Source organism: Pinus tabuliformis, chromosome J (assembly GCF_031772625.1).
Source record: "Pinus tabuliformis cultivar Carrire ecotype Pingquan chromosome J, CPIR1, whole genome shotgun sequence".
Taxonomy (NCBI): domain Eukaryota; kingdom Viridiplantae; phylum Streptophyta; class Pinopsida; order Pinales; family Pinaceae; genus Pinus; species Pinus tabuliformis.
Genome location: NC_142295.1, coordinates 1,290,636,489 through 1,290,708,577, shown reverse-complemented (window position 1 = coordinate 1,290,708,577; position 72,089 = coordinate 1,290,636,489).

Sequence of the window (72,089 nt, the reverse complement as noted above, 5' to 3'; positions counted from 1 at the left end):
CTCCCATCAATTGAAAAGGAGGTGGAGAAATTGTTACAGGCTAAGATAATTATGCCTTTAAGGTACTCCAACTAGGTAGAAAATTTGGTTCTGGTGCAAAAGAAGAATGGAGAGATAATATTGTGCATAGATTTCAAGAATTTGACTAAGGCCTCGTTGAAAGAAAATTATCCCATGCCTAAGATGGATTATACTCTAAAGAAAGTGGTAGGATCTACCTAGATATCCATGATGGATGGTTTATCTGGATACAACCAAGTCATTGTGCACCCTGAGGATCAGAAGAAAACATCTTATACTACACCACGAGGAACGTTTATGTATGCCAGAATGCCTTTCAGCCTCATAAATGTTGGAGTTACTTTCCAGAGAGAGATGGATATAGCATTTCTTGGAGAGAAGGATAAATTCACAGTAATCTTCCTAGATGACATAACTAATTTCTCTTAGTCAAATGAAAAGCACCTTAAGCACTTCCAGCTCACTGTTGAAAAGTGCAAAAGATATGGTTTGTCCTTAAACCCAAAGAACTCTTAGTTTCTTTAAATGAATGGAAGTTATTGAATCAGATCGTAGCAAAGGAAGGAGTAAATATTGATCCCAAAAGGGTGGAGGCTATTAATAATATCCTTTACCTAGGAATAGGAGGTAGATTTAGGTTTTCTTTGGAAGAATAAATCTTTTGAGGAGGTTCATACCAATCCGTGTTGAAATTATCAAAGAAATCATAGAAATGTTAAAGAAAGAGAAGTAAGTCAATTGGACCATAGAATTCTGCGATTCATTCTCTAGAATGAAAAAGGATTTTGTAGAAGCCCCATCCTTAGCCAGCCTAGATTATCATAGGTCGTTCTTTGTTTTCCCTTTTTCCTCTCCCAACATGGTGGTAGTTGTACTATTGCAAAAAAATAATGAAGTACATGAAAAGTTGATTGCATTTTTCAACCAGGTGTTGTGAGATGCAGAGATGAAGTATAATATATTGGAGAAATAAACTTATGCCTTAGTCAAATCTCTGAAGGACTTCTGAATTTATGTCCTGCAATCCAATATAATAGCATATGTTCCAACTGTTCATGTGAAAGAGATTCTCATGCAGGGAGACAGTGAAGGTAAGAGGGGCAAGTGGATTGCCAAAATTCAAGAATACGTCTTGGAGATCAAACTCACTAAGTTGATCAAGGGGCAGGGATTAGTTAAAATACTGACTGAGGCCAACTTCCAAGCCTTGGGCATAAACCTATTGGTAAACATGGAAGAAGGAAGTAAAGGAGAAGAGGAGCATAGAAACATTTCAACTTCAACATGGAAAATTCAAATGGAGTACCTTGTTTCAAATTCGTATAAACATATTGTTCATTATTTACTTTTTCTGAATTTCCCATTGAATTTTGACAAAGTCAAATACAGGGCCTTGAAGTTGCAAGCCCAGATTTTTTTTAATCTCAAATGGCTAGTCGTACTGGAAGGACCCCGTAGGGATTCTACTATTATGTTTGGTGGAAGAGGAGATTCCCAAAGTGATTGATGAATTCCACAACTACGTTTGCGGGGTACATTACAGCTGGAGAGCCACGACCCATAAAATCCTCAAATTTGGGTTCTATTGGCCCAAAAATTTTGGCGAGGTTCATACATATGTTTGAGCCTATGAGAAATGTCAAATTTTCACTGAAAAGCAAAAGTTATCGCCCCTCCCCTTGATCTCTTTTTTTGTGAACAAGCCCTTCAAGAAATGGGGGCTAGACTTCATAATAGAAATACATCCACCATCTAGTGATGAACACAAATGGATACTTACAACCATTGACTATTTCACGAAATGGGTGGAGGCCATCCTAGCTAGAATTGCCACCAATCCAGTGGTAATTGAGTATATGGAGGAGAATATCCTTGCCCGGTTTGGCTGTCCAAAGAATATTATCACTTATAATTCTCAGGTGTTCAAATCAACCAAGTTTCTTATCTTCTGCCAAAAATACAGCTTCATCATGGGGAACTCCACCAACTACTACCCACGGGGGAATGAACTAGTTGAATCTTCAAATAAAAATCTAATGAGGATTCTAAGAAAGACTATATCAGAAAAATAGAGAAACTGGGACTCCCAATTAAAATTTTCTTTATGGGCCAACAAAGTTACTACCAAGAGGTCAACTAGGAAGTCTCCTTTTGAATTGGTGTATGGTAAGGCTGCAATTTTCCCTGTCCAACTAGCCATGCCAGTGGCTAAGATTCTATAGGATGTTGAGGAAGAGCCAAATTCTCTAACCAGGAGAATTAACTAGCTGGTAGAACTTCAAGAAATCAGGGGGGAGATAACTCAGAATTTGATTAAATATCAAGAAAATATGAAATCCCTTTTTCACAAAAAGGCAAGGGACAGTTCCTTACAGCCAGGAGACTTGGTGCTCAGATAGGTTGTTAGGACAGAGGAAAAAGGAAAACATGGGAAGTTTGATCCCTTGTGGTTTGGACCTTTCAAGATATCTGAAGTAAAGGGAAACAAAAAATTCCTACTGGAAAATTTGGATGGGGAGGTGATTGAACTACCTATGAATGGGAAGTTTCTCAAGCTTTATTTCCAGCATTAAAGAGGTCCATTTTCAACCATTGTACACATTAGTAATGTTTTAAATTCTTACTACTTATGTTTTTTCTTTTTATGTAATTGAATGAAATGACTCCATGCCCAATGGTGAAGGCTACTATTCTACAGGTTCTTAGCAACTTGCTAGCAAGGCACTATCCCTGATCGAATCCAATGTTGTCATGTGTCATACCATCTTCTATTTGTGTCAAACGGTCCTATTTTTCATCCTTGGTGCAGAGAAGGACATGTGATTTCTTGGTTGACTAAAGGGAAATCCAAAAGGGAGAGCCTAAGTCCAAAATCTAAAAATGAGGGTCAAACATCAGGATCCCGATTTCAGAGAAGGCTCAATGCAATGACGGCCAAAATAAAAGGGAGAACTGAAATTTCAGGACCCAAAATTCAGAAGGGATCCAAAAAGGGAAGAGCCAAAATTTAGAGTTGATTATCGGAACCCGATATCAAGACTTAAGGATATCAGGGACAAAACATAAGGGACCTTTTCAGAATATTTAAAAGCATACTCGAAATGGAATATCAAAGCAGGCAGTTGGAAGGAAAGGTAGAGAACAAACTAGAGCTCAAATTTCGGGGGGTCGATCATTCCGAAACTTCAGAGATCAAAGTTTCGTAACCCCTTAAATATTGTAATTACTTTGTAAGCATCAAAATTGCGGAGAAGGGGAAATACAAAGGAAATAATTGCAAAACCAAAGGACCTAGAGACCCATTCTCTCTCCTTCAAGAAGACACATGGTAGTAAATGATTGGCTCCAAGGAGTAGACATGGAAGACAATGTCAGCACGGCATGGTTGTACGGTGGATGTGTGGTAGTCATTTTTGGCATTCTTGGGGCCTAGTGGGGAAAGTATGGGTGACACATGTCACCACTTAGGTGGTGCCACGTGGAAATGATGACGTTAGCATGAAGTCATTTTAGAGTTCATTCTTTGAGTGGTTGGAGTTTTCGTAACTCCTATTAAATTATTTGATAAAAAAATTTGATCTGATAAAGGGGCTATGATGTTAAGCATATTTTGGTCATGAGGACCCAAATGACCAGGGGCGTGAAGCAAGGATAACACCTAAGTGGTACGGAAGTACATCAGAGGCAGAGGATTCTATAACTCCATTGTAAATCGATTTTGAAGAAATTCTAAGGAAATGAGCTCTGATATGTTGATGCCTCATGGTTGTGGGAGACGTAAAGGAACCAGGGGAGGAAGATTAATTACAAAGGTAAATGGGCCCCTGACAGGAGCCCAAATGCCTTACCACCCAAGTGCTAAGCCGCTGGTGATGACACCTGGTTCTATGGTAGATTCACGATAAGGGGTTTAATAGAAAAGGGGTTAAGAGCATCAGTATGATATGATTTTGTAACTTTTATTTTAATAGAGTTACGATGGACAAAGGCTCTGATACTACAACACCTAAGCACTATATCAGTGGTCACAAGCAAAGATCGCATGGAGGAAAAAAATGAAGGGGGTTAGGGGAATCAAAGAGTTGAAAGCCAATCAGGATGTTGTGATTTTGTAACATTATTTTGATAAGGGTCAGGATATATTAAGGTTTGATACTACAAAAAAGGAGTATGGAAGACGAATAGGTCAACAACTTAGTAAATGCATGCAGAAGGTTGGTGTCGCAAGAGTAATTGCAACTACAAAGATCACTAGGTCAAGGCGAGAAGCACCATGATCTACAGAGATAAGTTTAGTCATGTCTTATGTTGAAAATTAAGTCATCCCTGATATAGCATGCACGTCATAGGGGATTAAATAAATAATAGTTCCATCAATTCATAAAATCCATGTCCTTGTACCCTTTGATCTTTGCGTAGTGTGACTGAGAGTTAATTCTTAGTATGGAGATCACTTGAACACCCACTCTCAGTGGTTAATGATGAATAAATGTGATCAGTTCGTCAATGCTCTGCTACTCCAGATCATCATCCGACCACAAACCCAGATAATGGAGCCTGAGTCCAACTTAGGAAACCATAGGAATCAACAATGTAGATAATTTGTTGTGTCAATCATGACACCTCATGTTTTATGTTTTGTAAATATTTCATTCCAAAGAGGAACTAAAAATATATTAGGACAAATGCCAGTAACATGATAATAAATATGTAACCTTCAAGATATTTTGTAATTTTTTGAATGCTCACCCCCTATAAATGGAAGAGGAACTTAATAGGAAGGGTTTGATTTTTCTAGTTCCAACATGCTATTATTGTCTTGCAAATCCCACAAGTCTGGGTTGTGACATGTATTTCATTAAGGAAGATTAATGGGGAAGTTCTAGTGATTCCAAGCATTTTGGATGTGTAGTATGTGTTTTTCCCCTCTATTTTATTTCATGTATGTTTTCTTCTTCAGAAATTGTGCAACTACAACTATTGGATTCACTCTTAAATTCACATATTTGCTTAGGTTATGTGATAGAAAATTGAACCTATGAAATTGTAGATTTATCTATGTTATGTATTAGCAAATGATACCTATGAAATTGCAAAACTACCCATATTACAAAATAGTTGATAGTACCTGTGAGAGATAGAGTTGAAAGCCTTAAAATGCACTCCATAATTTTTGAACCTCACTCCTTTTGTCTTTTCATGGTTTTGTTAGGATTTGTTTCCTAGGATTCTATGTTTACCCAACCCTCTGCACTAGGTTCCTCCCTTATATTTCTCCTTTCCATATTTTCGGAAACGACAAATTAATTTGCATTCTCTACGTGCGGTCACCAGACCTGAGTGTTTATTCTTGGCAATGATACAATATTCATGTGTATATTGATATTTCCTCTGAGAAAGCTAATTCAACCAAAATCTAAATTGTTTAGATCCATCTCTTGATTTGCACTGATTTATCTTCAAGAGAGACTAAGATGTCCTAGGCATTGACCTCTCCTCAACCCAGAGGTCATCTCTAGGAGCTAAAATAGAACCCATAAGCACTACCTCTCCTATCAAGTGTATCCATCCATTTTCCACCTCTGATTGTATCATCACTGTCCAACCTATATCCTGATTGAGATCTACTACCAAATGCCTGATTAGTCCTTTCCTCCTATCCATAACTAAACCATGGTTGTCCCTATCTCTGCAAATCTGATAAAATCTGAAGGGTCACTACATTGACCTTTGCTTGCTTTTTTTGAGCCCTGGCGAGCCTTTCCTGCAACTCAATTATCTTGTCATTATCTTCCTTGCAACATTTAATTTCTTCCTTCAGACTTCTCAAGGTATTTGCTATGCCACGAGAGTACCATTCTCCTTGTTTCTCATTTTATTGGTAAGCTTAGTCCCGTGAATTGTAATATATCGTTCCGCTCATCATATCTGACCTTATTCTTCCTGAAAATGTGCCTTGTTAGATAACCAAATATAAACATATTTAAAATCATACCTTAGTGAAGTTTCGGGGAGGCTATCTCGTCTGCACAAATCAGTCCATATTAGCATGATATACATGTATATACACATAATGACACCAAAATATCAACCTATCGACATCATGCATGATAACTCAAATTGTAATACCGACTATATACGCAATGACTAGAGCCACTGCAATGCATGCATATGACTAACATGTATGCATAACAACCACATCCCACCCATCTAGTTCAAGTGTTTGAAACTAGAAGCTTTGATACCAATTTATAACTATCCCTCCCACATTTACCCTCTTTTACAAGCTCCCCAAGGTAAATGTGAGGTGAGTGCTACTATGACATGACCTGACCTCCAAGTTATAGTTATGGAAGTGGGGCTGACCAATCAACACATTTACAGACATCCCTCAGAGACCACAAACCACTCACAAGGTTGTGAAACACCCCATGTGGTAAATCCTTGAGATGGAAACCTTTTCACTAACCTAAAACCCCAACCTCATGCACAACAAGGAAAGAGTACAGTTATATGCCTCCATCTACATGCATAAGCATGCTTCCATGCAATTATGACCTAACTTCCTCTTTTTTGTGCCAATGATCCTAATATCTGAGCCACATTTCTAGGCTAGCCTCCAGACTACTACTTAGACCTTCCTGTAAATTTCTAGAATCATATTTAACATAACGGTAATGCTAAAAATTCAAACTTGAAACCATAATTTGACCTAGACTACCTAGAACACACTATACATTTCATAAAACATATGGTAAGCATGTGAGTTACATGTCATGAATTTATATATGATCTTAAATCTCTAAACATCATTTGACAATGACCAAGAAGGTCTAATTCCCTTTCAAGTAACTGCAACAACAATTTTTATCCCATGCATTCATCAACCATTCAATTATTTATTAAATCATGAACAAGAGCCATAACTAGATCACATCATAGAACAATTCTTATTACCATCATATAACTAGAACATTAACCATGAAAAAACAACCATCAAATAAACATAATAATAAGCACAAGCCTTCATAAATCACGATAGGAAAATATCTCTTATTAACATATCCAAAATCCAACCAAGCCAGGCACTTCAATGTACCACACGACCATAGATTGAGATGAATCAGATATTTCTTTTAGCTAATCACACATTTTCCATATTCCAAGGAGGAATGTGGGATATCAGGGGATAAACCAAGACACAATAAACCATGGAATTCAAAGTTTAAACCACCTCCACCCTCAAACCAACATGATGTCACCTAAACCGGTCTCGATATCACAAAACAGAACAAGCTTGGATGCTTCAGAACTTCTTCACCATACCTTAAGGAATTTTCTTTTCTCCACCCACCTTTCTAGGGCTTCCTGGAGAAAATGATCTCCACCCCAAACCCTTGGGAATTTTCCTGAGACCACCTCACCTGGTTAAAAAATCTTCTGGAAATCCAAAGCTCAACTGAGAATAAATCCCATCACACCATGGCTATCAAGGAAATGGAAAGGAAAGGTTGAAACCACTATCACACCAGGCAAAAACCATGCTAATCACAACAAATGAACCAAACAAACACATGCATGAACCATGCATTCACACCTAAGATAGGAGATAAAAAATGCAACCTATTACTTGCAAATACTTCCTGTTGAAGGAGTTGATCCAATTTTCTCCTTGCTTTCCCTTCCTTTTCATTTATATTTCTTTGTTTTCCTTTTCTTGTCTTTCTTTGATTTCTCCTCTTGGAACTATCTCTCCCTCTCTAACACTATTCTCAATCCAAAATTGACAAAATTTGTGAACTGGTTCTTTGATGCCTTTTTATTATTGATGTCTCCTTTTTCTTTGTTTTCCTTCACTTTTCCCTTAATTTCCTTAGCATGCACATTTGTGTCACTTCACCTCCCTTTTCTCCTATTTTCCTTTATTTTCATAATTAAATTGCAATTATTGCCTCTTTTCCTTTTCCAATTTCCATAGCCATAAAAAAACCAAAATTGATGCCCACTATAGTGCTTTCCCAACATTCATCTTGGAATACGTGTCTCGTGACCTTGGTCTTATTTTTGCTTTATTATCCTTTATTACATGAAAATTTAACCCGGAGTTGTTACACACTCATCGGGGACCTATATTGATGTTTATGAATGACTTTTTCTAGAATAGAGAGTCATACCAAGTCATATTTCACACCTACACTTACAATTGACATTGCTTCAATCAGTAGATCATTGGACATATTTTGAATCTCCGATCGGTAATTTATGCTAAAAAACTAAAATTGAGAAGCAATGATTCTTGCTTCTCTATGAAGAGGTTTTAGATTGTCTTTTCAAACTTGATAAATTCCTTTCATCTGATTACATATCAATTCTGAGTTGGTGAAAACCATAATGTCATTAGCACCATATTTTTTTGTTTCTTTTAGCCCTTCAACAAGGGCAATATAATATGCTTCATTATTACTAGTTCTTCTAGGAACTTCTTTTATGCTTTGAAGCACTTGATTTTGTGCCCTATTATGAAGAAAACATGTGATAATTTCTTGACCTAGATTTGGATAGAAAGACACTTCAATGCTTAGTGTCCACTTCTAAATGAAATTCATCTTTATTCTTGAAGGATTTGGAGAATAAGAAAAAAACAAATTTTATCAAAAAATAGACATTTAGAAGATCCAACCTCCTATTTGAGTATCAATGTGATCATGTTCAACTAAAAAGAAAAGGAAAACAATGGAATTAAAAGAAGGGTGAGAGTGGGGAGAGACATTTACTAGATAAAAGTGGGATTTTGTGCTACTTGTATAACTATGTAAAGCAAATCTGATCTTAAGGCCTTTTGTGACTATAGTATCTAGAGGTTGAAAATATGAGGTAAATTGTAATGACCTTGGAACCTACATATAGGATGAATTGTCACTTAGTAGACTTTCTGAAGTAGAGCATCACATGATAATATATAAGTAGAATTAAAGTATAATATGCATTCCCAATAGAGAATTATTTTCCCTTAGGATATAATTATAGAATTTATTTGAGAAGAATTATGGACCCCTTCTCTATTGAGGAAGCATCATCAAGATTATCCCCTCAAACATCCTCAACAATTAGGCATTTACAGAAGCAGTATTTAGGGACATCTATTTGTATGTAACATTGGTTGAATTGGGTAATACATAATCTACCATATTAAACATCAAGAAAGAAAAACATTGATTGAATTTGGTAATTTCAAGTACAAATATTCTGATGTTTGATCAATTCTAGATTTTTCTCCTCACACATTTGTGATCCCTATATTTATTAAGTACCAAAAAGGTTCCACATTATTGATCCATGTTTAATAGATCCTAAGTTTTTCTTTTCACCCTATAATAATAGCTCATCCATATGAACGAGTCTAGATATTTTATTTTTTGTACTTTTTATCAATTTATTTCTAGCATCAAATTATATAACTATTTCCATTGTTCTAGCAATCATCATTGGAATCCAACTATAAAATTATTGGTGAAAACCCAATTTTTTGTTACCTAAATTGCATTTTTGAATATATAAAAATGGATTTATAACCCTAAAAAAAACCTATGACACTCATATTACGTAGGCTCAAGAATTGAAATCTATAATTCCAACAATTTCTGGCCAAATTTATGGCTTCACAATTGGTGGTGAGATCACAAATTTTGTGTTATTTAAATTGAATTTGAATATACAAATGAATTATTGGCTCTTAAAAAACCTTAAAACACAATGATTATACCATGTCAATAGCTTAAATTTACAATTCCAACCATTTTTGACCAATTTTTATATCAAAATGATTTAATAGAAAAACCAAAAAAAATAAACTTAAAGTTATTAAACTACTACACTCATAAAAACATTTTCATAGTGGGATTGAAGTAGTCATTGCTACCAAGTTGGAACAGTATTCTACATGGGTACCCATCTTCACAAGAAACTAATTACCTCGAAATAATAATCAACAAAACCACAAACCAAAAACACTTGAAATCAATTTATTCCCAAAATACAACAACGATTAATGAGTACCATGAGTCGGTGCAAATTTAATCAATAATTAGATAATATAGGTAGATATATCATAATTTGAATCCAAATTTGTAGGAAACCTCGTTTTTGTAGAATGTGGTGTGGATCTTGATGATGCTCCATCTACAACTATTGACTGAGACATTTTGTCAACAATAACACATCACCTAGTTGTCACAGTAGTGTCCCACCGAGTTTCTGCTTAGTGTCATGATGATAAATTGCTTATGGGAGATGAGAAAGATGTCCTATACATCCTCCTGAAGTTGGGTTGGAAGATTCCATGTGGAAGGAGGCTTAAAGAGGAGTAACACAGGTTGTCAGTGGCACACAGAGTGTTACTAATGCTAGCCATGGCTAGGAGAAGATAATTTTAATGTTTTCCAGGGCTTAGAGAAAGTGTTACTCTGTTTCAAACAGTTTTTCCTTCATATTCCTCATGCACATTAGATATATTTCGACATGGAAATTACCATAAGATTCTAAATAAATTGGATAAGATCATGAATGTTTTGAAAAATTCCTCCAATGAATTCGAACACCTTATGTGCACAAGCAGTGGTGATAATGGATTAATTACATAACCTTTGTGCACTCTTTATCCTAGTACAAAAGTGAATTTCGCCTTGTATGTTTTATATTATTCATTTTGGAGTTGGGTGAGAATTGGTTTATGATGAGAATGAATTAGAGAAGGTTGTATAGAAGTAGAAGAATTATTCAGACCTAGTAAAGAGCAAAGATTATTGGAGCAGTGCATCAGTGTTTAGAGTAGATTTGGGGTTGTTGTAGTAGAGTTTTGTTTGGAGGATTTAAGAATAGATTATGTTGTTGGATGGTCATAGCAATTACAATTTTGATGCATAGATTTGAGCCACTATTTTTCTAGTGTTGAGAGCACACTATTGGTAGTGTTTTCTACTATGATTTACTGAGATATTTGCTGCTAGAGTTCATATTACGAAATTGAATTAGTTGTGCAAAGAGTCTTGGATCTAGTGTGAAAATATATGAAACGAGGTCTGCATATATTATAGGAGAAATGGCTTCATGAGAGTGGAGTAGTGACTGTGTATAATTGCCAGTGAAAGGAACAATTTTTCCATCCAATGGTAGTTGGATAGTCCAATTGGAGTTGGGCAAGGATTGTTGATCATGGTTTCTTTCAGCATATGGTTGTCTGTAGATCCATGTGAGAACATAGTCTTCTGAGTTGATCAATAAAATCAAGTCTCCTGGATGATGGGAGTTAGCTGATTGTATATGAAGTCAAGTCTCCTAGATGATGGCACTTAGGAAATCTACATAAAATACCATTTCCTGACATAATAGAGATTTAGAGCAGCGCAACAACAAAAAGGGTAGTTTTTATCTTGGAAGGGTTTCCACCAAATATCATGTGTTCTCATTGGTGATTGGTGTGTTGTGCATGTTTATTGTTTATGTTGTTTCTTATGGTTCTTGGTTCATTCTCATATGGTGCACATGTTTATGAGATCAATTTTTTATGCTACTAGTTAATATATGCATAATTCGGTAGAGAAATATTAATTGGTAAAAATTGTATATATATCACACCACTGATTCACACCCCCCTTCGAGTAGTGCTCAAGGTTTCCAGCACGAACGAGTTCCCACAATAGAGAACTAGTGAGTTCCCACAATAGTGAACCATTCACTGGCTTTTGCTAGGTCTATGTCTTTCAGAGGATCCTACTATTTGGGTGTCAAAGCAGACCATAGCTAGAATGGAGACATGGTCAATGGTTTAACATCATTTTAATATTACCAGTGAAATGACTATAAGATATTGTTTATGGTTCTTATGTCCTCCAATTGCTATTTTATTTTTCCTAATGATTAAGAGATTTAATGTAATGTTGATAGTTATGCAGAGTTAACACATATTGTGTGGTGCTTCAGTATACTGGAATGAATTCTATGAGATGAGGGTCATAGATCAAACTTGGTATGGTGATCTGAATCAAGGTTTTTTTGAAGTTAATAATACATAGCTTGGACATTACAACTCAGAATGTTAGATAACAATAGATGAGAAGGATTCAGTACATTGAATTCTGACAATAGTGGAACTTAAGCCATGTTTACGACATCTTTGGAAATTTTTAAGCCTTGTCATTATTTCATCCAGTTTAGCTAAAACAAGTTATCTATGATTGCAACTTTAAGTTGTTCTCTACAATAATTTCGATGGTTTCGGAATTTTTTTTTATGCCTTTAATATTAAGAAAAAAAATTCAATAAGTGCAAGTTGATTTGTAATTAAAATACAATTCTACATTGAAGTCTTGTCCTGCAAAGTATAAATCATTTGTAATTATAGAAAATGATGTTCAAATTTAAGGCACGTTGAATTTATAATAAATTAAAGTTTATTTTTCATGTTTTTGTCAATATTTTCTTATTTCTTTTGTCAATACTTGTTATTCTTCACAACACTATGAAGATTCTTCCATGGTATATATGAAGGGAGAAATTTTGAAGAAAAAAAAAGAGCGAGTAATGTAGAACTATTTGTAGAATAATTACCTATGTGAATAATGCAGATACCATTGTTTTCTCCCACACCTGATCTAATTAATAAAGTATGAAATAGGCTATGGTAATGAACCATCATTACAGAGTGAATTTAGTGTAAAGGCCAAGTAGACCAAGCGAACCCTAAATAGAGACTAAGGAGGATATATTCCTTTTGGAAATTTATATTTTTTGAAAAAACAAAAATCGCAAACAGTGTCGCAATCACAATCACAAACGGACTCCATCGCAACCAAAAATTACAATTGTACGTTTGTTCAGACTTAAAGGTGTGTCAATGCTTGTAGGCCTGGTTTTAGGTGCTCCAAAAACTTACGATGGTAGGGCTGTCGCTTACGTCTGGTTGGACATTTTGAAATAGGGGAGGAGGAGAAAGTGGTGTGGAGCATGGGAAAGGGTTCAAATTTTCTAATTTCATTTGGCTGGGAACTCTAGTGTTTACAACAAGTCATATTAATGAGACATCAAAGGTGGTGGCATGGAATAGTACTCCACTCAATGTGACATGAGATCCAAACAGAGTAGGGTATAGTGACAGAGTTGGGGAGTGAATATAGAGCATAAATTGTGATATGATAGAGTAGAAATCAAAATAATATGGAGACAGAGCCAAAAAATGATCACCAGTGAGGGTGACAAAAATGAGGTTGAAAATGTATACTTGTTAGACTACTCCACGTTGATATGGGAACATTGGAGACAATTGTTTATCAACCATTTCAAATTTTTTTAGGTCCCTATAATACTAGTTAATTCCCCTTATTTTTATTGTTATTGTAGCCCCCTATTTTTATTTTTGTGCCCCATATAAGACCATTATTGTTATTGTTTTGCCCTTACATTATTATTGTTATGTAGGCTCTGATTATATTATGACCCCTTAGACTATTATATATACCAAGGAGGTTTTATCATTTGTATCATCCAAGAATTGTTCATTTATGTAATATAAAAAAGGTTTCCCCCTCGAAGAGGCTAATTTTTAAGTCGTTGATCTTTATTTTCTTCTATTTCGTGAGCTAGTTGCATAACATTTGGTATCAGAGCTTTGGATTCTAGGGTTTCTCTTCTTCAAATATGTCATTTTGGAATTTTCTCTACAATATTTATTCCATGAGGCTTCAGTAGCTGAAATGACAACCATGTAGAGATAAAATATTGGTGAACTTCATGTATGAATTTTAGATCTTCATTCACTATATTTTCAGAGATATGATATGAGGAAGTTACCGTTTTTGTAGACTCCAAAATTCAATATCAAATATGTGACCTAGGGAAAATCATCATAAATTTCTCTCTGAAAATCAAATTTGAATTTCATAAAATGTGGATGAAATTGTACAGACTATAGTTTTTCATGTATTATTTTTAGGGACGAAGGTCAAAACCGTGACACTTGGCACTTCATACATGTTCGCTCTACTGAACTAGTCAATAATCAAGTCATCATGGGATATTTGGAATAACTCTTCTTTGAAGAATCCAATCTCGGTATGAATTTTGGGGTTGTAAAGAAGACTCGTAGGGATACTACAAGACAAAATTTCAAATCTTGGAGATCTGAAATTATAGAGATACAATAGTTGCAATTTCAAGCTCCTAAAAATCAAGAAAAAGGTTTGTATCTTTTAATTTTACATAACATTTGTTTCAAAATTTAGTTTGAAGTGATTCAAAAGGAATCTTGAAACATAGATATCAGTATTTGATTCTAAAGTGCCTCCAAAAAAAAAAACTACACCCATTAAACCCTCATAAATCAAAATTACAAGACCAAGTGCATCAAATTTCACTCTCACAAAGAGAAACCAAATATGACATGGATGACTTAAAAGGGGACATGGATGGTATAAAAGGAAACATGGAGGTTTTTAAATTAGACATGGATGCGATGAATTTCAAGTTGGAAGGGTTGAAAAATTTGTTGCAAGAAAGGCTTCCTGGTGGTGACAAGGTAATTGATGACAATCATGATGAGGAAAAGAGGAATGTGAATTATGATTAAAGAGACTCCAATGTGTCATTTAAGAACCAACACTCTCCAAAGATATATATGAGGAATTTTTATGGAAAATATCTGGTAACATGGATACAACAAATGGAGTAATATTTTGATATACATGATGTGCAACCCTAAAAAAGGCATGTATTGCATCTTTATACTTAGAACCCAATCAGTTTGTATGGTATATATGGGTTTGTTCTCGTAAACCACTTGTCACCTAGTCAATTTTTACAAAGGAAATGCTAGCACATTATGAATATACAAAGAGCAACACCTTTTTTAGACAATTGATAAATCTCAAACAAAATGGTTCAATGGTGGAGCACATTGAATACATCCAAAAATTGAATATTAGGGTAACCAATATTCAAGAGGAGCATAGGATTGATGTCTTCATAGGGACTTTAAAGGATAACATCCAACATGAGGTTCTCCTTTGGGAACCCGACTCATTGGAGAAGGCATTTATGGTGGCAATAAAAGTTGAAAGAAAAATTATGGCAACAAGGAATTCTACCACTCACAACTATAAATATGGAAGTGTTGTTGCTCCTAGTATTCCAAAACCAACAAGGTTGAAACCACAAAAATTTGAGGAAAAAAGAGCAAAGGGATTTGTTACAGTTGTGATAGAAAATATACTAAACGTCATAAGTGTGTTGAGAGTAAATTATTCTACATAGATTGTGAAGAGGAGGAAGAAAAGGAAGAAGAAACATCAAAAGAGGAGGATAAAAACCAGGAACCAACCCTAGAGAAAGAAGAAAAGAATCTGACCATATATTGTAATGCATTGGTAGGAATTACCACTCCTCAAAATCTCAAGATAGATAGATATATCAAGAATAAAAAGGTAATAGCTTTGATTGATTCAGGTAGTACCCATAATTTTATTCATTATAATATAGCCAAGGAATTCAATTTCTTCCTGTATCTAGCACCAAACTATCAACTGATGGTTGCAAATGGAGGAACTATAAATTTCTCTAGAAATTACCATAATATCAAGTTAACCATGGGGGAATATGTATTGAATAGTCAAATGATTCAAATTCCAATGGGTGGTGTTGATGTTGTACTAGGAGTCCAATGGTTACAATATTTGGGGACGATAACTTTTAATTTTTAAGAACTTTCCTTTAAAAAAAAATGGGAAGGAAATTAAGTTGAATTAAGGGGTATCACAGGGAAATCAAGAAAGATAATCATCTCTAATGGAATGAAAAATCCTCTAAAGAAATAACAATAGGGCGTAATTGCACAATTATACTCACTAGAGGTTCAAACATCAAAATAATCTATTTCTCCATATCTCTAAAAAAGCTTAGACAATAATTCCAATGTATTTGAGACTCCCAAAGGCCTCCCGCCTATTCATGATTAGGATCATGCTATTCATTTGATTCTAGGAAGTGTTCCTCTAATCATCAGACCTTACAAATATCCTTATTCCCAAAACATTGAAATTGACCTTATGGTGGCAAAAATGTAAAGGATGGTATAATTCAGGCTAGTCAAAGTTATTTCTCTACTCCAGTAGCATTGGTGCACAATAGTGATGGATCATGGCATATGTTTCCAGATTATAGGAAGCTCAACATGCTCACTATTAAAGATAAATTTCCTGTTCATGCTATTGATGAATTGTTGGATGAATTACATGGAGCAATTTACTTCACCAAGTTGATATCATCAAATTAGAATGAAGACTAAACATATTCCAAAAACAACATTTAGAACTCATGAAGGTCATCATGAATTTTTCGTCATCCCTTTTTGCCTTACTAATGCACCTTACACATTTCAAGGTTTGATGAAATCCATTTTCAAGCCCTTCCTTAGAAAATTTGTGTTAGTATTTTTTGATGATATACTTATCTACAAGTCTTGGAAGGATCATGTTCAACATGTTGACAAGGTGCTCAAACTATTAGAGGAGAAACAATTATATGAAAAAACCTCCAAATGTTTCTTTGGAGTGTAGGAGGTGGAATATTTGTGTCATATTTGATTTCATGAGGGTGTTAAGGTAGACCCTAACAAAATTAAATCCATTCAGGAATGGAAAATCCCCAAAACCATAAAGAATCCTCAAGGATTTCTTAGGTTGATAGGATATTATCGCAAGTTTGTTAAGAATTATGGCAGAATCACAACACCTCTAACAACATTACTGAAGAAAGATGCATTTTTGTGGACTCCAAAAGCAGCTAAGGCCTTTGAACATTGTAAAGAGGTAGCCTGCCAAGCACCAGTCTTAGCTTCGCTAGACTTCAAAAAAACCTTTATTGTGGAATGTGATGCCTTGGGAAATGGAATTGGTGTTATATTAATGCAAGAAGGAAGACTCGTTGCTTTTGAAGGTCATCCAATCAAAGGAAATTATTTACACAAAACTATTTATGAGAAAGAAATGTTGGCAATAATACATGCACTAAAGAAATGGAGACCTTACCTAATGGGAAGACACTTCAAGGTAAAAATATATCATGATAGTCTTAAATACTTTTTGGGACAAATATTATCTTTAGAAGACAAGAAAAAATGGGTCATAAAGATTTTGGGTTATGACTTTCAAATCATCTACAAAAAAGGGAAGAAAAATCTTGTTGCGGGTGCACTCTCAAGCAAGGATGAGGATGTGGAAGCATTGCCTTGTGCCATTTCTATTATCCAACCTGAATGGATAACAAAAGAAATGGATGAATGGAAGAATCATGAAGAGGTGTGGACACTCATTCAAAAGTTACAACAAGATCCTAGTACATATGATACATTTAGTGAGAAAAATGATTCATTATGGTACAAAGATCGCTTATATCTTTGTAAGAATTCCCAAATCAAGAAAAACATTCTTTTTGAATTTCACACCTCCCCTTTAGGAGGGCACTTAGGATTTTTAAAAACTTACCACAGGATCAAGAAGGATTTTTTTTGGGATGGCCTTAAATCTGATATTCAGAAGTTTGTGGTAGAATGTTTGGTTTGCCAACAAAATAAAGTGGAGACAAGTAAGACCTCGGGTATGTTACAACCTTTAGCCACTCCAACTCAACATTGGGAGGAGGTCTCAATGGATTTTATCATAGGTTTGCCCAAGTCTAAATGAAAAAGTGTCAACATGGTGGTAGTCTATAGAATTACCAAGTATGCACACTTTTGCATGTTATCTCATCCTTTTAAATCCAGCATAGTTGCTACTGCATTTATGGAAACAATTAAAAAGCTACATGGAAACCTAAAGATTATTGTAAGTGACAGGAATCCCATTTTCACTGGAAACTTTTGGACGAAATTATTTTCTTGTCGTGGTACTCAATTAGCTCATAGCTCATCTTAGCATCCTCAATCTAACGAGAAAACTGAGATAGTGAAAAAATGTTTGGAAGGATATCTTCGTTGCTTTGTATCTGAAAAAAAAGCACAATGGTTCAAGTGGCTACCTATATCTGAATGGTGGTATAAAACTTCCTTCCATACTGCATCAAAAATGACTCATTTATGGCACTTTATGGATATAATCCACCATCCATCACATCATATTTAAGAGAAAAATCTAATGTTCAAGAATTGGAAGATCACATCGGGAATCAAAAACAAGTTCTTCAACTCTTAAAGGATAACCTCACTCTAGAACAAAATCAAATGAAACAACAGGAAGATCAACATCACAGTGAAATAAGTTTTGTTGTAAGCAACTGGGTATTTTTATGACCACAACCATACAAACAAATGTCCTCAAGAAAGCTAAGAAGGATAATAAATTATCACCCAAGTACTATGGTGCTTATAAGGTGTTGCAAAAGATTGGTACTATGGCATACAAATTGTAGTTTCCTACACCTTCCCGAGTACACCTATTTTTCCATGTTTTATGCTTAAAGAAGGTTATTGGTGACAAGATCCCAGTTCAATTAGTGTTCCCATAACTTGACGAAGAAGGAAAAATCATATTTGATCTTGTAGCAGTCACAGAAACAAGAACCTGGCAACTACGAAATCGGTTAATTTCATAGCACCTCATTAAGTGGAAGAACTTACCTGTTGAAGATTACACATGGGAGGATGATAATTTTATACAAAAGCATACACAACTACTCAAGCAGTGAGGAAAACACTTTTTTGAAGGAGAGGGGCATGTTAGGTCCCTATAATACTAGTGTATTCCCCTTATTGTTATTGTTAATGTACCCCTATCGTTATTGTTGTACCCTTACATTATTATTGTTATGTAGGCTCCGATTATATTTTGACCCCTTAGACTCATACTCCTATCTATACCAAGGAGGTATTATCATTTGTATCATTCAAGAATTGTTCATTTATGTAATGTAAAGGAGGTTTCCCACTCGAAGAGGCTAATTTTTAAGTTGTTGATCTATCTTTTCTTCTATTTTGTGAGTTGGTTGCATAACAAATTTTGGTTTCCCTCCAATGGTCGCTCACTTCTCCCTCTATTCTATGATCACTCTTCCTCTGAGTGGACTCCTCCGCCTATTCCTTGATCGATTCTCCCTTGAGAAGAATGAAACACTCTAATTAGCACACTTTGTTAGCACATCACATTGGAAATATCTACGGAAATATTGATAGGTTGTTGGAATAAACATTTTAGATTGACATATTTTGAACTAAAACACAACTATGGTTGAACTACCTCACTTTATTCAATGTATGTGTGTATGAGAGGGGCCGATATGCAGGGCTATCAAGGAGTAATAGTGGGTAGCATGTGTTTTAACAAAAAATCCATGGCACTGGAGTTAGAGACTATATACATGTCATGAGGCTTGTCAAATGGTGATATTGTTGCTCCAATATATCTTGAAGTGTCTATCTAGTGGGAAATTCTTTTTTCTATAATGAATGTTAATCCTCCATGAAATTAAATGCATTTGGTACTTGAATCTAAGGGCTTACAAATAGATAAGGAATTAGAAGTGGGAAACATTATTACATTTTGCAAGGGATTGGGTCAACCTCATTAGCTCTACATTAGCTAGAGATACAAGGCATCAAGCTATCTTTCACTTGGTCTGAAAGGGGATCGATGAATCTAGTAATGGTTTACCATTCTTGAATCCTTCAAAATTGGGAGCTCAAGCTTCCTTCATTAATAATGATCAATGTATGCCCATTTTTAGGTGAAATTCAAGTAATAACAAGGGTTTTCTATTGTGACTTGGAATTTTTATATGATTAAGCCCTTACTTAAAAGTAAATAATATTATGACCATTCGCCAGCGAATTGTGGTATATCTATTTTAAATGGAGTTTATTAGTGGCCGTACATGCTTTTTTATGTATTTTCAATTTTTTTTCCATGTGGGTCTACTCAAAAGTATGTCAAGTGGGTACTCGTTGGATTTGTAATTTAATTTTGCATCCAGCGAGTATCTACACTTGACATTTGAGTAAACCTATGAGGAGATAAGTAAAAAATACAACTAAAAATGTAGTTTTCTTCTTTTCTCTCCAAACTATTTACCCCTGGGGATGACATAATCATCTTGAATCAAGTTGGTTATTTTGAATTTAATTTTGTTAGTACATTTTTTTTGTAGGCCCATCTTTTATCTCAAAAATCCTCTAATAAAATTTTTATTATAGAGAAAATGCTATTGTAAAGTTTCTATTTAATCTCTAATGATAAACTACTTTCTCTAACCCTACGATGTGGGTTTAGATTAACGCAATAAATATAAAATGTTCATAGCTTACATTTTTTTTATCCCTCTCTTTCAAGAAGAAAACACCATTGAAATCACACATGTCAGTTGGTGTTTCAACCAAATTTCTACTGTTTTGTTATAGAAAAACATAGTCAAAGTTGGTGGTTCAACTAAATTTGTTCTATTGTTTGCAATACAAATAACTAAAAGGAAAAACTAGTATATTATGGTTATGTTGCATATATCAAATGCATTGCACCTTTATTTAACCATTGAAACAACTCCTTCCATCTTCGTTGCTTGATGGATATTTTTTGGTGCAATTATATCGTAGTTTGAGTGGCAACGCATGCTCAAAATTCTATACATTAGGACTTGTTTCCCTCTAGAGATTATTTCAGTGTAGCTATATTTTTTAGTCTGAGTGTTAATCCCCACATAAGAAATCCATGCTAATTAAAAAATGTGATGTATTCCCATCATTGGTGAATTTTCAAATTTTAGTAAATTTGTGTTAGAAAAATGTTTCAACCTCTAGAATTCATTTTTTTACTTTAACGTTTATCGTTGGTTGTTTACCTAAATTTATGTTGGTGTCAATTGATGAATGTGGTATTTGATAATTTTATCGTAATTTTTGTAAACGATCTGGTGTATCATACTTGATTTTTCATCCTCTACATCGTATAAAATAATTTCCTCGACCCAAACATATCCTCGTATTAAACTAGGCTTGAACCATAGTTCCAAAAAATCCTTCGTTTGTGGCCATAGTTTGGATGAGATTTATATTGCAAAGTATATGTTTCTAAGTCTCAGAAATGTTTTGAAGTGGAAAATTTTCATTTCATTTTTGGGTCTCTTAGATATTTTTGGATGTCCACAAAGAATTGGTTTTAGCAGTCAACCAAACATGGTCACAGTAAGCCTATAGTCAATCCTGAAGAGTGGTGTCTGTGGGAATTTAATTAAGTATCCAAAGGAGCACAAACATCATCTATAAAGGCCCATCCCCCCCAATTGTATATTAATTTAACATTGATGTATTATCTAACACCAAAATGGATGAAGCTTTTCGAACCAATTATGTGAATATAATGTTAGATTGGAGGGAGCCATTATTCGAAGATGTGTGTTTAACACTGAAATGGAGTGAGACAACACTCTAAGATTTGAATTTAATGCAAAAATAAAGGGATCAATTACTCGATGATGTGTTTTTAATGCCATAATGGAGGGAGCTCATCCCCTCCAAGATGTGAATCTAGCACCGAAATGGAGGGAGCCATCAATCTAAGATGTGAATCTAATGCCAAATTGGAGGTAGCTATTGCTGGAAGATGTGTGTTTAACCTAAAAATGAAGGAAGACATCACTCCAAGATGTGTATGTAATGTCCAAATGGAGGGACCTGTCGCTTGAAGATGTGTGTCTAACCCCAAAAACAAAATAAGTGTTCATTCCAAAATGTGTATGTAACACTAAAATGGAGAGATATCATCCCTTTATCCCTTGTAATTTGATAAACAAGTGACAAATATGACACTTTGGTTTTAGTTTCTTAGAATAAGCTTGGGGCTGTCATTATTTTCAGTTTTTTAATTAGTAAAAAATGAAAGCTTGTATTTAAAATTAATTATATATTACATTTATGCTAAGACACCTTGCTACTATGAACATGAAAATTCTCGGTTGCCATACTTGTGTTTAAATTTGTGCCATTTTCTTGCATGATTGTAGTTTGGGTGCCTCAAGTGCATATATTGCTATCAAATTAGTTTTGGAAAACTACAAATATTCCTATGATCTTCCTTGCTACTTTTCAAGCTCTGAACAAATTTAAAACCAACTTGCAAGGAGACAATTTTGATGAATCATGTGTGTAATGACTCCTTTAAACATATGTATTAGCTTGCAAGGCATTTTTTATTGATTTATGTTAAATTAAAATTCTCAATTTGTTTATAAATCGAATCATTGATTGAAGTAATTAGAGCTACAATTTCAAAGTGCATGTTTCCAAGTAGTTTTTGATGTCATAGTTCTTGAGGTCATAGTTCTCGAAGATGAGGTGATAGTTCCCAAGTTCATAGTTTCTAAGGTCACTGTTCTTGATGCCATAGTTCCCAGGGTCATAGTTAATGAAGTAATGAGAATGAATTTTCTCAGGTCACAATTCCTAAGTCCATAGTTCCAAAGGTTGAAGTTCTCAAGGTCTCAATTCCCTAGGTCATAGTTCTATATGCCACAATCATGGTTCATAAGGTCACAATTCCCAAGGCCTCAAGGTCATGGTTGTAGGATGTACTTGATGTGGGCGTGCGTTAAGGGTTGGTGTTATTATGGTATGCAGAGCTTGGCGGAACACATTGAATGGGCTACCTCTTGTCCCTTGTTTCATAGTAATTTTACATGATGTGTTAATGCCCTCTTAATAGGGATTACAATTAATATTTTGAAAAAGGAAAAATCTAGCATTAATCGCATGGTCAAACACTATAATTAGCATCTTTTCTATTATTATTTTATGCATGTTTCAACCGTAAAAACTCACTTGCATTCCTAATTAATAATTGTGTTTCTTTATTGATCCATCCATGGAAGACTATTTCTTCTAGTCGTTATATGACATTGTAATCCATATCATCAAATATCTCTCAAACCCTAACTTATAAAAACTCACTAATATATTCAAGAGGCCTAACAATAGAATATCTGAACCCTGAAAAGAGTAACTTAACCTTCTAGACTCCACTAGTACCTTATCCCAATCATTTCAATTGGAGATAGAGAATAATACTATTAAGTGGGTTGGAATTGTCACCTTGGCCTTAGGAACACTAATCTCAGGAACTAGCCCTTAGGAGTCGTGACCTCAATAAATTTTACTTCAACCCCAAGAACTTCATAATGTCACAATTCTAGATGTCTAAATTCACAGGGTTAGGTTAGGGTTCCCTAGGTCACAACTCTCGAACTGTTACATCGGTCATAATTCCTATGTCACACTTTTGAAACCGTGACCTAGAGAATTGTGACCTCAAAAATATGACCTCGAGAAATATTACATTGTCACAGTTCATAGGTCATAAGTCCTAAGTCACGATCTTGATGTCACAATTTTGGAATTGTGACCTTGGGAACTATGTGTTGGAAAATGTAACTAGTTTTGGTCTTCATAATTGTCATTGTGCTCATTTCATTATGTATATCTTATGTAATAAGTAAGAGAAGAAAGAAAAAATATTATTTTCAAGCATGGGTTTGATGCTTATTTTGATTGGTCATCTAGGTTAAGCATGTTCTTCATGATTCTATGTCTTTTCATGTCATAAGAATAATTTTCATGAGTTGAGAGAGTCATTTAGATGTATATAAGACACATTTGGCCAAGTTCTCTCATGTAAAAGAATTTATTTTGAGTCTAGAAAGTCAAAATAAGCCTTTAAGCACAAGTCAGCCCTACCAGTGACAATTCGACCTAGAGAGGCCTAATTTGACCTCATTGTTGGCTTATTGGGGCCTGACCCAAGTTCAGAGTTAATTAGCCAAACAAATCCTTGCACCACTGGCCCTTTCGGCAATAGTTCGCAGAGCGTGGACTGAGGTCTCACCCGAAGCAGTATGGGGGGATGTTGGAACCAGGTTTCCGCACCCTTGATATGTCTGAGGGGTTGATTTATACCAACTGTGAATACTTTCACGCTGGTTACTTCATGTGATTTCTTGGCCTGCGAGGCCTTTGTAGACCTGTTATATTCATCTTGGCGTAGCCCTAACCAGGGGCTGTGGGGTTTTCCTGCTGCTAGAGCAGCAATCTGTGCTATTTCCCTAAGTCACACCGCGGATCTTACTTATCTTCTTATAACAATTAGTTATCTTTTTGTAACCAGATACCATATGTTATATTTACTTGTTTAGCACATTCATATAAGTTCGCAAAACAAATAAACAGTAAACTTGTAAGTTATACCCAATATACTTCAATGCATAAAAAAGGAAAAGATACACAAAAATATCATAAAACTTCTCTTTATTAATGCTTCAATCAGTTACAGACCCACCCTTCCCTGCACACTCAGTTGTAGGGGTTCGTGCACTCAGCTACGGACTACTAGGTCTCTGCGCCCTCGGTTGTAGAGCCTTCTCCTACTCTACAACATAAAGACACGACTCTACCCTTCGACTCAAAGCTTCATTGATTGATTTCCTCTTCATTTTCCTCTTTCTTTACACTTAGAACCTCACTCTATTTATAAAAGTAAGGGTGGACAACCCTATGACTCAATTGCGACTTCGTGCTCCATACCCACAAATCACAGAGTCTTTACATCGAACTTAGTCAAAACTTGGGCTTTAAGCCCAAAAACTTTCCTTGGGGGGATCCCACACCCAACAGGCTCCCAACACAAACATCGTGACTCACCCTCGAGTCACTCTATCTGTGCGAATATCTTCATGCAGAGACCTCCCAACTCTGCTCAGACTGCTGCAAGGTCGACAACGCACTGAGAAGTTGCCTGTTGTATATCCTATACGCATTGTTCCGAGACCGCGGTGTCAGAACTATTTCCTTGTATCCATTCCTGTGTCCCTTTCATCTGCGCAAGCTTGCCTTAAATTTTTGTTGTGATGATGAAGGCCTTGTCGATCCAAGGCTCAACACGCGCCTTCAAAACTACTTCTCTGTGTCACACTACGTCTACTTGCTCCTTCAGCGCTTTGGCCTGTTGAATTCGCACGATCCTCTATGTGATAGCCACCATATGTGTGGTCCCTTTGACATTGTCATATTGCTACTATAGCTCATGTGACTCTATTTCTAAGTGCTATATGTTTGGGTCCTCTTGAGAGTGGTGAGGTCCTCGAACGATTCTTCCAACATTTTGGCGCAGTCCCTCACTGCACTGCTGATCTCCTCCGTCCCCGATGTAATGGCACTGGTGCATTGTTCCCTTACTTCTGGACGAGTTGAAGGCTACGCCTTCAACCGTAGCTCTGCCATCTGAAGGTTGAGCTCCAGTTGAACCTTGGCCATTCTTCCTGTGCCTCGCACACTCCAGCTGCTAATCTCTGGATGTGCGCCTTTGTTGGTGCTTCCGCTGGGATGGCCAGCTCAGGGACCATCTGGCAGGCTTCTTCAATTACCTGTACCATCTACCTGTTCTGAGACACGACCTCATCACGCTGCAAGCTCAATTGCTCCATGTTGATCCTTTGTTCGCTCAACACCTACAATGCTTGGCTCTCCCTAGCCCATAGTTCTGCAGTAATCCCATCCTCCAAAATATAGAGCATCTTTCGAGGGAGCGTAGCCATGTTGATCCCTATTCCTTTCAATGTACTGATCGTAGGTCTGTCGGCCTCATTTGCGGTAACCAGTGCCCCTTCTAGTAGCACTATTGTGTTGGTTGTACAAGCGTGCAGCATTTCCTTGGCCGCGGCTGTTCCTACTGCAAGGCTAGTCGAGAGAGTACCAACCTGAGGAGTGCACACCTGCAACTCCTGAATCTATGCTCGGAGGGCCCCCAACACAATCTGATTCTCCTCCGCAAAGTTCTGGAGGGCCTTTGTGGTGACATCACACACTGTCTCACCTATATCATGCAGATCCCCCTCGGTAAGGGTGATTGGGTCGATAGACATTTTCGAGGCTTTTACCTTCTTGCACGACCCCATCTACTCTCTCGAGCGCTAGCGCTTCAATAGTGTTGACGCTGTTTGTGGGTCCGTGCCACCCTCCTCAACCTCCATTTCCATCTCTTTCTCCTACTCAAGCGAAGGTGACTTCTAGCCCGTGTGTTCTGTTTCTGCTACCTTCTGTTGTTCTGTTGTTGTCTGCACAGCATCTCATGCTTCTTGTGCCCTTGCTACTACTGCTTCTTTCCTTCTCTTTTCTGCCAACTGTGCCATGCGTAGTTTTTCCTCCTCCTTATTTTTCTGCGCAACAAACTTTTCCACCATGGAGATGTATGGGGCATGCCATTTCGGCGGCCACATCTCCAGTACATTGAAGATCACATCATCTGTGGCCATATATGGTAGCTCGTTCCACTTCTTTGCAGGGTCCTTGCATGCCCTAAGGTAGATTTGATGAAAGCCCACTTTAAACTTTGTGAAACTTTGTAGGTTGTTGTAGACAGTGGGTGATAACCATTGCTTGGGGTTAATCCCCATTCTAATGTTCATCTCCAGGAACACCCAAAATATTTTATTGTCATGGATCTGGTACACGTCTTTAGTGGCCCACAGGGAAGCATACTTCGCAGCCTTCGGGAGATCCCTTGCAATTGTGGGGGACTAGCTGTCCTCATGCAATTCCCCAACCACCAGCACTATGGACAACAAAAGCCATGCATAGTGGAAGGTTTTCCCTTATTCCTTTTCCTCGTGGAAATTCTCCAGGAACTCCTTGCACAAAAATTCGGACCAGTTAAACTAGATCCCCTCTGCACACTGCTCAGCAAGTGCAACCACCAGCGCAGGCACCTCATCCGCGCGACACTTCTGCATGAGCTTACCTGCTAGTATTTGAGTCACAACTTTGACTCCCTTGTTGTTGATACTGGAGATTGCATAGCCCCTCTTTTTCTTCTCCAACTTGTATTTCTTTTTCATGGCCCCCACGATGGCCAAACCACTGCTTTTATCCTCCAAAATGTATCGAGGTCTTCTCCTTTACACAAGAGTCGGGTAATTCGATGGATTAGGTGGTATGTGATGGGGATGGGCTCCTCCAACCACAAACACCCACCATGCACCAAGCAGAGAAGTTGCCTGATGACAAAGATAGTCACTGGGGCGTGATGGTAATGCGGCACCCAGAGCAGGTTCAACAACCATGCCTTTTCGACTTCACTTAACCACTTGCGTGGCTTCAACTCTATGACTCCTACCGTGGTGTTCTGCTTTGGCTTCATGAGCTACGCAGTCACCAAGTGAGGGAATTTCTCATGGTTAGTGAGATCCCAATCTTCGAACTTCAGACTGGACACCCATCCCAGGTGTGTGCCTTCAAAAATGATATCATCCAGGAGGAGCGGAGTCTATAGAGAGCTCTTGCTCTCATCAAGGTCCTTGGGCACCTTTGCCTTCCCCTTTCGTAGAAGGACATACGCGGGCAGCCTTGTTGGAGGGTGCGCAGCCTCGGTTCCTTCCTCCATGTCATCATCCTCATCCTCTTCGATTAGGATGTCCTTAAGATCTTCCTCCTCCTCATCGGTTTCCAAATTAACCGCTTTCCCTTTCTCCTCCATGGTCAATTTGGTTCTCAACGGCTTTCGAGGGGACATGAACACTGGAATCATGGGCTCCTTATCCTTCTTCGGTCTTGGTGTGCGCGGTGATTTAGGGATTTCCGCAAAAATCCTGACGCTCTAAGGGGCATCTCCTATGGTCATGGCCTGCGCGACTTCTTCGGTGGTCATTTCTATGATTTCCCTAGCTTCTTCAGACAATGCCATCTCATTTGTCCAAAAGTCTCTCAACTGCTTAACTAGGTGGTCAAACAATGCTCTCAACAGGGCAAACAAGTCTCGGTTTGGAATACTCGGGGCGCACAACAACCCAATTCACAAATGACCAAGTGTTGCTTCTTGGGAAGCCCTTTGCAATTTATAGTGCCTTTTGAATTTGAATTCGACTGTTCCCCCCAAATCTGGTCCATTAATGCTCCCTTGGAGGTAGATTTTCCCAAATCTTGCACATAAAGCTTGTCTTAAATTCCTTCCACCCACTCCACTTGGTCTCAATTCAAGCATCACATCGTGAATAATGACTACAATGGTCACTTTCCAGCCAACCCGCGTGGCAACAGATCCACCCTTGCGCGGTTACGGACCTTGTGACACTTTGCTCCTGCGCACAGCCCCGCCATCACGCAGCTCTCGGGTAGAGTATTTTATAGTCCTACACCTCCTTTCAACTACCTAAAGCACTAAGACTGTACTTCCCATAGCTAGTCAGGTGGCTGCGCCACCTGTATAGGGTTTCAACCGGTCATCCATCATTTTTCCTGGAAAAAATATACCTTTTATTTTTACTGTCTATGTCACGCACTTTACCATCTGCATCATGCCACCATGGGTGATCCCTTTAGTAATATACAATCCAACCTAAGGCATCAAGTTGATCAACTCTCGGTGATAGTCCCCAAATTTTTCAACGTAATCATGCACACCCTGATTTATCACCATAGTTTTCGTATCGAAAAAATCCTTCTTTATTTCTTCCTCAAGCTTCTTGACTTCTTCTTCCACCAAAGTGCTTTACTCCCTTAACTACACCCTTTGATTCATAAGTCCTTGGAGCCTAAGATCACCCTGTCGGATTTTGTCCTCAGCTCCCAACCATTCTTCTTCGTTCAGCTACTTGATCCCTGTTTCCAAGGCTCCACGAACCATCATATCCACCGACACTGTTTTGCGTGGACTAGGCTTAACATACTCTTTTGGGACTACAATAGTTGCTCCATAGGCTAGCCTTGAGGGTGTTTGTCGTGTCAGTTTCTTATACATTGTCCTATATGCCCACAAAACCATTGGTACGTGCATGTCCCAATCACTTCGCTCTGCATTATATACTCGGTTCAGTGCTTTGCACACTTCGTTAAAGGCTTCTACATGGGTAACCTTCTGCACACTCGTTCTTTCCACGCTCCATTGTCCCAACTGGAGGGATCGTTTGCACAATTGCCTCGCCCACACATGCTTATTGATTGTGTCCCCGAATGCGAAGTCCTTGTGCATCCGCGTAGGTTGTTTAACGTAGGCCTGTACCCACCTAGACAGGTGCGTGCATAGACTGTCTCGTCCATTATATTTATTTGTTAGTCGCATCTGAGGCTTCCCAAAATGCATGCACATAATTTTCCTGCATTCGTTTCAATACTAAAAGATTCCTTGGTGCATACCCCACCACCTCGTCGGCGTAGTGCGTAGTACCCATTTCAAAGCCTTGAAACATTGTTGTTCCAGCACCTCTCTTTCAAATTTGTTCAAGAAAGCATCTACCTTGCTTAACCCATCATAAGTAGGTAGATCCCTCACTTCTATCGATATGCAGTGCAACAATCTTGTTATCATGTTACAGGTTAGCATGGTTACCTCGTGTAACTGCTTCTACCATCATTTTATTTCCTCATCTAAATCCGAGCTCCCATGAGATCCATCCATTCGTGGTGGGATTTACCCAATCTCTCTCTCGCGCAGTTATCTTGTAGATGCAGTCTAAGTCATCGTCACTTTCATAGTCATGAACTAGCTCAGTGTAGCGCAATCCCTCAGCAGGGTCCAAAGGTACAATTACGTGCAGGGACATTTTCTCAAAAATCATCTTGCACTTCTTTAGATTTATCACCTCATTCATGTCAGTGGCCCAATCGATTCCTAAGAGCGCAGGGTAGGGATTGTTGTCATCAACAATCTCTATCACTTCAAAGTCTACTAGCATGCTTTCCCCTTCAATATCCATGGTGATTCCCTGCAATCTCCCCATATGTATGATCTTTAGCTAGTTTGCCATTTGCAGCTAGATAGGAGACCATTGCAGCATAGGCCTTCCCATGCACTCCCATGTCTGCTTCGGCAGAATGTTCGTGTCCGATCATAGGTCCAGAATCACTTGGTCCATCTCATATTCTCTAATCTACATGATCAACCTCATTTCTCTTCCTCTCCTTGTCACATGCTTTCCAATCTTCCGAACTACGCGTGGTTCTCCTGACGCAGTCCCAGCACATCTATTAATGAGTTCCTGTAATCCCTTTACAGCCTTACTGTCGCGCAGCAACTTCATGCATGTTTCTAGGAACGTCGTTAGCATTGATGGGTCCATTTATGGCTTCAGTCTGTCTTTGCTTCCTGAAATAGAGGCATCAGCGAAGCTCTTCCTAGCTTCCATGAAGGTTTCCTTAGTGCACTCGAAATCAAACTCTGGTTCTTTTGTCGAAGCCTTGCGAATCCAAGCACTATCTTCCAGTTGTTTGCCTTTATAATCTCCTATCGTAATTCCACTTCGGAGCACAATATTCACATTTGGGTCTTCCTCGTGTGGCTCAAACCTCATCATTTGCAAGTTCTGATTCAGGGGAGGTTGGAGCGCTCCCTTGTCGCGCAGCCTAGCTATCATTGTGGGACATTCCTCTGTTTCATGATCAAACAAGGTACCGTAAAGACATGATGGACACACTGGATTTGTACAATCAGTGACATAATGTCCTAGCCCCCTGTAATTGTAACATATCAACTGTCTGCGACCTCTTCTGGTTCCTCCTCCACCTCAACCTCGTCTGCGCCCCTGAAATCTGGTTTGCACCATTCCTCCATTCTAGTCAAGGGGTCGTATTTTTAGCCTGAACTCTGTAGGTGGGGGTCCTATCCATCATTATCTCATAGCTTCTACAGGTACACTCATCATGTCCTACTGATATACAGAAATTACAAAACAGTTGTTGTGAATTTTGTGTGTTCTTCTACAACAAATGAGAGTTGTCTATAACATGCTTTCCTCCTATTTGACAAATCGTGCACCACAAAGCAAGCGTCGCGCTAGGTCCTGCTTTTGCCTCCGGTCTTAACAGCATCGACCCTCCTCCCACGAGGTAATTAGCGAACACCAAGCAGTGGTCCTTGTCATGTCCCTGACCCTTACACTTTACGCACAATACTTCTTTGTGCACTTCTGGGCGAGCTGTCCTGTCCTGTTTCAGACTCTGCATCCCAAGGCATAACGTTTTCAATTGCACGTGGATTGGCTGAACTCCTAGGTTAGGATCCTATATTGGGGTCTCATGCAGCCTCATCACAATCTCCAAGGCCTCTTCCTGAGTGATTAACCTCTATTATGATAGCGCGTTCCTCAAATGTGGCATTAGCGATGCTACAAACCTTTCGCAGTGTTGCCCATCCATCAAAGTCATATTGTCTTCACGGATTGTGCACTTTAGTATCAGCTGGTAGCATTGTGATCTCCTTGAACCTGATGATCAATTGCGCCTCTGACTTCGGCCTGCCAAATTCTCTATTCAATGCAATTTGGATATCCGTGATCCTCGCATTCGGATTATCATTAGAATGTTTAATATAGCAGGTCAGCATGTGATCCTGCTGAGCACTGACCAACATTGCTTTCTTTATATTGTCATCTGTAACTCCATGCACTTCCCATACGGCTTTTGTCATGAACAAGAACTAGTCTAGATCTTCATCTCCTACTCCTTTGAACACCGACAAATTTATCACGCTTGCCATATTGACTCGCGGTGGTGGTGGAGGTGGTACGGGCGAAGATGGGGGTGAAGGCAGTGAAGTTGGTGGTGGTGTGGGTGGGGGTGGTATGCGCAGAATCCTCTACCTTATGAAATTGATCACACTTCTTGGTGAGACCTTCATGAGCTCTTCCTTGTCCCCTCACAGAGGTGAAATCAAGGGGCTAGTTTCTAGTTCTGCACTACCTTCATTTATGTAAATTCTCCCACTTCGCATAGCCCCGAACATCAATGTATTCGCATAATCCGCTTTTCACATAGTAGCATTTTAATCCAAGTGTTCAGAGACTTAACGTACTTACCTCATGGTCCTTTGAGAAAGCGTTGCTCTACCTTGCTATAGCTGACTGAAGTATCTACTGCAAACTCAATAATGAATCATCCTATAATTCGATCGATCCAGTAATCAACAACGTGCCTGATCTTATCCTCTGATACTTCCATTCTATGCACCAACTCTGGAGTCCACACAATAGGATTATCGAGTTTCCACCTTCCTTCGCTATCTGCTAGCTTCACGATCCACTCGTACAACTCAGTAAGGAAGGATGCGTAGAAAATTTCATTTTCCATGTACAGGTAACAGTCTAACCACTCTTCCTTGGATAGTCGCAGATTCCTGTTTTCCTACACCATGAACTCGTGAATTTTCCTCTCCAACCAATCTTCAATTTCTTTCTTATTTGGATTCCAATGATACGACATTAGACATCTCTATGCAAATTCTGGTCCTGGCAACGGAACCATTTGTTGGCTTGTTGGGGCTTGACCCAGGTTTGGAGTTAATTAGCCAAAAAAATCCCTGTACTGTTGGCCCTTTCGACAACAATTCCTAGAGCATGAACTGATGTCTCACCCGAAGTAGTATGGGGGGATGCTTGAACCAAGTTTCCGCACCCTTGAGATGTCTGAGGGGTTCATTTAGTCCAATTTTGAATACTTTCGCACTACTTACTTCATGTGCTTTCCTGGCCTGTGAGGCATTCGCGGCCCTATTATATTCATCTTCGTGCAGCCCTAACCAGGGGTTGTGGGGCTTTCGCATTGCTAAAGTAGTGATATATGCTATTTCCCTAAGTCACACTGCAGATCTTACTTATCTTCTTATAACAATTAGTTATCTTCGCGTAACCAGATACCTTATATTATATTTACTTGTTCAGTAATTCATATAAGTTCGCACAACAAATAAAAAATAAACTTGCAAATTATACCCAATATACTTCAATGCATAAAACAGGAAAAGATACACAGAAATATTGTAAAACTTCTCTTTATTAATGCTTCAATCAGTTACAGACCCAACTTACCCTGCGCACTCAGCTGCAGGGGTCTGTGCACTCAGCTGTGGAATACTAGGCCTCTGTGCACTTGGCTGCAAAGCCTTCTCCTACAATACAACCCAAAGACATGACTCTACACTTCTACTCAATGCTTCATTTATTGATTTCCTCTTCATTTTCCTCTTTCTTTACACTTAGAGCCTCGCTCTATTTATACAATCCCATGGTCTGTGGACCATGGGTATAACTCTCAAGCTGACACTACATTTACAAAAGTAAGGGCAGATAACCCTATGACTCAATTATGACTTCACGCTCCATGCCCACAAATCGCGGAGTCTTTACATCAGACTTAGTCAAAACTTGGGCTTTAAGCCCCCAAACTTGCCTTGTGGGGGTCCCACACCCAACACTAATGAAAATCATATATAGTATAAGGAGAATTCAACTCATTTTTGACAATATACACAAGTTCGATATGAAGTAAGAAAGATGAAGCAATAAGATAGAAGGTCAAGGAAACAGGAAGAAGTCAAAGAGAAAGAAGAAAAATTTGATCTTGGGCTTGATTTCTCCCACATGTGTGAAATTAGGGCTTTTGTTCTACTGCAAGGGGCCGAGAATTGCAGGCTAAGTTTTCTAAAGTCACTGCAGGTTTGAAGTTCTAAAATTGGAGGCCAAAATTTGAGTTTGGAGCAAGTTTGAATAAGGTTTGACTCTTGTTGACTTTGACTTCTTTGAAGGGCTTTGAAAGAGGGCTAACTTGGTGCTTGGAGGAGGTCTTGACTTTGGTCTTGGGGTCTTGGAATTCTCATTTGAACTGATTGTATAAGAAGAGAAGAGATTATTTATGGGTTTTCCCCTTGAAGGGGTTTTTCCCTGGCTTGGAACCTATATTTTGTGCCATTGTATTTTATGATTTTTGCTCTTGATAATTGTTTGACAAAAAATATCTAATAAATAACAACTTAAGTTCATAATAAATTATTAAGGATAAGGAGAATTGGTTTAAATAGTTTCCCTAGTGGCCCTTCTCCAACATTGTATTAGAACTAAGGTGAAGAAAGAGAAGGTAGCTTGAATATCATCTTGTTGACATAAGGATGGATTGCTTTTCAAGGGGAATCATTTGCAAAAGGACTTAAGGGATAAAACCTCATAATCTTAATAATAACCAATCTCTCGTTGAAGGAAGGAATGCTACTACATCAATCTCTCATTCAAAGTCTCATCATCTGAAGAAATGACATCTATAGTGTCTCTCTCTTGAAGGTTCCTTGCTTTTAAAGGAATATATTGAAGGAAGGTTGCTTTATCTTGAAAAGGATATTGATCTCACTTGAAAATCTATCAATTTGAAGGCTTGTTGAAAGAGATATTTAAAGGAAGGATCAACAATATTGGGATCATCATCCACTCTTTGAATTTGTTTGAAGAAATTATTGTAGAAGGCATCCTAGAATTCATCATTCTAGGGCATCGTTGAAGTCTCTTTGAAGGTCTCAAAAGCATCAAGATAGTTGAAGGCACTCTCATATAGCTGATATGAAAAGGAGCAGAAGAGAGAGATGCTTTTTGGTCTTTGTTTGTGGTTTGTTTTTTCATAAATTTAAGGAGGACAACAGGGTAAGTTCTGGGCATATTTTAGGAGGGTTTATCTCTATTATGTAGGTCGAAATTCTATTATGATTATAGGTAGGTGAAAGCACCATTTTGGGAAGTTCACGTAGTCTAGGAAGCTCCCTAGATGATCCAAGTGGATATTTGTGGCCACCTGCCTATCCCACTTGGACCCTCACCATTGTTGCTTTCATTTTTTCAGTGTCCTTAATTGTAGCACAGTTTACTTTTTTGGCAGTTTTTGGGGTCCTAAACTTTCGGAGCCGTTTTGAGGCCCTAAATGACATTTTTTTGGAAAAATTCCTCTAGTGGAAATTGTTGGATGGATTTTTCCAAAAAAAAATCATTTAGGGCCTCAAAACAGCGCGAAAGTTTAGGACCCGAAAAATTGCTAAACATAGTAAATTGTGCTACAATTAAGAAAACTGAAAAATTGAAAGCAACAATGGTGAGGTTCCAAGTGGGATAGGTGGGTGGCCACCAATATCCACCTGGATTAGTCCTCCCCCCTATTGACGGCTGCTCTTATTGGTGCATGATGGGTATCTATGGCTAGAGGAGCCTATTCCCATCACTGCAGACCTCATTCACCGTATTTCTCAACTCCCCTGTAAAGGAAAGGACCTCACGACTATAGCCAGAAAAGGTAGCGATTTGGCTCTTGCAGAAGCCATGAAGGTGAAATATAAGTTGCAGAAGAAGACGAGGGGCTACGCCATCTCCAACATCAAGGACAAAGGGGTGCACGTAGCGACCCAACTCCTAGCTGACAAAATTATGATAAAGTGCCTCGCCGATGAGGTACCGGCACCGGTGGTCATGCTGGCCGAGCAATGCACGGAGGGGGGTCCAGTTCAACTGGTCCAAATTCCTATGCAAGGAGTTCTTGCCAAACTATTGCAAAGCCCAAGAGCAAGGTAAAACCTTCCACTACACGTGGTTGCTATTATCAATATTTCTAGTAGCAGGGGAACTGCCGGAGGACAGCCAATTCCCCAACATTGACAGAGAGTTACCAGAGGCCGGGAAGTACGCTTCTCTTTGGGCCATAAAGGATGCAAAATGGATTCGTGACACCAAAATTTTCTGGGTGCTCATGGAGGCGAGCATCCAGATGTGGATCAATCGGAGGTCGCGCCTGTCACCTATGGTACACAATAGACTACAGAGTTTTTCAGACTTCAATGCTGATATGCACAACATTTATATCAGGGCGTGAAAGGATCCAGCGAAGTAGTGGACGAAGCTACCATTTGTATATACTGATGACACAATTTTTACTGTCTTGGAGGCATGGCCTCCCGAATGGTGCGCCCCAAATCTGGCAGAACTAGAGAAGGTAGCAACAAAGAAGAAAAAGGATGATGCCAAGTTGTGCATCACTAAATTGGTAGAGAAAAGGCGGAACGAAAAAACAACAGCTAAGGTTAGGGTAGCGCGAGAAGTGGCACAAAAAGCCACGAAGTAGAAAAATGCTGCAAAAGCAGCAGCAGCAGCGCAGATAGCAGAGGGAAACGAGGGGCAAGCAATGTCCTCAGGGCAGGAGGCAGAGGAAACAAAAACAACAAAAGGGAGTGTGGACCCAGGGGCCACGTCCACACAATTTAAGGGCTCGTGCATCGCAAAGAGATTGGGCCCAAGGAAGAAGGTCAAGGCCTCAAAGTTCGCCATTGACCCAATCACCTTAACCGAAGGTGATCTCCATGACATCGATGAGACGGTCCGCGATGTCACAAGTGAAGCACTTCAAGAGTTCATGCAGGAGCATTAAACTCTGTTAGGGGCCCTCAGGGTGTAGCTACAGGAGTTAAAGGTGCGGCCCCCTCAGGAAGGTACCCTATCAACACATGTCCCAGCAGGAACTTTAGTAGCAGAACAAATGTTGCGCGTAAGGATGGAAAATACAATAGTGTTGTCGGAGGGAGATCTAGTGTCGTCCAATGTGATCGATCGGTTGGCGATTAGCATGATGAAAGGCCTTGGCCTTAATCTGGCTGCCCTTCCCCGGGAAACGATGTATCAGTTATAGGATGGGATAACGGTAGAGCTGTGGGCTAGGGAGAGCCACGCGATCCAAGTTCTTAGCAAGCAGAAAATAAACATAGAACAGCTCAGCTTGCAGCGTGATGAATTGGTGTCACAGAATCAAAAATTGGTGCATACAATAGATGACGCTTGTCGACACGTCCGAGAGCTGGCCATCGCATCAAATCTACCGGTAGAAGTGCGAATCCATAGTTTGGCAACTAGAGTCTGTGAGGTCAAAGAAGAGACAACAAAGGTTCAGTTGGAGCTGAATCTTCAGATCGCCGAGCTGCGGTTGAAGGTGCAGTCTTCCACTCCCCCAGAAGTCTGAGAAAACTGCACTAGTGCTATCACAACAGGGTTAGAAAAAATGGGAGGTGTAGTGCGTGACTATACCAACATGTTGGAACAGGAACTTGAGGTCCTCATGACTTTGCAGGAGGACCCCAACATCCGACAGCTGGAGACAGAGGCGCACGAACTCCAGCAACAATACAACAGTATCAGAGGAACTGTGCAAACAGTGGTCCTCACTCAGCGGCTTGCGAGGATGCAACAAGCCAAAGCATTAAAGGAGCAGGTGGACGTAGCATGCCATAAGGAAGCAGTTCTCAAAGCGTGTGTTCAGCCATCGATTGACAAGGCCTTCACAATCACAGCGAATATTGAAGGGAAGCTCACGCATATTCAGGGGATGCATGCACATATGCATGGCAACACGCTAGACACAGAGGTTTCAAAAGAATGGATGTAGCAGGTTCGACAAGCAGCAGCTCAGTGCACTGCGGACATCAGGACTGTTCGAGACTAGTTGGCAGGACTCTGCGCCAAGATTTCCACACTGACATAGTGACTCGAGGGCGAGTCATGATGTTTGTGTTTGGGGCCTGTTGGGCATGGAATCCACCCACAACATGTTTTGGGGCTCAAAGCCCAATTTTTGAGTGATATTATTGTAAAGCTCCGCGAATTGCGACTGCAAAATGTATGTTAGAGTCATAGGTTTGTCTGCCCTAAGATTGAATGTAATGTCGGCCTACCCATGGTTCGCAAACCATGGGATTGTATAAATAGAGTGAGGCTCTAAGTTGTAAAGAGATCAGATAATAGAATAGAATATAATGGATAGAATGAGATAGTGAAGCATAGAAGATGCTTTTTGGCATTTGTTTGCGGTTTGGTTTTTCATAAATTTAAGGAGGACAACAGGCTATGTTCTGGGCACATTTTAGGAGGGTTTATCTCTATTATGTAGGTCAAAATTCTATTATGATTATAGGTAGGTGACAACACCATTTTGGGAAGTTCACGTAGTCTAGGAAGCTCCCTAGATGATCCAAGTGGATATTGGTGGCCACCCACCTATCCCACTTAGACCCTCACCATTGTTGCTTTTAGTTTTTCAGTTTCCTTAATTGTAGCACAATTTACTATTTTTGGCAATTTTTCGGGTCCTAAACTTCCGAAGTAGTTTTGAGGCCCTAAATGATGTTTTTTTGGCAAAATGCCTCCGGTGGTAATTTCCGGATGAATTTTGCCAAAAAAATGTCTTTTAGAGCCTCAAAACAGCCCGAAAGTTTAGGACCCGAAAAACTGCCAAAAATAGTAAACTGTGCTACAATTAAGAAAACTGAAAAATAGAAAGCAACAATGGTGGGGTTCCAAGTGGGATAGGTGGGTGGCCACCAATATCCACCTGGATCAGTCCTCCCCCCTGTTGATGGTGCTGGACCCCCCAACATCTAGGGGATCAGCCCAGTATGAAATCCCAACTAGACCTCACACCATTTGGTGTGGGAGTCCCATCCGATATGATGGCCGGGTTGCCATTGTCTTAAGGATTTGCCTCAAATCTTGCTTGTTAGCACAGGAGAGTGGTTCAATTTTTCTTCGAGAAGTGAGGTTCGCGTACTTGATGAGTGTAAGTGTACTTGTGTCAAAGGTTCTTTCACTGTGAGGGGGAAGAAGGTGATCCAGGTGGATGTTGGTGGCCACCCACCAACCCATTTGGACCCCCACAACTGTCTCTTTCAGTCTTTTCAGTTTCCTTAATTGTAGCACAACTTACTATTTTTAGCAGTTTTTCGGGTCCTGAACTTCCGGAGCCGTTTTGAGGCCCTAAACGACGTTTTTTTGGGAATCTGGGGGCAACATGGGTCCATGGACCAATGTTGCCCTTCCCAAAGTGGTAGTGCTCGGATAGATCTTTCTAACGAGCTATTGTACGCGTCAAACGGAGATCGTATGCCAAAGTTACGACCCCGGGAAATTGATGTACCAATTTACCCAAACGGGGCCCACAATTTGGCGTTTCATCTTCTAGGGTTAGGTTTCGGGATGTGAAGGGTTTTCCATTGTTTCTCAACAATAAATAGGCCTTCGAGCCTCATTGTAATACAGTTCGGAACAGTTCAGAGGCATGTAGCCGCACATCTCTTCTCAGAGATAGCTACCATCGCCCTAGCTGGTTTATTTCCATTTCTGGTTGTAAGCATATTTCAGTATTTTCCATTAATGAAATGAAGCATTATTTCCGCTGCATCTCTGTATTTATGGTTATCGCATCTCTGTATTTATGGTTATCTCTGTAATTTATTGCGTTCCTGTTTAAATCCGGATCAGTGGTATCAGAGCGGTCTGCTTTTTCTCTGTTTTTCCTTGCATGTCCCCAACGAGGTCGGGATATAAGGAGTTAGGGCTTGAACTGGTCGAACCTTTGCAAGACCAGCCTCGAAAATCCCGACGGCCTCCCATGGCGGATGAGAAGAAAGACGAGGGGGCAGGAGATCCTATCAAAATCCTGCTCGAAGAAGCGCTCGAGCGGCAAAGGAACGCGATGATGGATAGCTTCGCGCAGATCCTTCAGCGGCTACCCAGAGGCGACGCATCGGCTTCCAACAGCGACTCTGGAAATGCCACACCCTTCAAGGTACAAGTTAATTTTGAAATCCCCATCTTCGAGGGTCAAATAGACGCAGATGCCGTAGATAAATGGTTAAATCTGCTAGATGGGTATTTTTCTGTTCATGAATTTTCAAGTCGGGAAAAGATTGTTTTCGCTCTTCTTAAAGCAGCCCCCCACGTCAAGGACTGGTGGGAAACCTACTGCGAGCAGAAGGATGAAAGTACAGGCTCACTATTTTCAGCCGCACCCACTTGGAATGACTTCCGGGATGCCATCAAAGAGCAGTACTACCCTGTCGGAAGCTATGAGGACAAATACATCAAATGGACCACATTGCGGCAGGGACGAGACCAAGATGTGCCGGAGTTCACAAACATTTTTCATACCCTTCGCACACAGTTGGGTATCAAAGATTCTGAGCTGCATCTGGTACTCAAATACCGCGGCTGCCTGCACAGATACATCCAGGAAGAGATGGTGTTCTTGAACATCTCCTCGCTCGGCACGGCATACCGATATGCTGTCAAAATCGAGCAAAAGTTCAAACAGAAGAAGCGAGACTTTGGATCTGCAAATCCGAAGCCCAAAGGACAGAACCAAGGCGGGGTGACCCAAGACAACCCGTCGAAGCCGCAAGAAAAGAACAACACCACGAAGCCAAAGAAGGACACAGGAAAGTGGTGTGAGTTCCACAAGAGTCCCACTCATAACACAAGTGAGTGTCGGACCAAGCAGTCACTGGTGGCCGAGTTGAAGGCTTCCGAATCAGATGCATGTTCCGACCCTGAGCCAGAACCCGACAAGGGGAATGGCAAAGGGAAGCAGATCATTGATGCGGATCCCAGCGCCACTGTTGCCACCGCCAAGATCAAGAAAAATGAGCCCGAAGATCCAGAGGAGGGGGAGCGCCTTTTCCACTCACAGATGTGGGTGAAGGGTTCACCGCTGCGATTCATTGTCGACAGTGGTAGCCAAAAGAACCTTGTTTCAGCAGAGGTCGTGAAGCGGTTGGGCCTACCGACTACACCACACCCACAGCCGTACAGTATCGGGTGGCTTCACGAAGGACGAGATCTGAAAGTTCGCCAGCAGTGCCGCCTTCCCTACAGCATCAAGCCCTTCACCGACGAGGTATTATGTGATGTTACACCTCTGGATGTTTGCGATGTATTATTAGGCCAACCATACTTATGGAGGCGACATGCTGTGTATGAGTCAAGGCCTCGCGCTGTCATTATTTCTTTGGGTGATTCATTATACAGGATACCAGAGATAGCTCCACCTACTGCCACATCTTTGATCACTGCTAAGAAAGGCAGCAAGCTCATATCACAGACCAGGAAATTCATCTGTCTGGTTCACTCCCAAAGTAAGGGGAAGATCGTTGCTACATCCATGACCCCTGCAAAGGGTTCCTCCACGCAGCAGCAACAACAAAGGGATACGGTCATGACAAAACACAGGAACAACTTCTCCTCACGGACATGGGTACCACACAAGTTTCAGGTGGGAAACAAAGTTTGGTTACATCTGCAGAAAGAACGCCTTACAAGAACCCATCAGAAGCTCAGACCACTCCGACATGGTCCTTACAGCAGTACCAAGGCTATGGGGAACAATGCTTTGGAGCACAGCATTCCTCCATTCCTTCGCTTGCACCGAGTATTCAATGTGGACCATCATCGACCATGCTTCCCACCATCACTGGACACATCACAGATTGCAGGACAAGTTCAGCAGATGGAGGAACTCAACGCAATGGGGACCATTGCTTCCTAAGGGGGGAGGAATGATCCAGGTGGATGTTGGTGGCCACCCACCAACCCATTTGGACCCCCACAACTGTCTCTTTCAGTCTTTTCAGTTTCCTTAATTGTAGCACAACTTACTATTTTTAGCAGTTTTTCGGGTCCTGAACTTCCGGAGCCGTTTTGAGGCCCTAAACGACGTTTTTTTGGGAATCTGGGGGCAACATGGGTCCATGGACCTATGTTGCCCTTCCCAAAGTGGTAGTGCTCGGATAGATCTTTCTAACGAGCTATTGTACGCGTCAAACGGAGATCGTATGCCAAAGTTACGACCCCGGGAAATTGATGTACCAATTTACCCAAACGGGGCCCACAATTTGGCGTTTCATCTTCTAGGGTTAGGTTTCGGGATGTGAAGGGTTTTCCATTGTTTCTCAACAATAAATAGGCCTTCGAGCCTCATTGTAATACAGTTCGGAACAGTTCAGAGGCATGTAGCCGCACATCTCTTCTCAGAGATAGCTACCATCGCCCTAGCTGGTTTATTTCCATTTCTGGTTGTAAGCATATTTCAGTATTTTCCATTAATGAAATGAAGCATTATTTCCGCTGCATCTCTGTATTTATGGTTATCGCATCTCTGTATTTATGGTTATCTCTGTAATTTATTGCGTTCCTGTTTAAATCCGGATCAGAAGGTGAAGGTGAGTTCCAGATTGAAAGGGATTAGTCCCAACTCAGCTAGGAACACACAACACAAAAGGACATACACAACTTCCAGTGGAGCAGTCCACTCAGATGTGGCAGTCACAACATACAAGGTAAGATAACACGTAAAACACTCATGGATCAGTCCGAACAAGTGCAATGGTTGTTACAACAAGGTTCATGTGAAAGGTCTGTCTAATGTCCAACAGAGCAGTTGACACGGACGAGACAACATTAACAACATATACAACACATTTCCATTAATAGATTATGCATTAAAAAAATGAATCAGTTCAGATGTAGAACACAGGTTAAAGAAACATGCATTACAAGTGTTAAAGATCAGTCTTACAACAAATACAATACATGTGTGAAATCATTCTGACCTGTTAATAGGCTTCTGAATTAAGCGAAAGTTCCAAGACACATCGTTACACCATACATCACTAACCCCATCGACGGGGCATTAGATCCACTACTTACTCCTCAAAGAAAAGATTACAAACTCTCTTGGCTATGTGGGAGGAGCTGAGGTGAAAAGTCATTTCATGTACAAATGAGAGGGATATTTATAGCTAAGGGTGAAACTGACCCTTGTGACTATTCAACTACCCTCATGACCATTATACTTCCATGACTTTCCGTCTTACATGACTCTACATTCAACAAGTGGGTCTCTTGGACTTCCACATTACATCACATTGATTGACAACAATCCCATAGTGGAGATGTGGGCAACATGACTCATGACTTGACTCGACATGACTTGACATGACAATGCTGGTACATTCGTGCTTGTTGGGCATGGAATCCCCCCACAACATGTTTTGGGGCTCAAATCCCAAGTTTTGAGTGATATTATTGTAAAGCCCCGCGAATTGCGGGCGCGAAATGTATGTTAGAGTCATAGGGTTGTCTGCCCTAAGTTTGAATGTAATGTCAGCCTACCCATGGTCCGCGGACCATGGGATTGTATAAATAGAGCGAGGCTCTAAGTTTTAAAGAGATCAGACAATAAAATAGAATCTAATAGATAGAATGAGAAAGCGAAGCATAGAAGAAGAATCTAAGTGTTTCTTGGGTCGTAGTAGTAGGAAGAGGCTCTGCAGCTGAGTGCACAAAGGCCTAGTAGAGTCCGTAGTTGAGTGCACGGACCCCTGCAGCTAAGTGCACAAGGTAGATTTGAGTCTGTAACCAAAGAAGAGATTAATAAAGAAAGGCTTTTTTACCTATTTTGCGCATCTGTTCTAAGTTATTACCTATTTGATATCATCTGCAATTATATTGTTTATTTACTGCGTGCAATTGTATGAATGATTTATATTGTTAAGTATAACTGAAATCATACAAATAAGCTAAGTTAATCACTTAATATTGGATTACTAGTAAGGACTTGGGTAATAACATTGTTCAGCCCCCAAGTAGGGCTGCATAAAGGCAGCACCTCAAGCTGCGAGAGACGGGTAAGTGTGCATAGCGACATGCGTGCAGAGTCGAACCGTGGACCACTTGAACCCATCCAACATCCCCAGGGTGCGGAAACCTGGTTCTAGCACCCTCCCATACTACTTCGGGTGAGACCTCAAACCGCGCTCCACGGACTATTACCGAAAGGGCTAGTAGTACCGAGATTTGTTTGGCTAAATCACCTCCGAACATGGGTCAGGCCCCAACAAACCAACAAATGGTTCCATTGCCAGGAACTGCCCGGGAGACTGGCAGCCAAAACTGCGCAATTCCAAGAGGGAACTGATAGTTGGCTACTGGGGTCACTGGCAGCCAGAACTGTGCAATTCCCAGAGGGAACTACTAGTTGGTTGTTGGGGTCACTGGTAGATAGAACTATGTAATTTTCAGAGGGAACTACGAGTTGAATGCTGGGGTTAGTCACAACAAGACTTGCGTATTTCCTAAAGGGAACTGCCAATTGCCTACTGGAGTCACTCGCAGCAGAAACTGCACAATTCCTGGAGGGAACAGGCAGTCTGCTGCTAGGAGTTGTTGGCTGGGAAAACTACACTAAGGCTGGAAGGCCGGCCTACTGATCATCTCTACATAATTTCTAAGCTAAGTTGACTAATGGGCAGCGGGAGGCCTGCTCATGATCCTGCGCAATTTTTGAGATGAACAGCCGGTCGACTATCCGGGTGGCCAGAATGAATACTACTTGAAAGAAATAGCTTGGTGCTTTTGTGATGTTCTGGTTGACAGTCGATCAAGTCGAAGGCAGGGTGATGGTCCGACTGTCAGTAAGGAGTCTAATCATCAGAACTTCAAAAAAAATGATTAAGTGTGTGAACAATAAAAAGATGCATAGGTGATCATACGAACACACACTTGCATGACTCGAAGATGAAACGACCGAACCACCCAGACACACATGCTCAACATGACTGACCGACAGTGCAAGCGACAAGTGTGACACTCATGATTGATCGTTCATGATCGAGATGATGCTTGCATGATAGTGAATGTGACTCCGTGTGTGAGTGCGACAGATGTTTTCATGGCGAACACAACAAACACATACGAAGCAAAGACTTTGAGCATAACCAAAACACGGTAGCAAGCATGACTTAGACATCAATACGTAGAGACTTGAGTGCAATAAACAAGTAAGGCGAATGTAAAGACTCACATGAGTTCACGAAGTGAACCAGAGTGTGTGCAGTCATCAAGTGAAACTCTACAAGGGAGGCTCCGAAATCGGTGTAGGCCAAAATTTTGGAGGGTGGTTGTAGCCGCTAAAACACCCCCTTAGGAATCAATGGTCCCCATTGCGTTGCGTTCCTCCATGAGATGAGGAAACTTCTGTTGAACTTGATCCCTTGTGAGCCATTTTCCTTGGTGGAGGATTTGGCCTGCTTTGACAACTCAATATAGTTGCATCCTCTGTTGCTGAGTGTTCTTGATCTATGTGTCCATGATCTTATCAGTTGTGGCCTATTCCATGCAGTTCGAGTTGAGCTCTGTTGGTGTGAGTTGTTCTGCAGTGTCAAATGTGTCCAACAATGGTGGAAAGTATGGCCAAAGGCGATCTACATTGAACATTGGGTGCAGACCAAGGAATGATATGTTGAGCTCGAAGGCATTTTCCCCGATGGCATTGGTGATGGTATATGGTCCATAATGGAGCCGGAGAAGCTTGCGATGGAGTCCAACAAGGCGTTCCTTCTACAAATGTTGCCAAACTTTGTCACCCACCTAGAATTTGTACGACACTCGATGCTAATCATGGTACTACTTGTACTTAGCATTGGATCTGTCCAATATATCATGGACCTATTGGAGGATGTGTTGAATGCACTCAATGAAGTTGTTAGCCCTTTCATCTTCGAACTGCACATGAGCCAAATCTACCTGAGTGGCTGCAAATGGTATGGCCACATCAATGGGGCATAATGGATGAAATCCCAACCCTACCTGAAAAGGGTTGTAGCCTGCTGAGCTGTGGAGAGCTCTGTTGTAGTTGCGTTGGACATAGGAGATACTTTCAACCCATGTGCGTGGATGCTTCGAGTTGTACATGCATAGAATGTGTACGATCATCCTGTTGACAACCTCTATTTGGCCATTAGTTTGGGGGTGGAAAGTCATTGACTTAGTGAGTTTTGTATCGAGCATCGACCACAGACTTGACCAAAATGCACTCAGGAATATGTTGTCCCGATCTGAGATAATGGACTATGAGATCCCAAATTGTACCCACACTCGCTCAAAGAAAAGCTTAGCAGTGGCCTCTGTTATGATACTCTTCTTGCAGGCCACCATGATGGCCATCTTAAAGAATATGTCGACGACCAAGAAAACACAATCGTTGCTATGCTTAGTAGAAGGAGGTCCCAACATATAATCCATGGAGAGATATTCCCAAGGCCGACTAGGAGTAGGTAGAGGAGTATACAGGCCTTGCTTCTTGATGGATGGTGCAGAAATTTCACCTATAGATCAAACTGATATATGCAATGTACTAAAGCATAATACTTGATCTAGATCTACACAAACATTAGCGGAAGCATAATCAAATTCATGAGCAACATCAAGCATGAACACATATAACTGATAAGAGAAATAATCAACCATAACACAAGATATATCTCTGGGGAAAGCACCAGCATAAAACCCCAACACTGTATTATTAATCAAGTGGAAATCCTCTTCAACATACAAAAAGAATAAGCTCAAAAGCTATCCTGCTCTCTCTGCAATTAGAAGATGAAGATCATAGACTACCTAGGCCTCAATATATAGGCCACAAGTCCTCCAATCCCCTATTTCCTTGTGCAATTTTGATTGGGTTCGAATTACATAACATGTGGGAATTGGCCCCAATCACACGTGCTGTCAACCTCAAGTCCAACTACACAATCCTTGAGGACTCAAGTTCCTCCTGCATGCAAGGAATATTCATAAGGAAGATCCTAGCATCTGATAGTACACTGTTCCTCATCTGATCTCAACTGGGTCTCTGTCTAAACTGCCATGCATCAATTATCTATGAGAGAATACTCAATTATCTGAAAATAATAGTTGTCACATGCATGCAAGCATCAAAAAACTATATCTCATTAATTTAACAACTTGTTAAATTAATCTAACTAGACTTGACTAAGTTAAACTAAGTCAACTGATCCTCTCATTATAGAACTCATACTTGATTCGTCAATCAGTGGAGAAAATCAAGGATAAATTCCTCAATCAGTGGGACAACTAATTGCATGTTCTCTCAAATAATTCAAGTTTAATATTCCATAACTAATTAACTCATGGAGAATTAATTAATTGATATTTAAACTATTGGTAAGACCAAATTTGAATTTACTTCCTATAGTTAGACCAAGGACTGCTAAAAATAGGAAGGGACCATGAAATGCCACTTTTAGAAGGTGTTATTTTTAGTAGTTTCACCTCTCACCCAATGTGGCCAAAATCCACACTGGCCAAACTACTATTTTTAGAAGTGTTATTTTTAGTAGTTCTATTTTTAGAAATTTCTAAATTTAGCATTTCTTGTTGCACACTTTTCAACACTCCCTCTCAAAGAGAAAGGGATTATCAGTAACCCCGATCCTGTCTCTATGGAACTCAAACTTGCCCTTTGACAATGCCTTTGTCAAAATATCTGCATCCTATTCCTCGGTCGAAATGTATAGCAACATCATGATCCTCCTGACCACACAATCCCGTAGATGATGATAATGGATATATATATGATTGGACCTACCATGAAACACTAGATTCTTAGAGAGTTTAATGCAACTCTGATTATCACAATATATCACGATAGGATCCATCATCTGACCAAACAATCCCACTAGAATCTTCCGCATCCAGATGGCCTCACATGCAGCCTGACTAGCAGCCATGTATTCAGCCTCCACTGAGCTAAGTGCAACTGATCTCTGTTTCCTACTATACCAAGAAACTACAGCTGACCCAAGGTTGAAGATTCCTCCAGAAGTGCTCTTCTTGTCTAATGGACTACCTGCCCAATCTGCATCCGTGAAGCCTTGGAGCTTCACTCCCTCTATCCGCCTGTACCATAATCCATACTATGTAGTGCCTCTGAGATATCTCAGCACATGCTTTGTCACCTTCCAAAATAACTTGGTTGGTTGAACCATAGCTTGACTTAGCTGGTTCACCACAAAGCACAAATCCAGTCATGTGTTCACTAGATACATTAGTGAACCCACAAGCTGCCTATAAACAGTAGCAGCTACTACCTTACCTGAAGTAGCATCCTCCTTCCTCAAGTTACCAGCTAGAGGAGTCTCCATGGGCTTGCACATCTCCATGTGGAAGCGCCTGAGTATCTCAATTGGCATACTTGCCTTGAGACACAAATACTTCCCCACCTCTTTGCCATACCTCCATGCCTAGAAAGTAGTGCATGAGGCCCATGTCCTTCATCTCAAACTCTCTTGCAAGGTCCTCCTTGCAAGACTTGATCAACTAATCATCACCTGTCAAAATTAGATCATTGACATAAAGTACAATAATCAATAGCTTACCTTTTACCATGATGTGGTAGAGTTTCACATCTGCTTCACTCTTGGTGAAGCCCAACCCAGTGAAATAGCTGTCGATCCTGGTATACCAAGCACAAGGTGCTTGCTTCAGCCCATACAATGCTCGCTTGAGTCGGCACACATGCAACTCACAATCGAAGGTCTCAAATCCCTCAAGCTGCTCAATGTATACCTCTTCCTCAATATCCCCATTGAGGAACGCAGTCTTCACATCCATCTGATGGATCTTCCAACCTATCTGAGCTGATAGTGCTAGAATTGATTTGATCAATGAGTACCTTGCAACAAGAGCAAAAGTCTCATCATAGTCAATCCCCTCAACCTATGAGAAACTACAGACAACAAACCTTGCCTTGTGTTTCTCAATACTACCATCAGCGTCCTGCTTTACCTTGTAAAGCCATCAGGAAGTAACCATTGACTTCTCCCTCGGTCTAGGGACAACATCCCACACACTGTTCCGCATGATAAACTCATACTCCTCTACCATTGCATCCACCCAAACTGGCTGTTGCACTACCTCCTCAAAAGAAGAAGTCTTGGTCGCTACACACTCCCCAACCAGGGCCATGTAGCCAGTGTATCTCTCAGGAGATCTCCTCTGTCTACGGTGAGAGGATGGCTGCCCCACATTCTCTCTCACATCCTGTATCAATCTGTCAGCTTCCCGCGAGCGTTTCTGCCCATCTTTGCAAGACTCTCCAGTAGTGGTGATCTCCACTATTGGAATCTCTGCATGCAGCTTATCCGCATCATCAGGAGGCTCCTCCTCCTTAGGAACTAATAGTTCCTCATCATCACCATGCAACTTGAGCTCCCTCTCAAGTGACACTCGCGTTGCTCACTACTCATCAAACTTCAAATCCCTGCACACTACGGTCCTCTAACTAGCAGGTAGAAACACATGATAGTTCTGAGGTGTATCCGTGTACCCCACAAGTATTCCCAACTCGGCTGTTGGGTCTAGCTTCTTCCGAGCATCTTTGGTCACATGATAGAAAACTGGTGATCCAAAGATGTGGAAGTGACTCACATCTGGTCACTTCCCTGAAAAAGCCTCCATAGGTGTCTTCATCCCCAAAATACAATGAAGACTTCTATTATGAAGATACACTGTTGTATTGCATGCCTCATCCCATAGATGAAGTGGTAGGTCATGGTCATGCAACATCGCTCGAGCTGCTCCCACAATAGACTTGTTCTTCCTTTCGGCCACCCCATTCTATTGTGGGTTATGAGGTATCGTGAGTTCCCGTTTAATTCCTTCTAAAGCACTGAAGTCCTTAAAATGCTAGGAAACATACTCTCCATCGTTATCACTATGCAAGGCCTTTAACTCACAAAACCTCAAGAAGGCTTGATCCTTATTTTGCATGAAGTAGATCCAACATCTACGAGAAAAATCATCAACAAAAATAACATAGTACCTATGCTTTGCCGTGGAGGTTGTAGAGAAGGGCCCACATACATCTGAATGAACTCGCTCCAGAATTGCTCCAGCTCTACTATCCCGATCCTAGAAGGAAGATTTTGCATACTTACCCAAAGTGCAACCTTTGCATGTGCACATTTGCTCCAGCTTTCCCTTGGGTAATCCGGTAGAAATATGGTGCATGATCTTCAAGGCCCCATGATGCAAGTGGCCTAGTCTCCTATGCCAAAACTCGCCAATATCTTGGCCATGAATCACCTCTGCTTTGGAACTCAGTGCAATACAATCATCTACCTATAACTTATAGAGATTATTAACTCAAATCCCTATCTACTTGGTCTGTTAATGCCGATATGCCTTAGGAAAACCTTTCCCAAACTAAAGACTACATCATAGCTTTTATCCTCAAGCATAGCAATAGACATAAGAATCTTTTTCAGCCCTGGTACATACATAACATTCGAAAGAGTGAGGGGAGAACCATGCTCCCTCTGAAACACAACCGTACCTTCGCCTGAGACACAGTACTTTCCGTCATCGCCCATCTCGATTCGTATCTGGAGATCCTTCTCCTCCAAAGTGCTGAAAGGATTCTTGTCACCTGTCATGTGGAAAGAGGCTCCACCGTCCAGGTACCAAACACATCCCATGCAGGATGAAACCATGCATGCGATAAGAGAGAAATCCAGCTGAAACTGTGAAGTTAGTGCCTCACCATCAAATTCCTTGGAGGAACCTTTCTTGGACTTCTTCTATGGACAATTAGTAGCATAATGGCCCAACTCATGACAATGAAAGCATCTTACCTTTGATTTGTCAAACTTCTTCCCACCTTGCGAAGACTTGGATTGGGATACCTTCCCTTTCCCTTTCTTAGCTTTAGTTGCTAAAGCTAAATTCTCTTCATCATCATGTTTTGATGAAGAACCATCCCTGGTGTTTCGTCTGATCTCCTCCTGCATCAAATCCAACCATAGTCGTTCCCAATCTAGCAATTTGTCCCTTCCATTCACTAAGTCTTGGTAGCTATGCCAGCTCTTAGGAAGACCAAGGAGTGCTAGACTCACCATATCATCATCAACAATCACAACCCCTACACTTGCAAGCTCATCCCTGCAGGTGGTGAGCTTGTTCAGGAACGTAGAGATAGTGTCACCCTTTTCGCACTTGATCTTGTGAAGTTTGTCCTTCAGTGCCAGCTTCCTCTAATCACTGTTATTTTGATATAAATCTTTCAATGTTTTCCACATCGAAAATGGAGACTCCTTCCCATGGAGGCTCGAGACTATGTGATCTCGAACTCCCTCCAAGATGATTCTCCTAGCTTTAGCCACACACTTTCTCCATTCCACCAGCTCAGTATCATCAGTAGGCTTAGGAACTTCTTGATCAATGAAGTCCTTAAGGCCATTATCTTCCAATACTGCCTCCATGCGATCCTTCCAAGCTATGTAATTTGAGCTGCCATCAAGGGCATACTCAAGCCTCAAACCATTGAATGCCATCGATGAAATAGATGTGATAAGAACTTGAGATCTATATCCCGAATAATAAACTTCGAATTTCTCTTGCTTGTATACTATTCTTCCTTGATCACCTGTGCTCTGATACCATGTAGAAATTTCACCTGTAGATCAAACTGATATATGCAATGTACTAAAGCATAATACTTGATCTAGTTTTACACAAACATTAGTGGAAGCATAATCGAATTCATGAGCAACATCAAGCATGAACACATATAACTGATAAGAGAAATAATCAACCATAACATAAGATATACCCATAAAACCCCAACACTGTATTATTAATCAAGTGGAAATCCTCTTCAACATACAAAAAGAATCAGCTCAAAATCTATCCTGATCTCTCTACAATAAGAAGATGAAGATCATAGACTACCTAGGCCTCAATATATAGGTCACAAGTCCTCCAATCCCCTATTTCCTTGCGCAATTTTGATTGGGGTCCAATTACATAACATGTGAGAATTGGCCCCAATCATACCTGCTGTCAACCTCAGGTCCAACTACGCAATCCTTGAGGACTCAAGTTCCTCCTGCATGCAAGGAATATTCATAAGGAAGATCCTAGCATCTGATAGTACATTGTCCCTCATCTTATCTCAACTGGGTCTCTGTCTGAACTGCCATGCATCAATTATCTGAAAATAATAGTTGTCACATGCATGCAAGCATCAACAAACTATATCTCATTAATTTAACAACTTGTTAAATTAATCTAACTAGACTTGACTAAGTTAAACTAAGTCAACTAATCCTCTCATTATAGAACTCATACTTGATTCCTCAATCAGTGGAGAAAATCAAGGATAAATTCCTCAATCAGTGGGACAACTAATTGCATGTTCTCACAAAGACTTCAAGTTTAATTTTCCATAACTAATTAACTCATGGAGAATTAATTAATTAATATTTAAACTGCTGGTAAGACCAAATTCGAATTTACTTCCTATAGTTAGACCAGGGACTGCTAAAAATAGGAAGGGACCATGAAATGCTATTTTTAGAAGGTGTTATTTTTAGCAGTTTCACCTCTCACCCAATGTGGCCAAAATCCACACTGGCCAAACTACTATTTTTAGAAGTGCTATTTTTAGCAGTTCTATTTTTAGCAATTTCTAAATTTAGCATTTCTTTTTGCACACTTTTCAACATTTGGTTTGGCAATGGCATAGCTAGTGTGGGATCTAATGTACTTCCTAACACCCTGACGAAGTTTCGACCAATAAAAATACTTCTGCAATACCACCAAAGTTTTCTCAACTAACAAATGTTTGACAACCCGACTATAGTGAGCCTCCAAAATCATCTTGGAATGCTCACTTTAAGGAACACATATGTGTCCCAAGTGGCATAAGAGTGCATCTTGAAGGTGAAAATTTGGAACTTACTTCCCTTCTAGGAGTGTCTGGTATATGCTACCGAATTATGGATCACTCTTGTAAAGATGTGGCCACCATGATGTCTCATTCCCACAGGAGTGGATCACAGTGATTAGCGCCATGACTGGTGGTCGGATGAGGAAATCAATGACATTATTGGTGTTGCCCCTCTTATGCTTAATATTCAAATGGAACTATTGTAGATAGGTCGACCATTTCTGATGACAATCGTTCTGCAACGTCCCTTGTGTCTGTATGAACTGTAGAGGCGATGGTCTGTGTGTATGACTCTTTCCTTCCCCAGAATGTAATGCTTCCATTGACGGTAGGCCTGCACAATGGAATACATTTCTTTGTCATAAGTGGGGTACTTTCGGACTGTGTTTAAAAGTGTCTCACTGTGGTAAGCCACTGGATGCCCATGTTGAGTAAGAACTGCACCAATAGCATAGTCGGAGGCATCTATCTCAATCTCAAATGGTTGTTGCAGGTCTGGTAATGTCATCACTAGTCCAGAACATAGGTAATAAAGTCGACAGTTGTATTCCTCGGAGAGATCTTTCCAACGAGGTATCATACGCGTCAAACGGAGAAAATATGGCCAAGTTACGACCCTGAGTAGTTGGTTGCCCAACTAACCCCAACGGGGCCCATAAACTCTTGGTGTTTGATCCAGGTGGATATTGGTGGCCACTTGCCTATTCCACTTGGACCCTAGACATAGTCTCTTTTAGTTTTTTGGTTTCCTTAATTGTAGCACAGTTTACTATTTTTGGCAGTTTTTCAAGTCCTGAACTTGTGGAGTTGTTTTGAGGCCCTAAACAGCATTTTTAGGGGAACCAAAGAGACTGAAAAAGTCACAAACTATCTTGCTAGTTTTTTCGTTCTTCTTTTTGAGATATTCAAAAAGAGGTATTATGATAGCCAAACGAAGATCGTATGCCAAAGTTACAACCCCGGGAAGTTGATGTATCAGTTTACCCAAACAGGGCCCATAGTTTTGGCGCTTCATCTCCTAGGGTTAGGTTTTTGGATGTTTCAGGTTTTCAATTGTTTCTTAATAAAAATTAGACCTTTGAGCTTCATTGTAACATAGTTTAGAGGCATGTAGATGCCACATCTCTCCTAAGAGATAAGCTAACATCGCTCGAGCTATCTTATTTTTATTCTATTTTTAAGCACAATTTAGTATTTTTCCATTAATGAAATGAAGTGTTTTTCTACCGCATCTTTGTGTTTATGATTATATCTGTAAGTTGTTGCATTCATGTTTAAGTTTGGATCAATGGTATCAGAGCGGTCTACTCTTTCTCTATTTTTCTTTGCATTTCCCCAATGAGGTCAGGGTATAAGGAATTAGGGCTTGATCTGGTTGAACCATTGCAGGATCAACCTCACAAAACCCGACGACCTCCCATGGCGGAAGAAAAGAAAGATGAGGGGGCAAAAGATCCTTTCAAAATGTTGCTCAAAGAATCTCTTGAGCGATAGAGGGACACGATGATGGACAACTTTGCCCAGATCCTTCGATGGATACCCACAGGCGATGCATCTTCATCTAGCAGCCACTCTGGAGGCACCACTCCTTTTAAGGTATAATTTAACTTTGATATTCCCATATTCGAAGGCCTGATAAATGCAGACATCATAGATAAGTGGTTAAATCTATTGGAAGGATATTTTTCAGTTCATGACTTTTCCAATTGGGAAAAGATTGGGTTTTCACTTCTCAAAGCTGCTCGACACATCAAGGACTGGTGGGAAACCTACTGTGAACAAAAGGACGAGAGTGAACCCTCGTTGTTTTCAGCTGCACCCACTTGGAATTCTTTCCAAGATGCTATCAAGGAACAATATTACCCTATCGGGAGCTATGAAGATAAATATATAAAGTGGACCACGCTATGGAAAGGAAGGGATCAAGATGTGTCAGAGTTCACAAATACTTTCCATATCCTTCGCACGAAGCTAGGTATCAAGGATACTGAGCGGCATTTGGTTCTCAAGTACCGTGACTATCTACACAAGTACATCCAAGACAAGATGGAGTTCCTAGACATTTCCTCACTCAGGACGGCATATCGGTACGCTGTAAATATTGAGCAGAAGTTTAAACAAAAGAAGCAGGACTTTGGAGCTATGAATCAAAAGCAAGGAAAATGTTCCCTCAAGCAATAGAACAAGGGATCAAGCCAAGGCGGGGCTACCAAGGACAACCCACCAAAATCACAAGCAAAGAGCAACACCACAAATATGAAGAAGGACATGGGAAAATGGTGTGAGTTCCATAAGAGCTCCACTCACAATACAAGTGAGTGTTGGGCCAGGCAGTCACTGTTGGATGAGTTGAAGCCTTTTAAATCAGACACAGGTTCTGACTCTAAATCAGAACCCAATAAGGGGGCTAAAAAAAGGAAGCAGATCATTGATGTGGAGCCCAGTGCCACCGTGGCCACCACAAAGATATAGAAAATTGAGCCCGAAGATCCAGAGGAGGGGGAACGCCTCTTCCACTCACAGATGTGGGTGAAGGGTTCTCCGTTGTAGTTCATTGTCGGTAGCAGGATCCAAAAGAACCCCATTTCAGTAGAATTTGTGAAGCGGTTTCACCTAAAGACTTCAACACATCCATAGCCTACACCATTGGGTGGCTTCACCAAGGACGATATCTTTGCGTCACCCAGTAGTGTTTCCTACCCTATAACATCAAGCCCTTCACGGATGAGGTATTGTGTGATGTTTCTCCTCTTGAAGTTTCTAATGTATTGTTAGGACAACCATAATTGTGGAAGTGACATGCTATATATGAGTCTAGACCTCGCTCTGTGATTATTATTTTGGCTAATAAGTTGTATAGGATACCGGAGGTAGCCCTGCCTGCCACTGTCTCTTTGATTACTCCAAAGCAATGCAGTAAGATCATTTCTCAGACCAGGAAATTTGTTATCCTTATGATTCACCCCCAAGGAAAGAAGAAGGTTGTGGCCATGAATTCCTACCAGGGCTCCTCTGCACAGTAGAAACAGATGGACAAGGTCATGGAGGAGTACAGGGACATTTTTGCCTCACCCACAGGGGTACATCTGCACTGTTAGGTCAAGAACTCCATTGATATGACCCCAAGCATGCTGCTACCCAATGGACTGATCTATCAACACTCTGCTCTGGAGAACGATGAGATCAAGAGGAAGATTCAATAACTACTACAGAAAGAGCACATCAGGCCAAGCTCATCACCTTATGGGAGGCCGATTTTATTGGTACAGAAGAAGGATGGGACCTGGAGACTCTGTATTGACTATCGAGAAATGAACAAGATCACTGTCTAGAATAGGTACCCAATCCCACGGATTGATGACTTTCTAGACCAGCTCAAGGGGGCCAAATATTTCAGCAAGATTGACTTGAAATCAAGTTATCACTAGGTGCCTATCGAACCCTCTGATGTGTGGAAGACTACCTTAAAACCCAAGGAGGGCCTTTTTGAATGGTTGGTCATGTTGTTCGGATTGACATATGCCCCTGCAACCTTCATGAGACTGATGGATGACTTCTTGCATCCCTTCACCAATGCATTCGTGGTGGTGTATTTAGATGACATCTTGATCTTCAGCCAAAGTTGGGTAGAGAACCTCCACCATATTCGATAGGTCCTTCAAACCCTTCGAAAGCACAAGTTGTGTGCTAACTTGGAGAAATGTACCTTTGCCCTGGCCTAGGTTCAATATATGGGGTACATCATTGATGATCAGGGTGTACATGTGGACCCATCCAAGATACAAGTCATTCAAGGTTGACCAGCCCCAACCACTCTAATAGAGCTCTGAAGCTTTTTGGGTCTTGCCAATTTCTACCACAGGTTCATGTTGGGGTTCTCTCATATCACTTGGCCTTTAAGTTAAGTCACCAAGGGTAGAGCGAAAGCAAAGTTCTTCTGGTCGGAAACCTAGTAGCGAGCGTTCTCCAAGTTGAAGAATCGCCTCTGTTCTACATGAGTGCTTACATTACCAGACCTGCAACAACCATTTGAGATTGAGACAGATGCCTCTGACTATGCTATTGGGGCAGTTATTACTCAACATGGGCATCCAGTGGCTTACCACAATGAGACACTTTCAGACACAGTCCGAAAGTACCCCACTTACGACAAAGAAATGTATTCCATTATGTAGGCCTATTGTCAATGGAAGCATTACATTATGGGGAAGGAAACTGTCATCCACATAGACCACCAACCTCTATTATTCATACAAACACAAGGGAAGTTGCAAAACGATCACCATCCAAAATGGTCCACCTATCTGCAACAATTCCATTTGAACATTAAGTATAAGAAGGGCAGCACCAATAATGTTGTTGATTGCCTCAGTAGACCACCGGTCATGGTGCTGATCACTGTGCTTGATTGCTGTGGTCACGAGAAATCGAGGTGGATGCATGTTTACAAGAGAGATCCAAAATTTGGCAGCATATACTAGACACTCCTGGAATGGAAGAAAGTTCCAAATCACCTTCAAGATGCACTGTTATGCCACTTGGGACACATATTTGTTCCTTCAAGTGAGCATGCCAAGATGATTTGGGAGGTGCACTATGGTTGGGTCACCAAACATTTTGGAGTAGAGAAAATAGTGGCTGTATTGCAGAAGTATTTTCATTGGCCAAAACTTCATCAGGATGTTGGAAAGTACATTAGATTCTGCACCACCTGCAACATTTCCAAACCAACCATCAAGAAGCAAGGCTTGTATACCCCTGTACCTACTCCTAGCCGGCCTTGGGAATATGTCTCCATGGATTATATGTCGGGCCTTTCTTCTACTAAGCACATAAACGATTGTGTTTTTTTGGTCGTCGATAGATTCTCTAAGATGGCCATCATGGAGGCTTGCAAGAAGAGTATCTCAGTAGAGGCCACTGCTAAGCTCTTCTTTGAGAGAATGTGGGTACACTTTGGGATCCCATAGTCGATTATCTCAGATTAGGACAGCAGATTCCTGAGTGAATTTTGGTCAAGTCTCTGGTCGATGCTGGATACAAAACTCACTAAGTCCATGACTTTCCATCCCTAAACTAATGGCCTAAAAGAGGTTGTCAACCGAATGATTGTACACATTCTGCGCATGTACAACTCGAAGCATCCACACACATGGGATGAAAGTCTCCCCTATGTATAACACAACTACAAAAAAGCTGCAGGACACAACCCCTTTCAGGTAGCACTAGGATTTCAGCCATTGTGCCCCATTGATGTGGCCACACCATTTACAGCCACTCAAGTAGATTCGACTCACGTGCAGTCCGAATCTGAAAGGGCTAACAAATTCATTGAGTGCATTCAACACATCCACCAACAGGTCCATGATATATTGGACAGATCCAATGCTAAGTACAAGCAGCATCATGATCAACATCGAGTGCCACACAAGTTCCGGGTGAGCAACAAAGTTTGGCTTCATTTTTAAAAAGAGCACCTTGCTGGGCCCCACCGCAAGCTTCACCCGCTCCAATATGGGCCATACACCATCACCAAGGCTGTTAGTGACAATGCCTTTGAGCTCAGCATCCCATTGTTCCTTGGTCTACACCCAATGTTCAATGTAGATCACCTTCAGCCATAGTTCCAACCATTGGTGGACACATCTGACATTGCAGAATAGCTCTCACCAACAAAGCTAAACCCGAAATGCATGGAACAAGCCAGCACTGATTGGATCATGGACACACAGATCAAGAGCACTCGCCAGCAAAATATCCAGCTATATCGAGTTGTCAAAGCTAGCCAACTCCTTCACCAAGGCAAGTGGCTCACCAGGGACCATCTTCAGGAGAAGTTTCCCCATCTCATGGAGGAACTCAATGCAATGGGGACCATTGCTTCCCAAGGGGGGAGGAATGATCTAGGTGGATATTGGTGGCCACTTAACTATTCCACCTAGACCCCCAACACTGTCTCTTTCATTTTTTTGGTTTCCTTAATTGTAGCACAATTTACTATTTTGGTAGTTTTTCGAGTACTAAACTTCCGGAGCAGTTTTGAGGCCCTACACGTTGTTTTTAGAGAAAATGGAGAGCCTGAAAATATCCCAAACCAACTTGCTTTTTTTTTTTGGCCTCCTCTTCAAGTCTTGAACTTTTGGAGCCATTTTGAGGCCCTAAACAACATTTTTAGGGGAACCAGAGAGACTAAAAATGTCACAAACTAGCTTGCTAGTTTGTTTTCAGCCTTCTCTTTGAGATATTTGAAACGAGGTATTATGAAAGCCAAACTGAGATCGTATGCCAAAGTTAAGACCCCAAGAAGTTGATGTACCAATTTACGCAAACAAGGCCCACAATTTTGGCACTTCATCTCCTAGGGTTAGGATTTTGGATGTTTAGGGTTTTCCATTGTTTCTCAATAACAAATAGGCCTTTGAGCCTCATTGTAACACAATTCAAAGGCATGTAGCCGCCACATCTCTCCTCAGAGATAAGCTAACATCGCCCGAGCTATCTTATTTCCATTCTGTTTGTAAGCATGGTTCGGTATTTTTCCATTAATGAAAGGAAGTGTTTTTCTGCTGCATCTCTATGTTTATGATTATATCTGTAAGTTTTTGCATTCCTATTTAAGTTCGGATCAATGTTACATCTCCTCGGGTTAGGGTTTTGGCTGTTTAGGGTTTTATCTTATTGTTTAATAATAAAAATTCCCTTGAGCCTCATTGTAAATTAGTTCAGAGGCATGTAGCCGCCACATCTCTTCTCAGAGATAAGCTACCATCGCTTGAGCTATCTTATTTCCATTTTGTTTGTAAGTATAGTTCAGTATTTTTCTATTAATAAAATGAAGTTTAGTTCTGCTGCATCTCTATGTTTATGAGTATATTTGTAAGTTGTTGCATTCATGTTTAAGTTTGGATCAGTGGTATCAGAGGGGTCTGATCTTTCTCTGTTTTTCTTTGCATGTCCCCAACGAGGTCAGCGTATAAGGAGTTAGGGCTTGATCTAGTTGAACCATTGTAGGATCAGCCTCAAAAAAATCTTACGACCTCCCATGGCGGAAGAAAAGAAAGATGAGGGGGTAGGAGATCCTTTCAAAATTTTGCTCGAAGAATCCCTCAAGCGGCAGAGGGACACAATGATGGATAACTTTGCCCAGATCCTTCGACGGCTACCCACAGGCGATGCATCTTCATCCAGAAACCACTCTAGAGGTGCCACTCCTTTCAAGGTACAAGTTAACATCGATATTCCCATATTCGAAGGCCTAATAGATGTAGACTCCATAAATAAATGGTTAAATCTATTGGAAGGATATTTTTCAGTCCATGACTTTTCCAATCAGGAAAATATTACGTTTGCTCTTCTTAAAGCCGCCCCACAAGTCAAGGACTAGTTGGAAACCTACTATGAACAAAAGGATGAGAGTGAACCCTCACTATTTTTAGCTTCAACAACTTGGAATTCTTTCCAAGATGCCATCAAGGAACAATATTACCCAAGCAGGAGCTATGAAGATAAATACATAAAGTGGACCACTCTACGGTAGGAAAGGGACCAAGATGTGTCAGAGTGCAAAAATACTTTCCATACCCTTCGCATGAAGCTGGGTATCAAGGATACTAAGTGGCATTTGGTCCTCAAGTACTACAGCTGTCTACACAAGTACATCTAGGACGATATGGAGTTCCTAGACATTTCCTCACTCGACATAGTGTATCGGTATGTTGTAAAGATTGAGAATAATTTAAAAAAAAATAAGCGGGACTTTGGAACTGCGAACCCAAAGCAAGGAAAAGGGACCCCCAAAACACAAAACAAGGGACCAAGCCAAGGCGGGGCTACCCAAGATAACCCGTTGAAGCTGCAAGTAGAGAACAACACCACAAAGATGAAGAAGGATACGGCAAAATGGTGTGAGTTCCATAAGAGCTCCACTCACAATACAAGTGAGTGTCAAGCCAAGCAGTCACTGGTGGCCGAGCTGAAGGCTTCCGAATCAGACGCAGGTTCCGACTCTAAATCAGAACCCGATAAGGGGACTGACAAAGGGAAGCAGATCATTAATGCGAAGCCCAGTGCCATCATGGCCACCACAAAGATCCAAAAAATTGAGCTTGAAGATCTAGAGGGGGAATTCCTCTTCCACTCATGGATATGGGTGAAGGGTTCTCCTCTGCAGTTCATTGTCGATAGTGGGAGCCAAAAGAACCTCATTTTAGCAGAAGTCGTGAAGCAGTTGTGCCTAAATACTACAACACATCCACAGCCGTACACCATCCGGTGGCTTCATCGAGGACGAGATCTTCGCGTCAGCCAGCAGTGTCACCTTCCCTATAGCATCAAGCCCTTCACGGATGAGGTATTGTGTGACATTTCTCCTCTTAAATTTTTTGATGTATTGTTAGGACAACCATACTTGTGGAAGCCACATGTTTTATATGAGTCTAGACCTCGCTCTGTGATTATTACTTTGGCTAATAACTTGTACAAGATACCAGAGGTAGCCATGACTACTGCCATCTCTTTGATCATTGTAAAGCAATGCAATAAGATCATTTCCCAGACCAGGAAATTCATTTTCCTTATGATTCACCTCTAAGGCAAGAAGAAGGTTATGGCCACGATTTCCATGCAGAGCTCCTCTGCACAGCAGCAATAGATGGACAAGGTTATGGAGGAGTATTTATATGACATCTTGATCTTCATCTTGAGGAGTATTTAGCCCTTCAATAATGCATTCGTGGTGGTGTATTTAGATGACATCTTGATCTTCAGCCAGAGTTGCGAAGAGCACCTCCACCATATTTGACAGGTCCTTCAAACCCTTCGAAAACACAAGTTGTGTGCTAAATTGGAGAAATGTACCTTTGGCCTGACCTAGGTTCAATATCTGGGGTACATCATTGATGATCGAGGTGTACATGTGGACCCATGCAAGATACAAATCATTTTATATTGGCAAGCCCCAACCACTCTAACAAATCTCCGTAGCTTTTTGGGTCTTTCCAATTTCTACGTAGGTTCGTGTTGGGGTTCTCTCATATTGCTTGGCCTTTAAATCAATTCACCAAGGGCAGAGCGAAATCCAAGTTATTTTGGTTGGAAACCCAACAATGGGCATTCTCCAAGTTGAAGAATTGCCTCTATTCTGCTCCACTGCTCACATTACTAGACCTGCAACAACCATTTGAGATTGAGACAGATGCCTCTGACTATGCTATTGGTGTAGTTCTTACTCAACATGGGCATCCAGTGGCTTACCATGGTGAGACACTTTCAGACACTATCCAAAAGTACCCCACTTATGACAAAGAAATGTATTCCATTGTGCAGGCCTATCGTCAATGGAAGCATCACATTCTAGGGAAGGAAACGGTCATCAACACAGACCACCAGCCTCTACAGTTCATATAGACAGAAGGGAAGTTGCAGGATGATCGTTATCAGAAATGGTCCACCTATCTACAACAATTCCATTTGAACATTAAGTATAAGAAGGGAAACACCAATAATGTCATTGATTGCCTCAACTGACTAGCAGTCATGGCGCTAATCACTGTGCTCGACTCCTATGGCCATGAGACATTGGGGTGGGCTCATCTTTATAAGAGTGATCCAAAATTCGGAAGCATATACCAGACACTCCTAGAAGGGAAGAAATTTCCAAATTTTCACCTTCAGGATGCACTGTATGCCACTTGGGACACATATGTGTTCCTTCAAGTGAGCGTACCAAGATGATTTGGGGGGTGCACTATAGTCGGGTCGCTAGACATTTTGGAGTAGAGAAAACTATGGCAGTCTTGCAGAAGTATTTTCACTAGTTGAAACTTCTTCAAGATTGTGAGAAGTACATTAGATCCTACACCGCCTGCGTCGTTGCCAAACCAACCATGAAGAAGAAAGGCCTGTATACTACTCTACCTACTTCTAGTTGGCCTTGGGAATCTGTCTCCATCGATTATATGTTGGGCCTTCCTTCTACTAAGCACGGCAATGATTGTGTTTTCATGGTCGTCGACAGATTCTATAAGATGGCCATCATGGCGTCCTGCAAGAAGAGTATCACAACGGAGGCCACTGCTAAGCTCTTCCTTGAGCGAGTGTGGGTATACTTTGGGATCCCACAGTCCATTATCTCAGATCAAGATAACAGATTCCTGAGTTCATTTTGGTCAATTCTCTGGTCGATGCTAGATACAAAACTCACTAAGTCCACGACTTTCCATCCCCAAACTGATGGCCAAACAGAGGTTGTCAACTGGATGATCGTACACATTATGTGCATGTACAAATCGAAGAATCCACGCACATGGGATGAAAGTATCCCCTATGTCCAACACAGCTACAGTAGAGCTCTCCACAGCTCAACAGGCCACAGCCCCTTTCAGGTAGGGCTGGGATTTCAGCCATTATGCCCCATTGATGTGGCCATACCATTTGCAGCCACTCAAGTAGATTCGGCTCACTTGTAGTCCGAAGTTGATAGGTCTAATAGCTTCATTAAGTGCATTCAACACATCTGCCAATAGGTCCATGATATATTGGATAGATCTAATGCTAAATACAAGTAGCCATGATTAGCATCGAGTGTCTCACAAATTCTAGGTGGGCAACAAAGTTTGGCTACATTTGCAGAAGGAGCACCTTTGTTGGACCCCACCACAAGCTTCGCCCACTCTGATATGGGCCATAGACCATCACCAATGTCGTCGAGGAAAATTCCTTCAAGCTCAGAATCCCACCGTTCCTTGGTCTGCACCCAATGTTCAATGTAGTTCACCTTCAGCCATACTTTCCACCATTGTTGGACACATCTGACATTGCAGAACAACTCACACCAATAGATCTCAACCCAAACTGCATGGAACAAGCCACAACTGATCAGATCATGGACACACAGATCAAGAACACTTGACAACAGAGGATACGGCTATATCGAGTTATCAAAGCAAGCCAACTCCTTCACCAAGGCAAATGGCTCACCAGGGACCAAGCTCAGCAGAAGTTTCCTCATCTCATGGAGGAACTCAATGCAATTGGGACCATTGCTTCCTAAGGGGTGAGGACTAATCCAGGTGGATATTGGTGGCCACCCACCTATCCCACTTGGACCCTCCTCACCATTGTTTCTTTTAGTTTTTCAGTTTCCTTAATTGTAGCACAGTTTACTATTTTGGCAGTTTTTCGGGTCCTAAACTTCCGGAGTCGTTTTGAGGCCCTAAACGCCGATTTTTTTGGCAAAATTCGTCTTGCGATTATATAGATAATTGCATCGAAAGTTGTAGTCCTCGGAGAGATATTTCCAACAAGGTATCATACATGTCAAACAGAGATAATATGACCAAGTTACTACCGCGGGAAGTTGGCTGCCCAACTAACCCCAACAAAACCCATAAACTCTTGGTGTTACATCTCCTCGAGCTATGGTTTTGGTTGTTTAGGATTTTCTCTTATTGTTCAATAATAAAAAGGTCATTGAGCCTCATTGTAACTCAGTTCAGAAGCATGTAGCCGCCACATCTCTTCTTAGAGATAAGCTACCATCGCCCAAGCTATCTTATTTCCATTTTGTTTGTAATCATAGTTCAGTGTTTTTCTATTAATGAAATGAAGTGTTTTTCTGTTGCATCTATGTGTTTATGAGTATATTTGTAAGTTGTTTCGTTCCTTTTTAAGTTCGGATCACTAGACTAGGTTTCATCCTTCTTTGGAAAAAAAACAACAAAACAGGGACTATGGGAGAGTTTTGGATGCACACTGTAAATGTTGTAGGATTCCCTAATTAGGGTCAAAAATCTCAGATGAGTATTCTCATATCTGAATATTTCAAAGGTCTAGTTGGATGCCCTTAAGAGGGGAAAAGTGTAGGATTAAGGTCCTAATTGTGGACATAATTGAAGATCACCTTAAGGTTGTTGGAGGGCATCAAGTAGGTGATTTTGGGAACCCTAAGTGTAGACCTTTGAGGACTATGTCAAGGAAATAATATATGTACACATATCTTATGAAGATCTTATATTCGAGAAACTAGTTGCAAGGCCGTGGCAAAGCATATCCAATTGAGAGATGATTACTTGTGTGCTAAATGCTTTGCCGCTAGAATGGAATAATTTTTGCAACTAGTGTCTACTCAATAAAATATACCACTCCTTTTTCAATGAAGGTGTCTTGGAAGAAACAAGGTTGACGGAAAAAATATGACATTGAATCAAAAGAAGAAGAAATGGAAGTTTGGAAAGTCCAAAGGAAAACAAGATATGACCAAGATTAATTGCTTTGGATGCAATGAGTATGGATATTTCAAGAGGGATTGTCCAAACAAGAAAAACAATGAAAAGGAAGGAAGGGAGTGAAGCTTACATAGATGAAGAAAAGGGATAACCTAAGAAGAAGCTGAAAGGAGAAGATCCCAAGGATATTTACTATTGAAGGGAGCTCTATCTCTATCAATTTTATTTAAAAATTTTCTTTCTTTTATTAGAAAGTAGAAAGTAGAGTAGCATACATCGTTTCATTCTCTAGAAGAGTCTTGATTTTTTGTAAAAGCATGGAATCATAGAAAGAATCATATGATAGTAGAGGAATTAGAATCTACATGATCAAATTTCTTTGAAAGGAATCATCTAGCTTACAAGAATGAGAAGATTGCCATATTTCACAATATAGTTCATCTAAACATAATGTTAGAGGTAGTCATCTTGAAAATAAGGATCATCAAGATCCTCCAATAAGAACCATCATTTAATAAGGTTCTTGGAAGAAGAGTTATGAACAATATATATTCCATATAGAATGGAAACAATAGTCTTGCGGGATGAAGGTATGTATATGGTCGAGTTTCAGTTTGAAAGGCCAAATTAATGTTTTTCTCCTCTTAAAGGGAATCTTATTTTTAGTAAGGTCGGAAGCAAACTCATTTAAAGAAAGTATGGCTAGATGATTGTATCGAAGCAAAGGTATGCATGTTTTTAAGTAAATTTTCTCTAAGGCAGAGTTCATATTTACAAGAATATTGCAAAAGGAGTTGGTTATAAAAATGTGCTCGGTAAGTATTCCATATGGTTACTCGATGCTTGGAAGAAGAAGTTTGGCATACTTTGGAATGGTTAAGGATCAATACTCTTCCACAAGGTAACATGACTTAGACATGACGATATTGATAAACATTGAATATGGTTTCCTAAATAAAGAAAGAGATTTTATAATGACGACTCCAAGGAAGAAGAAATTGCAACTTAATGCTCAGTTTGTTCAACAGGCACTTTGATCACAAGTGATTATCATTGAGAAGAATCTTTGGTAAAAGATAAAGATAGACCATATGAAAGGATGTTTATCTTAGAAGTAAGAAGAATCTGAAGAGGCCATCATATTGAGGTAATTTTGATATTGATGTCTTGATTTTGGTTATATGGTCAATATATGTTTAGCTATGTGGAGGAAAATTTCATAAAATCATAATGGTAGTTGAGGAAAGTATATCTATAACTGTTGGTATTGAACTCAATCCAATGAATACATGGATTGAGTGGATGCTTTTGGTAATCCTTGAAGGATTGTATGGTCAATATGTTTACATCATCTTGGGATTAAGAGGTAGCAGTACAAAGAGATAACCTGATGTTCATATGAACGATGAAGATAAATTTCATGTATAAAGGGAGCTATGATTAAGCTCTACTTTGATTGGCTAAATATAATTCCTTTGTTGATGGTGACAGAGGAAAGTGACATGAAATATTGATGGCCCAAATCTTGTCACAGTTTGGCTCCATTATATTTAGGAAGATGAAAGCTATATTTGGTGAAGATGCAAAGAAGAGGAGGAGCCATGTAGCTATTTGAAGATCTCCATAAAAGTATAGTAGTTGATGCATTGACGAAGACACACCAGTAAGCTTCCCAATTGAAAGCAAGTAAAAGAATATTCTCTATGCTTTAGGAGGAGTAAGAAGTATCCTTAAATGTTTGAGAAGGAGTAAGAATATATTCCACAATAAAGAGGTAATGAGGATCTCCTTTGTAGGTTGAGAGGGAGTGATGTTAAAGACATCATATTATCCATGTGCCATACGCTAGACCAGGACTAACAGTAGTAAGTCTTATTTAAGGAACTAGGAAGAAGAATGGAGGATTAGATAAGCATCTAAGATCAATACTCCTTGAGGATATAAAATCCAAGATAGGAAGTAGTATTATTGACAGACACTCTTTCAGGATTAGACAGGTATCCAAGATAAGAGTTGTCAAAGAGGATCGATATTATTTGAGGATTGGGAATCCAAGATATGAATAGTCCTAAAAGGACATTCCTAGTGAAAATTTGAATGGGGTATATACCTTGAGAGGTAGTGTGGTGTCTCACATAAAGCCTCCCAACATTATTCTCTGATATAAATAGAGCTTGTCAAGTTGAGGCCTTACTTATTGAAAATGTTGGTTATGATATTGATGCTTAAATATGGCTTACCAAGTTGACTCTTATTATGAGAACTTTCCAGTATGAGAAAAATCATTGTATCGGTTGTACAATTATGAATACCTCCCTACTTAAGAGGAAGTGTTGGAAAATGTAACTAGTTTCGATCTTCATAATTGTCATGGTACTAATGTCATTATGTATATATTATGTAATAAACAAAAGCATAAAGAAAATTTATTATTTCCAAGCATCGGTTTCAGGCTTCTTTTGATCGGTCATCTAGGTTAATCATGTTATTCATGCTTCTAGGATTTGTCATGTCATAATAATAACTGCCATGAGTTAAGAGAGTCAATTTCATGTATATAAGACCCATTTGTCTAGGTTGTATCATGTAAGAGAATTTATTTTGAGTCTAAAAGGTCAAAATAAGCCTCCAAGCACAAGCCAACCCTACTAGTGACAAGTCAACCTAGAGAGGCCTAATTCGATGATCTGAAATTAAAATTGAAGGTTCCATATAAATTTTTGCAAGCTAATTTATGTCTTTTTGGCAATGGATCGTGATTGAAAAGCACACAAACCAAATTAATTTTTGCAGATTTTAACACTTAAAAATGGACAATAAGAAGCATCACAATACAAAAAATTGATGATGGAGTTCACCCCTCTTGGGCTACGTCTCTGGGTCTAGATTCCAATGGTGGCCCTTTATATTGTATGCTAAAATGTTAAATTACATTAACATAAATTTCTCAAAATACAAAAAAAGCACTACCTTTGTGTCTAAAATGCCCAAAAACCCCTGTGTAGGCTCTTCTTGGGCTAAGAAAAGCTAAAGGCCTCCTTCTCCAAACTATATGTAAAACACTCTACAAATTCGTCCCTCTACAAAAACTAGCAACAAACTAGCTCTTAGGTGAACTCACAAGGAAGAGAGTTTGTAAACCATGGGTCTCTGGTTTGACCCGCGAGTTCCACTAGGCTTGGTGCATTTTTTCGAACTGTTACTTGATTTTTTTTAAAATCAGGTCTAGCCCCTTTTCTATCTCCACACTCCTAGTCATGTTGTCCATATGGCTTGGGGCTTAGTGCAGGCAGGGTGCCACATGCCCACAAAACCTTACCTTCCATCGATGGTCACAACTTTATAATAGAACAGTGTATCGGTACCTAATTTTCGCCCCATTCCCTTTGCCCCCGCCACCTGGTCACTCACAGTCATCTCTTTGTCAACAAAACCATGGATAGGGATGTGGGTAGGGTGCCATGTGCCTCACCCTTTCTAGCACTACGCCATGGTCATGGAGGTTACCATAACACCTGGGGCTGGGCTAGTTGGGCGTGCCCATTGGCCCGACCTTCCCCCAACTACAAATACTATAAGATTTAAATATGTTTCCACCACCTATGTTAAATAAGTACCTATAGTGGTCTAACGATAGTGTGAAGGAGTTATGTCCCAAATATCTAGCGGTCGAATCCTGCGGAGAGTTGGTCAGTCAAACTAAGAAATTTTGGCCTTGTTACTACTCAAAATAACACGAGGGATAAAAGAAACTCCTAAAGGGAAATTGTTAGATCAAAGAGAAACAATGGACTCTTAGCCCATTGTCACCTCAGCTAAGACTCCCTACTCTTTACAGAATTTCACCAATGGGAGGAGATCTAGTATATAGAAAGTCACATGTGAAGGATGATTCAACCAATAGATGTGGATTGACCTTTATAATCCTTCTCCTAGAATGGGTTTAAGAATAGATCATTCTTGTTTATTAATCAAGGTATACATATTGATAGGATAAGGAGGTGAGGAATTGAGGGTTAGGTTAATGGAATATGCCTTGTGAAAGGGGTTTCCCAATCCTAAAATCCTTATTGGACTTGACTTCCCAAATGGTTATTGAATATTTGAATTTTCAAAAGTATGGGACTACATGGGACCAAGTGGACCCAGCCTATGTTTAAGGGGAATAATCTAGCAACTAATGATGTTATTAACCTAAACAAGGATGGGGAAATGATAAAACCAATAATTTTCACTTATAGGTGTCAAATTGATCCTATGAGGCACTAGCCTTGGGAACATAAGGGAAAAGTTTGATCCCCGAGCTAGGGCTTAGTTTATATCACAACTCCACCATCAGAATTACTTCCAAATTGGAGGAGGCCTTGAGGACACACCAACGCAAGAGAGGCTAGGAGATCGAAATTTTTCTTAGGTTATTTTTTCAGGAAAATGATGCCCTAGGTGATCCAACTTGGATAGACCTAGAAGAGAGAGGGAAAGTTGAAGAAAATTATTTGTTAAGGGTGGAAAAATCAAGATCAGGGCACCTCATGAGAAGGGATATTATGTTCAAGGTACATCCTTTAAAAGGTGGTGGTATGTGATAGAGTGGTGAATGAAGTAGGGGATGAGAAGGGGCATCCCTGGACCACATGTTAGGATACAAGGGTAGCTAATAAAAGAGAAGCTCGCACTTGGGTATATAATGTATAGGAAGGATAAATCACGGTATATGAGGCGCCCCAATCTTGATTTTTCCACCCTTCTTTATATGTATTTTTCCTTTTTATGACTTTTCTTTAATTAACTTCTCGAGGCTCAAGGGTTAAGAGCATGATGTGTGAGTTATAGCTATGGATACCTGCTTTTAAGCTAGGGCAGTTCATTGCCCACCAAGGGTTGGGATAATCATGGGTTCCTATATGATGAAAGAGGCTCATAGAACCTGTAGGAACCAAGGTGATGGGGTAGAGATCATGTATTGACTTTTTCTCATGTGCTAAATGTGTTTGTCCTAGCCATAGTTTTCATTTTGTGGTACATTTTCTTGTTGAATGTGGCCAATTATGCTTTTTCTTTTCTTTTTATCTGCATCAAACTCCAAGGCATCATTCCAAGCCTGACCCAAGATGTAGGCAAGGGGAAGGGGAGAACTAGCCCTATGTGGACCCAGTTGTGGAATGTGGACCTAGGTGGGAGAAATAATGAGTGGAAAGGGGGTAATATATATGGATTAGGGAGCGGGACCACACAACCAAAATCATGGTTTCTCGTGAAATAACATCCCTAAAGCCAAATGGTCAATAAAAGAGAACCCATGGGATTAGAATTCAAGGTTAATATCCAAAAGGGGTCTAGGGGACAAGGAAAGAGACCTAGCCCATTATTCCACCGAATCCCCCCATTAATCCGTATTGTTGGGACGGGGTCCCCTCGATTAGTTTTTGTTAAAATTTTGTTAAGATATTGTAAAGTGTCCACATTTTGAGGAGAGGAGCATGAGTAGCGTAGGTTAATAGGAGTCAAAGGGGATTTAGGAAAGTCAAAGCCATTTAGTTTGTTAAAGTCAAGTTGTTTTGAGACTTGCCTGTTTAGTCAATTTAGTGTCCTAAATTGCTTGCATGAATTATCAACTGAGATTTGTAGATTAATGAAGTGTGATGCACTATATGTGCTTAGTTAACTTTTCTCTTACTTCGTTGTTTTGTATTTTTATGTTTGTTTTGGGGGTTTCTGTTCTTTGATGTTTAAGAATATACAATCTATGAGAGATTTACATGGATCTAATGAGTTTTAAAGGAAAGGAAAGGTTCCTAAGTTAGTCTAATCTCCTAAAAATGAACCAAGAACCTTTTAACTAGTTAGAACCTAATAAGAAAAAAATAGAGCATCTACCTTATCCTACCATTTAGTCCTAATCCATGGATCTAATTCTTAAAAACAAAAAGTGATGCAGAAGGTAATTCAATAATTGCATTCATTTAGCCATTCAACCATTCAATTTTGGAATATGATAGAATCAATCTCCTTGAAATGATTTTTTGGAATGTCAAGTGATGCAACTAAGTAATGACCTGAAAACAGAAAAGAAAAGATAACAACATGTAAAACTAACAATGTGTTGAGTAAGCTCAATCACTGCATGAATTAGATATTTAACCATTTAAGTTAGAATTATCATCATTTCGAAATGGTTTTGAGAACATCTATTAATACAGCTAATTGACAGTTCTATGCTAAGAAAATGAGTAACAAAATAGTAAGAAGCTAAGAAATTGTGTATTCTCATTACTTCATTTTTCATTCAGTCATTTCTCATACAATATCTCAGAAGAACAAGACTTGCACAGTTGTGATTTTATCCTTACACTATTGGTTACAAACTGAAATGAAACAAAATTAGAGAAAACAAACTTGTAGAAAACAGAGTAATAAAAATTAAACTGAAAACAAAAAGTGAAAAACCTCCTTCAGTGCAGGGGCCCTCCGCAACTGATGTGGTTGGATGCTAGCTAGTTAAAGATGCACTTTTAAACCATCATTGACGAAACAGAGTTTGTATTATCAACAAAATGAAGTTTGAACAGAGTATTTAACAAATTCCTGTAATTCCTTCTAGCTTCTAACTACTTCTCAGTTTCATTCAACCGATATTTATAGGGAAATAACATAACTGTCTAAGAGAAAATATTGTTACAGGTGGCTAATCTAAATCTATCATGACTGTTTATAAGAAAAACATGCTACAAGTGGCTTAATTTTAATTGTAATGAGACTGTTAAAATTCTGATCAGCTACAGGTGGCTTGATCTGCATTAACTCCTCAACTTCTGATCATCTATAGGTGGCTTAATCTGAATTAACTCCTGAATAGAATTGTTAGACTCTTGATTAGATATGAAAGAGAAAATCAGGAGTACTACTACTACTAGATAACGTATTTGACTCCATCTTTGACCATGGCTTTAGGCATGATTTTCTGTCGATCTGGACCGAGTGAGTACGATAGAATCCATGTGGAGATGATTCTGGAAATTTCCATGTGGCCCAGTTCTTCATTTGACACCTGTAACCTGCCAAACCATGAGAGTAGCTATGGAACCTGCAGTTAGCTGTAGAATAGGCTGTGTTCTTTAGCTAATTTGTAAAAAATTCTATTAAAATATAAAGAACATGAAAATATAATATGGTAATCATTTTAATACTTTCTTAACACAAAACCTAGCATTTATCATTTATTGAATCTGTAGTCTTATGAGAAAACGATAGAAAAAGGTGAGAACAAATGTCAAAGGGAAGGTAATTCTGAGGTTCAACATACCCCCACTGCAAAATCATTGCATGTCCTCATGCAATTTTCCAAAAATGTGAGTTCTTCTTCTCTAATGCATTTTCTCAGACACTTCTGCTAATACATATAATTTTCTTCTTTTGCTTTTCTTTGAAGTGACTGTCATTCTGGGTTTCCTCATAAGAAGCCTGTATTTGAGGTTGATGACTATTCTATTCAGACTTTTATTCTTTCTTTTCAGCTTCCTATTTTTCTTATACCACAGTCCTAGATGCAGAATGGTATTATCATGAATTGCCTTGTCCAATTTACTTTGTTCCTTCAAGGTTTCATTCTCCTATTTGATATGTCTGTTCAA